The sequence below is a fragment of the Perissodus microlepis genome, chromosome 14 (assembly GCF_051167445.1).
Source record: "Perissodus microlepis isolate ML-2025 ecotype Zambia chromosome 14, ASM5116744v1, whole genome shotgun sequence".
NCBI lineage: Eukaryota > Metazoa > Chordata > Actinopteri > Cichliformes > Cichlidae > Perissodus > Perissodus microlepis.
The window spans coordinates 2,797,621-2,869,709 of NC_140474.1; positions in this window are offsets into that span (position 1 = coordinate 2,797,621).

The following is a 72,089-nucleotide window of genomic DNA, read 5'->3' on the forward strand; positions in this document are numbered from 1 at the left end:
ATAGATGATGTGGCTTCATAGATAAAATTATAGAAAGCTCACAGAAGTATCCTGACCTAAACACTCAGCTCTCTGTGAAACACTGCTACAATCTTCATGTCCATCTGAAGGCTTCTCTGGCTGAAAAATCACAAAATGTGGACGATACAGAGTTTGACAGGTATGTCTTTAAATGACATGTCAACCATTCGTCTTTCTCAAGTAAAAGCTCAGTAAAAGTACGCTTCACTATCCCATAATCACAGAGACCATAACGCTTGGAAGATGTTTGTTGTACAGTTTGTCATTTTCAAAACTTTGTTAAAAACCACTGAATAATTAACTATATTACGTAATCCACTTAACCTAAGGCTCAGCCGGGTGGATAAATGAGTGATTCTAAAGTGGCTGCAGGTGTGAATGTGAGTGGTTGCTGTTAGCCCTCTGACACACTGGGGACCTGCTCAGGTTTAACCCTGCCTCTCGCCCTATGATAGGCAGAGCCTTCAAGCTAACCACGAATCTGAACTGGTTAAATGGAAGAACTTTGGATTGATGGATGTAAGATTGTAATTGTTACTTTGTTGAAACTTTTTGATATTAACATCCAAGTTACACAGAAGCACGGCTGCATCACAGCAAGAAGGAATTCAATGCCACCAGGATCTCTCTCCTCGGGTTTGTGTGGGGTCTGTCCACAGTCCAAAGACATGCAGTTAGTGGGGTTAGGTGTGAATGGTTGTCTGTCTCTGTGTTAGCCCTGTGACAGACTGGCGACCTGTCCAGGGTGTACCCTCGCCTCTCGCCCTAAGACAGCCAGCAAAGGCTCCGGCGCCCCGTGACCCTGAATTGGATAAGTGGAAGAAAATGGATGGATGGAAGTTACACAGGCAACAAATACAGCTGAATGTTGTCTTTAGAGAGCTGCAGAGTCAGGAAAGAAATGTCTGTTTCTTTCTCCGTGACTTTGAGTTACTGACTTTTAAACCTTGTTAGACTGAAGGCATACCAGTATAAATACATATAAATACTGTATAAAAGTCCACACGGGAACATTTTTGTGAGACCTTAAGTGCATTAGCAGTAAATGTCATGATAAGCTGTGTGGCAGGCCAGTTTAGGACCCAAGCACTGGACTCGGAGACAGAAAGTTTAACTAAAGGCAGCAGCCTTATTGCTGGAAAATACAGACTAAAAACTAAATAAATGAATACTAAAGAAACAAAGCAAACATAAAGCAGGACTAAGAAACTCCTGAGTGGAAGAGAATTGATTTGACAAGACTGAGGAACATGGAACTACAGATGACACACAGCTAACGTGGGGAAGACTGAGGACTAAAGTACACAGGCAGGATAACGTGAGGATGGGGAACAGCTGGAAGCAATCTGACATAACGAGACAAAGGCAAGCAAAACTGAACATGCTAACAAAGAAAACACAACACACACACAGAGACATGGACTTGACACTGAGACATGACTGACGGGGGAGACACAGGGAGCATAGTCGGGACACAGGAGACACACAAACCGAGACAAGACTGACTGGACATGAAACGTGGAACACGGGGAAGACACGGTGACCGAATCTATAAGCTAGAACTACAAATGTAACAGGAGCAGAACACAATCTAGAGAACCAAAACCATGACTGACGCCAAACCAAGGAATATAAACAAAACAAAATAAAAAAACTCGAACACTGGATCACCAGACGGTGACAAAATCAGAGTACATCCATGTGCTGCACAGCAAAAAAAAAAACAAAACAGTTTGGAAATAAGATTCCAACATTTTCAAAGCCAGACCATTGTCACATATGTCAGACAGATTTCCCAGTTTACCAGATGAATGTGTGATGTATTTATCATCTCTTTATAATTCCCTCTCTCTTTTATAAACTGACGCATATTGATCCAAATCAATTTCATGCACTTTGGGTTTTGCGGTTTTTTTAATTCAAAGGAGACGGCGTACTCGTCTTTAATTTCAGCTAACATGCTGTGCAGAAGAATCATATTTGGCTTCATTAGAAAAAAAAGCAGAATGATGCAAGAGTAATTAATGCTTGTCTCCTAACCATGGGAACAAACAACAATGGGAGAACAGGGTCATCCCACGCTGGTCCCACGATTCAGTGTCAGGAAGCTTTAAACGCAGACTCACGTTAACAGGAAGTGACTACACTGAATTATATCTAGGATTTCAGACTAAAGGTGGGAGGGTAGTGGGATGTAAAGTTAAACACCTCCAGAGGGCTCAACAAAAAGTTGTTGCATCAGCACCACCCACCTCCACATCACAGCAGAATGGGAGAAAACAGAGTGGGCACCTCTGGATGTGTTGAGGTAATCAGGACTCTTCTCATCAATGACAGTCTGATTCTTTGTCTTCCTGTCTGTGGCCAGGAGGTCTGCTGCCTATAATGTGATGCCAGTGCTTTTCTCTGCCTTTTTTTCAAATAACATTAAGGATACATTTAGTCCTGTCTTCTGAAAGGATGCTGCGTATTATTATTATTATTATTATTATAATGGTTATTTTAACAGGTAATAAGCCGAATCAGTTTTCTACCAATGATATGAGAATGCATCATTTCTTTCAACAAAATCCCATCCAATAAAATGACCTCTTATTTATTATAATGTATGAATTTGTCCTTTTTGATCTGATGCTGATGTTTTTAGTGGAGATTGGAAAGTTGCTGAATAAGTAAATTAAAGTAGATTATTGCATAAACAGCTCTACTCATGTAATGCATCACAAGACTCACACCTACAGCCAATGTAGAATCACCAGTTATGCTAGCCCCTTTAGCACTAGTGCTAACCTCTGTGCCACCATGCTGCTCCTGTTGATCAAATGTTTTTATACCAGCATTTCTTGCTCTGTCAGAAACCACCGACAGTTTTTGCTGTCACACCACGACCAGTTTGACCAGTGAGATAATCTTGATGTTTCAACCATGTTTGATGGTTTGGTGGCTGTTACAAAATAAAGGTGCATGAATGAGGGGACAACTTTGCCTATATGTTGGTACCAGGGCAGGAAATGAGAGGAACCCAGGACAAATCCAATCTGATCAGACTAAATGTTTCTGCTGTGAAAAGAGGCTACAGCTTGGCTAAGCTAAAGTTTATTTGGTGTTACTTACACACTCACATTGAAGGCTTTTACTCGGTTTAATCAGCTTTTCTTAATAAAAAAAGAAGAAAAATGTCACATATTTCTACCTATTAAGTCATTTGTAACAGAAAATGTTAGAAGACTGTTTGTAGTGTGACCATGAAAGCCCACAGAGACAGAGCAAGGTCTTCTAATCATCAGGAGGTCAATAGTAAGTGGTTTGTGTTTTGTGTGTTTTGTCCATGAGCAAGATGCTGACCTCCAAACTGTTATGTAGATTAACAAATGCTTAAAGGCACAGAATAGCGTGGTCTGTGAATGTGTGCGAGAATGAATAGTCTTCATAAGAGTAGAAAAGTACCATGAAATTCAAAAATAAGAAAGACCAAGTGGCTGGCTTTGAGCTTCGAGGAAGACCTTTGTACCTGCAAGTCAAATAACTGGGCAGCAGCTGGTAGTTTCATTAATGAGTTAACAGTCCAACTAACAACGCAGGAACTCCAGCAACACTTAATGGTAAAGAGGAACAACTTTATTACCTGACCAACGTGTGCAGCATGTGACCCTCATCAGGGTCATAATAACATATAAACCAATTTGTGTTGAATTAAAGTACAGAAAAAAAAAATCTAATGAACCAATCACACCTTCATAGGTAAACCAGCTGACATATAACAGGTTGGTATTGGTTAATAGGTTAATTGGTTAAGACACAGCCCAAGTGAATACTGGACTAGACCATTAAGGATAAAAACAGGGGGGGGGGGGGGACCACAATCCCCACCTATCTTAACATAATGCATGCGAGAAAAACACAAACAGAAAGAATGTTAGAATAATACAGAAAAGAAGAAAAATTAAAGTCAGTACATCAGTGTGAATCGAAAACAAGAAGACACCATATACAGAACCACATTTGTGAAAAGGTCCTCATTTATGTCTCTAGGATGTGGACTCATAAAAGGAGTTGTCTCGAATGCTTCTCTTTTTTGCTGATAACATAAATAAATAAATAAACATTACCCATGCAAAAATAAGGGACGAGGCAAAATAACAGGTTAGAAGTGATAAAATCATTGATAGAAAAATCCTCATTCATACTTCTAGCATGTAAACTCTTAAAACGGAATATCCAAATTTATTCTCTTTTTTTCCAGATAGAATTACTATCACCGCCTCTTTGGCTGACTTTAATGGCTTTAAAGGTGAATTATGGTGTTTATCATTGCAACAGGACTGGTTAGATCATTTCTCTTGATCGCACTTCTGTGTTCATTAATTCAATCTTTCAGAGGGCGGGATTTTCTCCTATATATATTTTATATATTGCATGGTCACTGCATCATGTAGGTTACAGTAGATTTTTAGTTTGCATGTAATAAAGCTCTTAATGGCAATGGTTTGTCACTGATAGGATCTTTGAGTAATTTTACGGTATATTGACAATTCCCATTCAACACACATATATGAGGCCCAAATAGGGAGTAGCAGGGTTAATATTTGGGGCCTACTTGGGAAACCCAGCTGGGGTAATTTTGCTAATTTTGTCCTCAGTTTTCAAGGTGGCCCTAAATGTGTTTGCCCAGATGGATTAATGATTGGACCCAGATGGGCCCCAAATCAGGCCCAGCTAACAAATGAGTGTGGGGCCCAGATGGGTAGAAGCGGGTCCGATGTTTGGGGCCCACTTGGGTTACCCACCTGGGACCCAGCTACTTTTGTCCTCAGTTTCCATGATGGCCCCAAATGTGTTTTCCCAGATAGGTTAGTGATGAGCCGATGGCCCACATTTAAAATGACCTTGTAGGTTATGGCTTATCAGGGTTTTATCTGGAGTATCAGGGTCCTGGGAAGCTCTAACAAGCCTATCTCTAATATTTTTCCTCCCCTGTAGGTTATCATAGGTGGTTCTTTGAAGGTCGCTAATAAGTTTGGGTCATTTTGAAGGATGTACCAATGTTTTCAAATTATGTCTTTCATGTTGCTGGTTTTTGGTGTGAAGGTTGTACAAAAGACAAGGTTAGGTTTAAGTTTGGGAGATTTCTTAGTTTCCTGCTTACAGAATTCACCTTCTGTTCTGCAGATCTTAACCAGTCCTCTCTGTTTTTCTTTAAATTTGTTCAACATCTCTTCTTTGCCCTCATTGTATTTCTCTGGAATTTCACAAAAACGTTTGAGTCTAATCAGTTGGCTTACAGGTTGGCTTTTTTTGAGGTGGTTCAGATGGAAACTTGCAGCATGAAGTAATGTATTTCGGATTACAGTTTTTTACAGACGCTAGGACACATTTCTCAATACTTAGGTCACTTTTGCAAAACTCCTCACACAGTGAGCACAACAGAAGTCTATGTGGGCTAAACTGAGGATCAGTTATCATTGTTTTGGCACAAAATGCATTCAATGACTACATCTCTCAAATTTCATGAATTATTTTCTCACTCAGACACAACAACTGCCAAAAATCTTTGTACGTACAGGACATTTTGCATGTACTTACATACTGTTTTCAAAACTGTTAAACTTATGGTCAAAACAATAACATAATGCAAAACTGAATAAGACAGCAAAATTCAACAGCAATATTTTAGTGAAACATATTTTAAATCTAAAAACGCAGTTTAACCAGCCACAGCTGATTCTCATTGTAGATGAACATCTACACAGATGTTACTCCTTCAATTTCATTACAAAAGGAGACGACTGCTGAATAGGTTTGTTTTGTGATGTAAACATGGACCCAGCCAGAAATGGAGAAGTGGCTGAAAGAGGAAGAAGAGTGGCTGGGAGGGGGCGAGGAATACGTATGCGTGGTGGAAGAAGAATAAGAGGAAGATCAAGAGCTGTAGTCTCAGATGAGATCAGAGCTACTGTAATTGATCATGTAGTAAATCATGGTCACTCAATGAGAGAGGCTGGTCAGAGAGTGCAGCCAAATCTGCAACGCTCCACAGTGGCATCTATTGTTAGAGTTTTCCGGCAAACCAACAGGTAACTTGTATTCTGCAAGGGCATTTGCACATTTTAGAAGTAAATAAGCTTTTTTAAATTGTTGTTGCATTTCTGCTTAGGACTCAACAGTTACCTCACACAGGAGGGAGAGGACGGATGCTCACTGATGTGCAGGAAACTGCCATTGTTGATATGGTCATCAGAAACAATGGGATTAAACTCACTGAAATTAGACACAGAGTCTTGGCAGACAACGTTACTTTCGCAAATATTCACAGTGTAAGCATAACAACAATTCCTAGAGTCCTGAAAAAACATCAGGTCAGGATGAAACAGTTGCACACTGTGCCTTTGAGAGGAACTCTGAACATGTCAAGCAACTCAGGAACCAGTATGTCCAGGTAAGATCACAATAAAATACAGATCTGTTTTTGAACAAAACCAAACACACACAAAGACAGTTTTTACAAATTTACTACTGTAACAGCTTATGTTGCCTTGTGGATTTATGTTAGAGAGTCATGGAGATTGAAGGCAGGCAAACACACCACATTTTCATCTTTGTGGATGAGGCAGGTTTCAACTTGGCCAAAGCACGGCGACGAGGGAGGAATGTGATTGGGAAGAGAGCCACAGTGAATGTCCCGGGCCAGAGGGGTGCCAACATCACAATGTGCGCAGCAATATCCACTGATGGACTGCTGTTACACAGACCACTAATTGGGCCATACAACACTGAACGGCTCCTTGCGTTCCTGCATGATCTCTATGGAAGGGTTGTGCTAGGTGAGGAAAGGGATGCGGAGAGAAGGAATCAGCCAACATTTATAACTGTATGGGACAATGTGGCATTTCATCACTCCCGTGCAGTCACCGAGTGGTTTGCAGCCCATCCCAGAATGGAGTCTCTTTTCCTCCCACCTTACTCTCCGTTCCTCAACCCCATAGAGGAATTCTTTTCCTCATGGCGGTGGAAGGTTTACGACCATCATCCACATGATCAAATGTCCCTCCTGGATGCAATGAATGCTGGATGCCTGGAGATATCAGCAGAAGATTGCCAGGGATGGATCAGGCATGCCAGAAGATTCTTTCCTAGGTGTATTGCCCTAGATGACATAAGATGTGATGTGGATGAGAACCTGTGGCCAAATGGAGAAGACCGAGTAGATTAGCATTACTATTGTATGTGTATCAGTGGATGGTGTGTATACAAATTCTTGTATTTTGGGATTATTTAGTGCAAAAAAATAAAAATACATAAACAAATATTAACGAATTCTGCATGATGTCTGATTCATTCCAGTAACATATATTGAAACTATAAACAGAGATGTGTCCTTGTTTTACACAAGAAAACACTGTGTAATGCTACATGTTGTTGGTGTTTTTTAGGTCATTGTTTTGTGGGTGACAAAGTGTGTTTGTCGGCTGTCGACCTTTGCTAGTGTTCTGGAAGAATGAGTTTATTTGAGACCTGAATAAAGTGTTTTGGTAGTTGTGGTGCATTTTGAATGTGAAATGAACTGCTTTGCCAAGCTGAAGGTCAGTTAGGGGAATTGTGTGAAGAGTTTTGCAAAAGTGACCTAAGTATTGAGAAATGTGTCCTAGCGGCTGTAAAAAACTGTAACAGTCTGTCAACAAAAGGCTTGAAGGGATCATGTCTGGGCTCCAGCGAGCAGTGTGCCCCATCGGTGTATCAGTGGTTCAGTGTTAGCTTTAGGCAGGCTGATTTTCAATAAAGTTTCACGCTGACTGTGTGTGTGTGTGTGTGTGTGTGTGTGTGGCTGCAGTGTCTCACACACACACACACAGTGTCTCTGGTGTTTCTCAGATGCTGCTGACTGATCAAACTGTTTAAGGAGAAACTATGTCCATCAGTATATTTCATACATCATTTTTAGTAGGTAGTCATCTCTGTCTGTGCGGAGAGACTGATCTGAAGATTGTATTATACAAGAAATCAATAGGTATATGCATTCATTCAGACACACACACACACACACACACACACACACACACACACTGCTCCTATCGGGTCTGTCTGCCCCTCAGTAAATACTGTTTCTCATAAATAAGAAAATTATGAGCTTCAATAAATCTGCACATAAAATGTTTTTCATATAAGGGTGGAACTCTGCAGAGGAGCCGCAGTCACACGCTCTCACAGACACACTCTTACACACTTTCAGTGGGATGCACATGTGCAAAGAAATGAAAAACACTTCACAAACAGCGCACACACACGAGCACACGTGCACACCATTAGCTCTCTGTGACTTTCCATTTGTTTGGATTCATTTGTGTTAGTGCCCTGCAGCATCTGTTTACTTTGCACTGAAAGTGCATCAAATAAAAAAATGTATAATTCATGGCATTTGTAGAAAGCATTTGACAGAAATTCTTCAGAGTCCTGAGGTCAGTGAGTCAGAGCTGCTGCTACAGATCAGTGCTTCTTAAAGAGCATATTTTCCCTTTGTGCAATATGCTGGCTTCTGATTGCATCTCTGCCCTTTCCTTGTCTTACAGCTCAGTCATCCCCCGACTGACACCAGTGAAATTTGGACTGAAATAAACATATTTTAAGGGTAAAACATTAGTCGATTTCTACTATTCACTATCAGTGAGACCACTGGACAAACTGAACAACAGAATATACTCGTTTGTTACACACAGTTTAAGTTCTGGTTTCTTTGGTGATATCAGGCGTCAAACTAAAACAGCTTTGTTTTATAGCAAGACAAACGTGCACGGCCACACGCCTGACATGATTTATTGTGCTGCTTTAATAAGAAAATCAATAATTCACACAAGGATTGGGAGAAAAAATGTGTTTTGTAAACTGTTTTTGTGATTTTGCTGCATTAATATATAAATGCAATATCAATACATATGTTAAAAAGACCTTTAAAGCTCAGACGATTTGGGGTTTTTTTTCTCTGATATCTCAATAAGTTAGTTAAATGTAAATGAGAGTGCTTCTGTTTCTGTTTCCTGGGCGCACTGTGGACAGCAGAGCACATACAGTAAGAGATATCAGAACTGCTTAATAAAAAGCTTCTGCTTACTACTTTCTTTGTCCCCCTTCCTAAGCTAAATTTATCTGTCGAGGTGTTTTTGCTGAGCACGCAGCACCGCTGTGCCTCAACTTTACACAGTTTCACACATCCACACCTGCTGCACAGATAACTGGGAAGGTACCAGGAGGAGGATGATGAAGTGCTTTGGTAAGGGTAACCCTGGAGGTGGAGGAGATGAAGCTGTGATTTAGCCAACCTCCCTAAACAAACAACAGCCTTCTATTTATTATATAATGTGTGTGTGTGTGTGTGTGTGTGTGTGTGTGTGTGTGTGTGTGTACTTTATACTTTACATTATGTAGACAGCATGCAGCAAGCTACCCAGAGCAGTTGCTCCACTGCTTTAATAGTAATCTTTAGTAATCTGACACCAGGGGTTCATTGCACCGACTCTGTAACATGAATTCATTTCATATACTTTTATTGTTATATGTCACATTCACCCAAACATGAATCTGTGAGCATAGAACTCACAGAGTGGCAGGTCTTATTCTTTGCTATTTCTGGAAAACGACCGTGATTTTTCAAACAAGACCTCCTTAAAAAATGAGCCCGAAAATTGTTTAATAATACAACATTTTGTTGTTGTGGTCCAGATTCATTAAAAATCTTTCATCATCCACCTGTTTGCCTCCTTCAGTTAAGCTTTAATAATAAAACACATAATTAATAGTAACTTCTACTTGTATAGTGAAAAAGCACACAGCTACAAATTGCTTCCCAGTTTGGATAAAACCACAGATTAGGGACAAGTGAACGTGTCCAAACATAAAAACAGAGAAACACGTTATCTTACGTTAATTTATGCTTGAACACTTCCATACAAGAGCCAATGATCTACAAACAAATCTGGAACTCTGACTGTTATTATTGTTTTTCACACACATTTTTGTCTGATAATCAACTTGCTTTTTAAATGGTTTGTTTAATCTTCGAATCAGAGGAATATTCTCGTCTCATTGGGAATCACACATCAATTTACAGTTGTTGGGTTTTTTTAGCAAAATATTTGTACTTTTAGCACTATATGCTAAACACTTTCAGAATAGCTCTGTTTCATAATTAAATATGATGTTGCAAATCAGACTGACAAAAGGGCATCTCATTTTTTGTGTTCTTGAATTTTCTCTGCTGCGCATCTGATCTGTTTCACACTCGGTGGGGGTTTCATGAGGACCTGAGGAGGTGCGATGTCAAGTGTGAAGTTCTTTGGGTGAGTTGTTCTCATAATTTAGCAGATTTCTTTCTATTAACCCTAATTCCTTCCCTACCTGCACTTGAGGATTGAGTTAATGTGGTTTTTGAGATATTTTGAAATGGAAAAATTGACATTCTCCTCAAAAATTTGAAAAGACAAATTCTACAAAATATGGAATAAATGGATTTGCTTTGTATCCCCCCTCTGCCCTGTCTTTAGGTAACACCAGCCCTGAATTGGTGTTCCTCCCATGTACTGTACAACGTCAGTTTGACCCTCTACTTCACAATATGTATTGAATGTACTTTAATGTAAATAAGTTAAACATGCTGCATTATGTATACACTGTCAAGCCACCAAGTTCACATTTTGTTATCTGAATGAAAAACAAAAGGACTAAGAAAAAGTTTTTTGACTAAATAATAATAATTTTCAATAAAAATATAATAAAAAAATAACCCCATGGTTGCTTACTGTACAGATAATGACATAAAACAATAGTAGTCTCTCTCTCTCTCATATATATATATATATATATATATATATATTCTGATTCTAATCAGATTAAATTAAACTCCTGAGCAATTCAATAACTGCTATCCTGAACAGGAAGGACATCTGCTTACTAGGTGCTGAAAACCCATGTAGCAGAGATAACAGCCCTCTGGGAAGACAAATGCAGGCTTGGCTGCAGCTGCAGCTGCTCGGCCATGGAAACCCATTCCTCGAGCTCTCTACATACTGTTCTGCAGAAAATTGGTGACCTCTGCGCACCACAGCGTCTGCTGACCTTCGGTCTCTGTGGTTTCATGTGGCCTAGCACTTTGTGGCTTAGTTGCTGTCATTACTAATCACTTCCACTTTGTTATAACAGTCACTGTGGAACATTTAGTGAGACATTCCCATTCTGTTACAAGCTTTTGTAGAAGCAGTCTGCAGCCTAGGTGCTTGATTGTGCACAGTAAGGGATGGAACACCTGAATTTAGTGGTTTGGGCACTTTTGGCAATAGTGTAGCTGACCAAAACCCCCCAAAACTTCAATCACAGTGGGGGGGAAAGTGTGCATTTGGATGATCGATTCTCGAGAAACCTGCAATTTGCCTGGTCTGCACATCTGCGTTTAGAAGGGGAGCTGCACCGGCCATGCTGATTCTGATCAGATGTGCATGAGCTGTACTTGCTTTAATTCATTTTACACTATTTAGGACAAATGAGTTCGGGTTACAAAGCACAGCATTGTTTTTTAACTGTATCAAATCATCATATATAATTCACTATTTTCTCTAATAGTATTCTCTTGGGTCATTAAATCTCCCCTAGTTAGCTAAGTAGCTGTGCTGCTGCTGCAGATCGTTGGGCTTAAGAGCCTCATTTCCTCTGTGTGAAACATGCTTTTAGTATTTAGGTCAATGCTACCTCCATCTCACTATCAAAACAAACCTGTTCATCTCTCTCCGTGGATTCTCTTCTTCACATTCGGCCATGCAAATGCATTCAGGAGCTCATACACGCACCTAACAACATGCACAGAGTGCGCAAGCTGCAGCACATATACTGTATACCAAAATACACACATGAATGCACACAAACACACAGAGTACATTCTGTTCTGTTCTCCATCCTCTCTGTCACCCAAGCAGCTGCAGACACAAAACACTCTTTCCCTCCTACTCTCTCTCTTTCCTCCTTCTCTCATACGCCATCTCATCGCCTCTCCTTCTGTCTCCCTCTGTCCTCCTCCTCCTCTCCTTGCTTTCTTCCTCTCCTGCCTGTCAGCTGAGCAGCAACATGAAGCAGCAATCGACACCCACGCTCCCATCTCTTTTATTGCTTTGTAGAGTGGAGGGAGAGGCATCACAGATAATTCAGAGTGAGGGAGAGAGGATGAGAGGGAAGAAGAGCACAAATATCGCCAGCAGGCACTAATTACACAGACGAGATTTGACAGCCAACACAATCCATACAGCATCCACATACAAAAGACAGATCCATAGATAGATAGAAAAACTGGATCTCTGCTGGCATAGGTTTGTGTTCTTGGGTTCAAGTTAAAGAATACATACATTAATATCCTGTGGATGGTATTTCTTTTGTTTTAGTCTTTTGTTACCTGCCGTTTTCCCCACAGAATATGTACAACATTTACATTCTTCCTTTTACATCTTCTTGTTTCTTACCAGCTAGCGTCTGATTTTGTCTAATAAATCTTCCAAAACATTTACATAAAAGTGAAAGTAATACATGAACACGGGGATGTTACCATCAAGTAATCAGGTACTTTTCCTTATAAAGGTGGCAGCTATGAAAATAGCCTAATTTTGAACTGGCCAGTTTACTTAGCTCTGAAATGTTCCATAGCTGATGGTAACACAAATTTGTTTTACTAAACTCAACAGGAGATTTTTACTGGTCTCAAACCAATTCAGCACTTTTGTAATGAACTGGAATGCTGGTCTTAAGAGTTGGAGTGACTCAGTGACACCTTTGAGACTGAATGGGAGCAAATCCCAGCAGATATGTTCCAAACTCTAATGAAAAGGGTGAAACCAGAAGAGCTGGATGGATGGAAGGAAGGATGGATAAATGGATGGATGGATGGATGGCTGGATGGATGGATGGATGGCTGGATGGATAAATGGATGGCTGGATGGATGGCTGGATGGATAAATGGATGGCTGGATGGATGGATGGCTGGATGGATAAATGGATAAATTGATGGATGGATAAATGGGTGGATGGATGGATGGATAAATTGATGGATGGATAAATGGGTGGAAGGAAAGATAGATAAATGGATGGATGGATGGATGAAGGAAGGATGGATGAAGGAAGGATGGATGGATGGCTGGATGGATAAATGGATGGATGGCTGGAAGGGAGGAAGGATGATGGATGGATGGATAAATTGGTGGATGGATGGATGGATGTACGGGTGGATAAATTGGTGGATGGATGGATGGATGGATGGATGGATGGGTGGATAAATTGGTGGATGGATGGATGGACGGATGGACGGACAGACAGACAGACGGATGGAAGAATGGATGGATGGACGGGTGGATGGATGGATGGATGGATGGATGGAAGGAAAGATGGATGGATGGATGGATGGATGGAGCCTAGTGTTTCTTTTTATGTTGACTGGATTTAGCAGTGGATGGTTGTCTGTCTCTCAGTCCAGGGTAAACTCTAACTTTCACTCATTTTCAGCATTCTTACCCAAACATGAAATGCCACTTTGGGTTAAACTGAAACTAAGAAAACACAAGGAGTCTGCTGAATGTCATTAGTCTTTCCAGTCCTTCTTGTGCACTCATTTCTTGTGCATATACATTCAGTTAAAAACACCATTCCTACTCCTTAAAGATTCCTCTGCGCTTCTGGTACAGAAAACAAATATCACCATTTTCTTCTGCTTATCCACTCCAGGGTCACGGGGGAACTGGAGACCATCCCAGCTGTCGAAGGGCGAGAGATGGAGTACTTGCTAGATGAGTCACCAGTCTATCACAAGGCTAACATAGAGCGGTAGACAGCCATTCACACTCACATTCACACCTAATGGCAATGTAGAATCACCACTTAACCTAGCATGCATGTCTTTGGATCGTGGGAGGAAGTCAGAGTAGGCAGAGAGAGACATGCAAGCTGAACAGAGAAACCTTGTTTTTTTAAGACAAAAGGGTTTTAATCCAGTAGCCAGGTTTCATCTTATTTGTGTTGTTTTAAGTTGTTGAATTAATATATACATTTAGAACAAAATGTGCATTTGGTTTGATCGAATGCAATTTAGGTGTATGTAGAGAAACAGAAACACATGTAAAATGTCAGGTGTTGCTGTGTGGATGTGGAGAAGAGGGGACCCAAACGCTGGACTCGTGGTGAGGATTAAGGATGTTTATTGGAGTGGAGGATGAAAGGATGAACAGAACAGGGAAGAGGGCAGGCTGACTGAACTGAAAGGCAAACGCGGAATAGACAGCAGTGACAACATCAATGACGCAACAATGAACCGGTGAAACCGAGGAACTTAAATACACAGGCTGAATGATGACGACAATTGGAAACAGGTGAGTACACGGCTGAACTTAGTCTAACTAATGATGCATGGAATGAACTGGAACATAATACACTGGTAGACAGGCTAGCACGGAAAACTGGAAGTGAAAAACATGGATGTGGAAAATAAACTGAAACTAAACTAAAACGAAACCTGACATTAAAAAAAAACAACAACATTCAGATGCTATACTGACCCTAACCCAACCCTGTACCTCATGACCTTAGAGTTCTAATATTATGTTTTACTCTATTATAAAACTATATTACATAATATGTTATTATAATATAATTATATATGGTAGCATCCCCCATTCTTTCAGACTTCAGCCTTCAGGTTGAGACATTCTTAAGCCGTTATGTATCCACTGCTGTATCAAAGTACACATTATGCTGGTTTGTTCATGGGGTCGTGAAGGCCATCACAAACCTTTCAGTTTGACCACTTGAGACATTTGATTGTGAGTTTCGGGGTGAGCCTAACATCATTACTTTGTTTTAAAAGCCATCCTCTCTAGTCTTTAGCTTCATAAAGATGGTGTGAGGTTTGCTTGCAGATTGCTGGTAACTGATTGAATTAATTCTTCCCTCTATCAGTGAAATGTTCCCTGTGCAACCTCATCTCAAAGCATGATCGATCCAGCCACAGTGCTTAACAGCTGAAGGTTTTCTTTTAAAGAAACGCCGCACTGTTTCTTAAATCCAAATGTACGTGTGTTCATCGTCTCAAAATCGTGCTGTCAGTCTGCAATATTTGTTTCATAAAGGCATCAGCTGCAAACTCATGATGCTTCATTGTGATACTTATAATTTGCGATGCTCATGTTTGTTTCTCAAATGGCCAATTTTAGTTAGATGTACGATGGAAAGGAGGCTCTTTTATTCAGTTACCGATTTACTGTTACAAAAGTTTAGTTCATAAACTTCTCGAGGTCATTTTAGGTCACATGTAGGATTTCAGTTCTGAATATGAGACTCACTGTTGGAAAATCTGTCGCCATATCATGTTTCATTAGATATACGTGATGTACTCACTAAGATGTGCTCACCCTTCAACAAAGCACTCTTCCAAAGAGGTTAAGTGTGTTGCGTACTTGTATTTCTATGTTAAAAAACAACATAGTCGTGGGACCGAATTCTCCACTGTTGGATTTAATGTAACATAAGTAAGAGGCAGACTGTATGTAGGTCTATCATCTACCATGTGGACAACAACGTGGATGAAAGATAGGGAAACAGAAGTAGTAGCCCAACCCTGACCTGCCCGCTGGGACGTCAAACCAAGGACAGCATCACCCATCTGAATCCAGAACTAAGCACTAAAAGGTTCACAGGCTTTCAGAGTGTGAAGATAAAACACATTGTTACCATATATAGAGCATACAATGCACTGGCAACATATTCAGTATCCAGTGACTGGAAAATTAAACAAGTAAACAACCATTTAAAAAAAAAAAAAACATGTTGGGCAGAAAAACATTAATGAATTATGTATACGAGGGGGGGGAAAGTGCTCTTCTTTTTGCAGATGATGCTCTCCTGTCTTGATCACACAATGCTTTGTGATGCGCACAGGGACAATTCTGGACTGCATGTAAAACAAATGTGAATGAGAGTCAGTGCCTCCATGTATGAGGGCATGTTCCACGCCAATACATGAAGTAATCCCTTTGGGCTGAGAGTAAATCACTGCTTCAAGTGAAGCAATTAAAGTCGGTTATTGTGTTCCTTGTGGAAGGATATCTGATATAACCGCTGCTCCTTTGTATCATTAGGCTAACTGCTGGTGACGTTATATTGTAAGGAATCAGGAGCAATAACGACTGTGAAATTATTCTGGACATTTTCAAATGAGAGTGAACTTTCTGAGGGAACTGAAAATCATGTCCAATAAGGCCTGGGGTAAACTGTAGAGCATAAGAAGGCCCCTCCTCATGTTGCAGTCTGCTTGCACAGCACAACTATCCTGTAGCTGTGAGCACAGATGCCTCTCCCATGCTGTGTAAGCCAGTATAGTTCAGATTGGCTGCTCCTCTTAAACAGAAGGTTTCTGTAGGATGGCCTAAAGAAAGAGGAGCTAAAACAGTTTGTTTTACTCAGACGTTTAACAGCTGCTGAACCAGGGAGTTGAGTAAGGCTACTCCAGCAGAGACCGGAAATAAAAATACGGAGCTGGAAATGATCATAGTAGGTCCCCTTTAAGTGAATCCATTCTTCCCTTCACCAGTGAAAAATTCCTTCTGCTTCTGGTTTGCAGCACACAGAGTGTAAACCACATTGTAGTTTGCAGCTCTGTGTGAAATAGAGTCAGCACTTCCATGTATGAGGATATGTTACTCTGCATGGAGATGAAGTAATTCCTTTGGGTTACTGTGGGTCTCATCTTCTCTCATGTAGAAGAGAAGCTTTCTTAGAGGGGATGCACAGCCTGAAGACTCGTACTGGTGGCCTCAGCTGGGACAGTAACGATACTTAAAGAATCAAAGGCTTTGATTAAAGCTGAATGTGCTGTTAAATGAAAGTATTTATCTATTCGGAGTTTTGGTCCAGTACGATTAACCATAACAGTGAGCTCAGCTCCTCGTTGCTGCACAAGAACACAAACATCTTGCTCCCTTCCATAAAAAGCTTCCATTACTGTCATATGTAGGGTTGCATCATTTTACAACCCAGCAGCTCACGGTTTTGTATTTTATAGGCTGTATTTATTAAGATGATCAGCTGCAGGGTAAAAATATATATTTACAATTTGTGGGTAAAAACACCAGTATGACATCTGTATATTTAATTTCTTCTCACATTGTGCTGGTAATTTACAGTGGTGTTAAATTCAGCAGCTGGCTTCAACAAAACAATGAACAGATGCTGAATCTGTACCAAATGTCATGTTTAATTGACAATGCTTTAAAAATCATTGACAGTTCTGAAACAAAGACGTCACATTTCGTTAAATGCCTGATGTCCCAACTCATCTCCCCTAGTGGCTCCTCCTCCTCCTCAGGTGGGAGGTGTGTGTATGGATAATAGCAAACACTGAAATACATTTTTTGCATGCAGCAATGAATTTTGTTCACTCAAATTTAGCTTTTCTTCGCTCAAAATTAATTTCACCTCAAAATGCAACACTTGCACCTGCAGTTTTTTTTTTTTTAACGTGCGCTCAAAATAGTGGCACAAAAATAACGCCATAAGTTACCTCATCCTAAAATTCATCTTTGTCCTCTATTTGAAGTGTATCTCAACCTTCTGGAGCAGGGGTCCACACACCTGAATCACATGATTAGTTCGTTACCAGGCCTCTGGAGAACTTCAAGACATGTTGAGGAGCTAATTTAGCCATTTAAATCAGCTGTGTTGGTTCAAGGACACATCTAAAACCTGCAGGGACACCGGCCCTCGGGGCCTGGAATTACCCACCCCTGTTCTGGAGCAACGGCACATATTTCACATTAGAAAAATCACACGGCCACACCACCAAACAAAAATGTCATTCCCTGCGCACCAGGCATAGCGGACTTGGCTCGGTTTGTCCCCAGTATACCTTATTTGCTTTCTTCCGACCGCTACTCATGCTGGGCCTTCATCTGGGTCGGAGTTTTCAAATATTCATCTATTGCTATTACACGCTGTGTCGTCTCACTCACAGCATGACTATTATGTCATTTCTTCTTCTTCTTCTTCTGTTGTACTGGCAGTTGGCAACCCATTTAATTAGAGCAGATATCTTTACTGCCCTCTTGTGGCAGGGCTTGTAATTGTTCTGCCCATTACTCACGCCGATCGCTTAGATCAGCGGTCCCCAACCCCCGGGCCAGGTACAGGTCCATGGGTTGTTTGGTACCAGGCCACGAGAGTTGAGGCTTGGGTGTGAAATTTATGGTTTTCAGGTTTTTTTTATTGTTAGCTCTGTTTCCCTGGGTCTTTTCCTACGGAGCCCCGCAGGGGACATGGGAGAAAAAAAATTAAGACAGACTTTTGCGAGAACTAACTTTGGATCTCGCAAAACTTTTGCAAGATCTCGCAAAACAAACTTGGGATCTCGCAAAACTTTTGCGAGATCCCAAGTTTGTTTTGCGAGAGTTGAATTCCAACAATGGCGGCAGCTACTTAGTTGTAATATTACTCTTTCTGGGTCACAAAATACACTTTTACGATATTTTGAGGCGTGAATGTAGTTGTGTAAACATCAGATATCTGCTCGGTTTACAAGACATCACATATTTGCAAAAGTGCTCCGAAGTTTTTGGAGATGTGTGAAGTTTTGCGAGATCTTGCAAAAGTCTGTCTTAATTTTTTTTTCTCCCATGTCCCCTGCGGGGCTCCGTATTTTCCCGTGTTGTAGTTGTGTGTCTTATTTTGAAAGATATATTTACCCGTTACCATAGTGACCAGAGAGCATTAGGAGGATGTTACTCTCAAAGTGGTTGGCACATTTCAGGAGGACGCTGCTAATAAAGTTACACAATTACACAGTGATTTTGCGTTTATTAACAAATTTACAAAATTCCACAGTTTTTGTCTTGGTCGTGTCATTTTATTTTGTTGTATTTATCCACGACACCGTTAAGGCCGGTCCGTGAAAATATTGTCTTGCATTGAACCAGCCCGTGGCGCAAAAAAGGTTGTGGACCGCAGGCTTAGAGTACCAATCAGGTGGAACCAGACAATCTTCCACGGCACACCTATGTGCCACAGCACAGTGTTTGGGAAACACTGCTCTGTTTTGTTTCTCTGTGTCATTATTTATGTCAAGACCCGAATGAGGGCTTGACTTTGATCTTTTACCAAAAGAAATACCCTAAAATAAGGATCATCAACTGCATTTGCTTAAGGGCCAGAAATGTTCTCAGCAGACACTGTGAGGGTCAGATACTCAGAATAAATCGTATCTCTTAGCCTTTGTCAGTGTTAACAGACTCACATTACCTTTGCTGCAGCAAGCCACTAGAGGGCGCTTGCGATATCTTAGGCTTCATATTTGTGAGGCTGTCAAGTTATCCACCACTGACACACGCAATATCGTAGTTTGTTGGGTGCACTGGCAGGAGAATAGCCTTCGGAATATATTTCAAGTATGAAAAAGTTATGAAAAAAACTAGATGAAATTAGCAAAAATAAATGTTGAATGAGAGATGTTTTTCCTCAATTCAGTAAATTCAGTAGATATTTACTGAAAGTGAAAACTCTGACTCAAAAACTCGTCGATGGCAGATGGCTTGTCGAGTTGGTGTAAAAAATGTTAAGACTGGCAAAGAATTCCCTGACGACAGTAACAAAAAAAGGAAATGTTCATTTACATATTTTAATTGTGTAACCAGAAAAATGTGGACGGATATTTCAGCTAAAACAACAACATACACCAAAAGAATTTGAAAACTTACTTCCACTGGGACAAAAGAAAGAGTTTTTTTCTAAATGTCTAACATTTAACTACCACAACATGTGATTCTGTCATCATTTGTATGAAGATTTACAAGAAGTACCACTGAAGCACTTTGGTACACCTGTAACGCTAAAGCTGTGCTATAAGAATGCTTTTGACAGCATTTTTTTAATACTTATCCCAGTTAGGACTCAGACTGGGAGGGTTGGGGCTACTTTTCACCACTGATGATGGGTCACCAGATTTTAGACATTGACTGTAAGACCTGATGTGCTGGGTTCAGACTGTCCAACACCAACTCTGACGTGACGGTGGGAAGTCCTTCCTGGCCCTCTGCTGCTTATGAATATTGTTACATTTATGAATGACATAATTGCTTGAATGGTTCTGAATTTCTCTCCAATACGAATCACTCACATGAGCCCATGGAGCCAAAGTTTTGATCACACTGCTCTTCCTGTAGTTGTCCTTTGCTCTCACCTCGCTGCTATTCAAATGCATGAACTCACCTGCTACTCATCTAGACATTAGCACTAATTGGTGTTAATCATCCCAATAATTAAAATAATAATGCACTAATGGACTTTTGTTTCTTTGTAAAACAGGCAGATCTCATTATTTACATGAAATGGAGGTCAGCTCATTTGTACTGCAGGAGATTTTTATCCACGAGTCTTAACTCTGCGTCTCTAATGTTGGATAATTGTTGCCATACCAGGCTCTAATGTGTGAGTTTGTTAATGTGTTCATGTCAGGCATGTGAAGACTGATCATAATTTATGTGCATTGTGTGCTCGTCTATGCATTTTTACGTAGTGTGTGTTTGTGGGCCACATTTCAGAAGAAAAATGATCACACACAGCCACACAGACTTTCTCTTTTAGCAGTGACATGTCAGTGCAGCCACAACTGCCTGCAGGATTTCATTAGCACTCATTAATTGGATAACTGAGGCTAATTAAGCTGTTAATCATTGGCTCGTGTAGTCATGTTGGCCACCTCCTCCAATTACCTTCCCTTTTGACTGTCTCACTTTCTCCATCCCTTCTCTTGAATGTCAACAACCACGCCATCTTGTACTTTGTGAACTGATTATGGTTTTTGTACAAGGTTCTACTCAAAACATTTTGCCCTGTTTTTTGACACAAAAGCACGGACATGAATCCAAATGCATGCCACATACAGTTGGGTCCATAAGTATTTGGGATTATTCTTTCTAAAGCTCTCTATGCCAACGAAGTGGATTTTAAGTCAGAGATGTTTCAGACGTTCAAACAAAATTGAACAAAATTGGCTGACAAGCAGCTTCTTGGACTGTTATTCCATGACAAATGAAGCAGAGCTGATCCCAGGTTCTGAACTTGTATTTTGTAGCTGTTCACTGAAGTTCCTAATATGAGGTCCAAAGAAATGCTGATGAGATGCAAATGACAGATGTCATATTATTAGCCTGCAAAAACAAAAGAATCCTAAAGGCATTAAACAAATGTTAGGAGTTCCGAAATCAAATCTAATTAATGGCACATTTAGAAGACCAGCTGGCCTGCAAGACCATACAAGACAACTACTGTGAATGATCCCAGAATTGTTTCTTTGGGTGAGAAAAAGACACTAACACTATGTAATTCCCATGTCCTCAGTGAACCCCAGTTTGATGATGGCCTTAAAGCAGCTCTTCAGGTGAGGATGGACACACGGGGTGTGTTTGGTGCGTGAAAAGCTGCCCTGTGGTGCTGGACAGGAAGAAAAATCTTAGGAAATAGATTCTAAAGTCTTTTTTTAGTCACCCAATTCACACCGGATTCCAGCTTGTTGGGCTCTCCACCGTCACACACGTATCAGATGTGTTTCTGCAGTAACATGCTCACATCTGGTTTGACATCAAAGCCCACAATGCTGCTGATCTTCTCCAAGTGGTCTTTGATGGGCTTACAGGTGGTTGATCAGTTGGACTGGTGCTCGCTGAGCAGGTCTGCTGCTTTTGAAGCTTTTGGTCTAACATCGAGGCCCAAAAATGATTTGTGAAGGATATGATCAGTGTAAGCTTGATGCTTCAAATAATAAACTCAAAACAAAGCCGAACAGGCTGCAGAGTTTGTGACTTCCCTTCTGACTAACTGCCCTTCTGCCTGCTGTTCGCACAGTGGGTTTGTGTATATGTTTCCTGGCAGGTTTCTTCTGTCATGTGACCACAGGACTCCACCATAACTCCATCTGGTTATGGTTTTTGTAAGCCTGTCATACACTACATGAAGATATTTTTTATCTTAAAATTCTGATAAATGCAACTTTCAGTGATGTTTGATACCCTCCAACCGAATCCAGCTGATCCACATGTCTTCACCAGTTGCTAAGTGTGTTCATAACATTTTGATCTCTATATTTTAGGAGCTTCACGGATCAAAATTCCTCTCATGTCTGAAGCAAGATGTTGGCTCCATTAAACCCACTGTTTTCTTATTGGCTGAACCTCGCAAAGGGTTTAAATGGTAGGTCGGTATGGCATCTTGTCCTCTATAACAGCAGTCCCCAACCCCTGGGCCTCGGACCGGTACCGGTCCGTGAGTCGTTTTAGTACCGGGCCGCGAGAGTTGAGGCTCAGGTGTGAAATGTATAGTTTTCAGGGTTTTTATCGGTTTTCAGCGTTATTTTGTTATCGTTTTTATCATTTACTCTGTTTTCCTGGGTCTTTTCACGTGTGTTATGAATAAATCTTCTTTTTTTTGGTACCGGTACTAGTTTTATTTTGTTGTATTTAGCCACGACACCTTAAAGGCCGGTCCGTGAAAATATTGTCGGGCATAAACCGGTCCGTGGCGCAAAAAAGGTTGCGGACCGCTGCTCTATAACATCAAACAGTTTGGTATATTATGTGCTGTGTACCATATGAGCAACCATCACTGAAACAGTATATCAATGCAGAACATTCAACAAATCATAATAGCTCCATTGTAAATTGTGGGTCGGTAACTGGATCTATTTGCATCACAATGTGCAATTTTGAATGGCTTCTGTTAAACATGAAAAGGCAACACTGAAGATTTTGCCACAATGTTTCAGTTTTCTTCTACAATTCCAAGAAAGCTGTTTGAAATGAACAGAACGTTATGCATTTTGAATTAAATTAAAACTCTATGCTTTGTATGTCTTTATCTGTGTTTCAGCTGGAAGGGAATAAGTCCTTCATACTGGTTAGATAACACCAAAGACAAGCTCATTTATAGCATATATTAAATATATGCTATTAATGAAATAATCTGCAGAAATTTGGACAAACAAATTGTTAAATAGCTTGAACATATTTGTTGTGTCCATAACGCCGCCCCAGCTCCATTCTGCTCGGCAGGTCAGAGGACTTTAACCACAGCTGCGTATGGGGTTTCCTTTGCTCTGAACTCATCTCAGGTGTGCTGTGCTTCTTTATTCTTCATTACCTCTTCAATCAAGCACAAAAAGATTTCTTCCCTTCTGAGAGCAAAGGTGGGAGGGATTGGTCTTGGATGGTGAAACTTTGCAACACTTTCTCTGTTAACACCTCTCTCCACAGTAAACAATGATAAAAGGAAGGCAGCAGTTTAAGAGGACGTTCCCAGTGGACACACAGCCTGACTTATCACAGCCAGCTCTCCTTGGAAAGCGCTCCTTAATCTCAGCTGGGCCCACTGGCTGAATAAGCAAATAAATGTCATTTCTCTTATCTGTCCCTTTCCCCCTCTTCACTCCTCTGATTCACAAAATATTTGCGATTTACATCTTCACATTTCTTGAGATCCATTGTTACCTCTCACTTCTTATCCTACGTCTTATCCTCTTAATGTGCTTTTGTGTGCTGTCGAATGAATCCAACACAAATATTCTCCACAGCTGAGCAACACCGGAGTGTTTGCTTAAGTTGACATGGAACTAAAGACAGTGACATTTTAGAAGAGTGAGAATATGGTTAAAGACAGCAGGTTTATTTTGCAGACAGGATGTCCAGTGATAGTTTGTGTCACAGGTGGTAACTCTGTCTACCATGGAGCTACAGCTGTCACACTCTCAAATTTTGATGATAAAATAATAAATAGTAGATAAAATAGTGGCATTTTCCCATGGGGGCATTGGGAAAATTTGTTTTATTGTTAATAGAATAAAATGGTTACAGACAGAGTGAATATTCATATCCATCCATCCATTCAATTCAATTCAGTTTTATTTATATAGCACCAAATCACAACAACAATCACCTTAAGGTGCTTTATTATAAGGTATATACCCTACAATGACACAGAGAAAACCCCTCTGATCAAACAAGCCCCTTTGAGAAAGACTTGGCAGTGAGAGGGTAAAACGCTCTTTAAACAGGAAGACACTGCCAACAGAAGCAGGCTCAGAAAGGAGCAGGCAGCTACAGTGGCCAATTTGGGTCACTGCAGCAAAAAATTAAAAAAAAAAAAAGTGCTAATATTTTGCTGTCCTTACGTCTGTAACCATCAGTCTTTGTATTGGCCTCTCTTTACTATTTCTAGAATACAGAATAAACCTTTATTGTCATTATACATGTACAACTAAATTGTGGGTGCTCCACACCAACTGTGCCAGAGTAAAATATAAATAGTAAACAGCACGGATAAATAACAGAGGAAATATGTAGAAATAAGAGAAATACATACAAAAACATGAGAGAAGCACATTTTAGAGAACAAGCTGCAAAGTGCTTGGAAGTAGAAGAAAGAAAAAGTGTTAGTGGTCTGTGTGATGAGGGTTACTCAGACCATGGCTCAGATTGGTGGGTTGGTGGGCAGGTGTGGGGTGATAGTGTCTGTTAACAGTCTGAATGGTCCAGGGGAAGATGCTCTCAGCCTCGAGCTGTGGGACCTGATTGACCTGAGGTGCCGACCATAGGACAGCGGGTCAAACCTGTGATGGCCCCTAGTCCGTCTGCAGCTGATCATTTTTAATGCACTTTAGTTTCTCTTCTTCCCAACAGCAGATCATCTGCTTCGATCTCACCCTGCTCCTAACATCTTCATCCGTCACACCAACTACATACATAAACCTCCTCTGAGGTCTTGATCTTTTCCTCCTGCCTGGCAGCTCAGTGTTGAATTTCTTGTAATATATCGTCCTTTATAAGCCTGCCATGTAATATTGTTGTTTATTATTTAATTGCTCCTATTGTCCTTTCATTAGTTTCACACTATGAGATTGGTTTTCAAGCTTGAAACGGGCTGTCTGTTTTAAAACTGCATCTGCCTCTGGTAGAGAGTGATATTGCACAAAATTTGTTTCATAAATTGTATTATAGTGTCTTTGGAATTGATTAGGCTTCAGTTCCTTACAATTTCACAATTTTAACAAACCTAAAAAAACAGTCCATGATTTCTTTGAAGGTTGTTAATTCAGCTTCGAAAACACTGATGCTTCTATTGGAGAAAACAACCTGATAGTTAGTGACGTGATTTTGACTCGTTGGCAGATATATTTGGAGGTGCCCAGAGCTTCCACAGCATGTCCACTGTGGAGGGCGCTCTGGGGGACAAATGGAATATGCCTGAAATCCGAGCACATGTTCTTTGTTTATGACACTTTTAGCTGTAGGAACATCTTGTCACATCAGTCGCTGTCATCTGTAACAGGACCGTGACAAGCTTCATTTGTGTCTAAATGACTGACAGTGAAAGCTTCACTCAAAACAACTTGTCTTATGGCAGTAATGTGTTCTAATCTACTCAGGATATGGATGTATGTCCACAACAATTTTCTAGTTTTGACAAAACCGATGAAGTCAAAATAGTTTCAAAAGCTTTTTGGGCCAGAAAAAACACAAAGACAAAGCACTGAATCATGACCAACTCATCATGTTAACAGTCACTTAGAAACCCGGCTATCCATCCATTCTCTTCTGCTTGTCCTTGTCAGGGTCTGGTCCTACTCCAGCTGCCATAGGGCGAGAGGCAGGGTACACCCTGGACAGGTCGCCAGTCTGTCGACAGAATCCAGTATCCTGTTATATCTCCTGGTCTTTGCACAGATGTTCTGTAGTGAGGTCTGGCCTTTGGCTGAGTGTCTCTGACTCTCCAGAGTCTTGTCCTGGAGCTGCTCCAACATCGCCTTGGTTGTAGTTTGGTTCATTGTGATCCTGACAGGTCAACCATGGCCTATATCACCATAATTCATAATTCCAGATAATGAGCAGTGCATTGCTGTGGTGTTCATCAGACATGAAACTTAGTTCCACCCCAATAGCAAAACTTTTGCCTCGTCACGCTGTGAGTCATGTGCCATTTACTCAAGAATAGTGTCAGTGCAGCTTCTGTCATAATGACCTGTCTGAAGTGCTGAGACCACTGTAAAGACAGCTTCTCCATCTTGGAAACAGAAGTCTGTAGGTCTATTACAGATACCTTCTCAACAAGGCCCCACTTCCACAGTCCCCCAGTTTAGCCAAACTTCCAGTTTTGGATCAAAACTTTCTCTGTTTTATCACCGAGATCATTGATGCTGGGACTGTTCAACATGTTTAGCAGAGTCTTTATCAGGCCTTTATGATAAAACTGTGGCATGGCATCGATCAGGACATGAGACTCTGTGACTTTTTTGTTTTGTCCTGACAAGTGGTTTAAGTTACTGGAATTTCAATATACAGCTGTGTGCCTTTCGAAGCTATAAGTCCTTTGTCACAGCTGGACTGCTGTCAAGTTTCAAATACATCTCAAGGATTATTAAAGCAAATTCAACTAAACAGATTAAACTTTTTCAGAACTGCCATCTTTAAGCTTTATTTCTGTTTTCCAGAAATTCAAAGGAGGCAAATCAGACGAGTGGTGGTGAGTAACATTGGAAGGATGTGTAACATCTGTGCTGTTTAGCAAAAAAACTTTTTAATATTATTATTTTATCCTATTGATGATTGTTGTCTACATAACTTTAAAGTGGAAGTAGTTAGGCCCAGGATCCTTTTGCACAATACTGGGCAGTATTACCCTACTATGTTTTACAATAGCAGGAGAAACTACATGCAATAGAGAACGTCTCACGTATGTCATGACAGCCGAGTCAGTCCTTCTTCGAAATCTGCTGCCTGGGCTCATGCATAGTTGGTGCATTTCAGTGATGAAAATGACATCGCTGGGATCCAAACTGACCCAAGCAGACTCGTGCACACACATGATCTCCTCTTTAGTGTTGTTTCTTTATCTATGTATCTATTTATTTCTAAGGGACTTGTACTCAGTCACTGCAGTAATGAAATAATGAGGCCTTTTGTTTCCAGTAGATGATGTTACAATCAGATCAGATTAATGTCAGAGTTCTTTCAAACCTTTTTTTTTATCCTTTTCTTGGTTATTTTTACAGACTAAAAATCTTTAAAAGAGAATTATGCTGCTGCCTTAAACACGCCATCGCCATCGCAAAAACAAAGTTCTTGTGCATTCATTGATTTCAGCATCGATGTCAGTATAAAAAGAGATTAAATAATTGCTGAAAGGTATGTATGGATACAATTTTTTACAATTCCAAACATTCAGATTTCCTTGTTGCTCAAAGCGAGAAAGGGTTCAGTGTTTGCGGGCTTCAGGCAGGCTGATTGTGCTCTCTTCATTATCCCTCCAATAACTCAGTGGGATAGGCCAAGGGGAGCGTTTGTACACGAATCAGCCAAGAGTCAAGTCCTATTCGCTTGAGACATTGAAAGTAAACTCCTCGACTGTATGTTGTGTGGATGTGTTTGTGTATTTCTATCTATGTGAAGACCTTGAGCTTTGGACCGTATGGAGTGAGGTATTGTAATGCGAAGACATGGATCCATGCGTAATTTAGCAATATGTTAGCTCTCACCTGCTGAAATTATGTGAGCCTGTTCTTAGAGTAAGGAAAATTTGTTCAGTTCACATTTGTGTTTTGCTCAGTCCATTTGTCTTGTACACATTTCAGCATAATTCAACAACGTTTATTGGTTTTTATTATCAAATGGAAAAGTAACAGCACTTGGCCAAACCACACTGCTTCAGTGACTGAATTTTACTGAAAATATTCTTTGGAGTTCTGAACAAAACATAACAGAGAGTGGAAGCGTTTTGACCCCTTCCCACCGCTTCATAGTTCCTGCTGAAAATGGCTGACACCCTCACTTTCCAAAGGATATATATGTTTTTTAGAATACGGATATGCTTTGTCAAGGTTTTCACATTTCGCTGAGGCTACATGGTCAGACACGACTTTTTATCAACTACATTAAAAAGTCACATGTCATTTCTATTTTCATTTTGGACTGTACACCCTACCTTTTTTAAAAGACCTGTTTTTCCGATCTCATTTGGATTTGGAATTTGGAATCAAGTTACTTTTGCACAAGTGTCATTGTTGCAATTTTCTATTGCATTTTTATTTTGTCTAGTGTCTGTATGGACATGGCTGGAATGACAATAAAGCCACTTGACTTGATTTAGTGTGAATAAATATTGGCTTGTCATGATTTTTTCCTCAGTGAAAAGAAGAAAGATTTCTTGGCCTAACTTGGTATGCCAGATGGCTTCATACAGATCTACCATCAGACTAATGGTCCATAGAGCACAGAAGAGGAAAAGTCTTTTGAAAACTACTTTTGTGATAACAGGCAATGTGTTTTTCATGTCATGAGAGGATTAAAGCCAACTGTTTTTTTTTTTGCAGAAATGTTTTAATTCATCTATACTGAGGGGCTTTCCAGTATGATGCCAAAGCATCTCATTTGGATTCCATCACACTACCACCACCGTGTTTGACCGGCGGTATCATGCTCTTTTTATGAGATGCTGTGTTAGTTTTACACCACATTTAACAGGATGCAAACCTTCCAAAACATCAACATTTTCTTCCTCTGTCATTTTGAATGTTGTCTACATATTCTACTGAAGCAGTCGCATCAGTGGTCCTAACTTGCATATCAGTGTATTTGGAGAAAACACAGGAGAACATGCAAATTCTACATACGTACAACTTCACATCGCCAGGTTTTAAACCAGGAACATTCTAGCTGTGAAGAAAGTTCACAGAAATCACAACTTTCTTGGTCTTTTTTGAACAGCGAGAAAATCATAGACTGTCTCTTTGTCACAGTCAGAACATCTGCCTGCTCACAGAGAACGTTTGCCACTCTTGTTTTTCAAAAGATAAAGCAGAAATGCCAAACGTATTTGGCACACCGTAATGTTTCAGCATGAGTTTTGGTAAAGACTGTTTTGGGTTTGGGCAGCTGAGGATACGTTGGCCAATATCTCTGTGGCGGGGCGTGGCCTGCGGTGCCGTGCAGAGGAGGCGGACGCACCTGCACGGCAGCCACAATCACGCCCCGCCGAATTAAATATTGTACTGGGTGCTGTGGTCGTTATGTTGAGCTGGCAGCGGGAGAGCTGCAGCTCTGGGTGCGGATGTACAGCAACCGTGAAAGTGTTAATAAAGTATTCTGCAAGGCATGAACGTGCACCAGGGTCTGCCGTGGTTGTTTACAGTGGTGCCGAAACCCAGGACGGGAGGCACGGCAGATCCAGGAGTGGGCCAGCAGAGGGAGGAGCTGGCGAGAATGGTGGCCGAGCTGGCGGCCACGAGCTGCGTGGGGCGTGATTGCGGGCACCGCAGGCCACGCCCTGCCACAATCTCATTTCTGAAAGTGCGTATTTTGTAAGCTTTTCTTCTTTCTGTCTCTGGCAATTGTCAGAACTGTGACAACAGTTGGTGGCGCTGTCACTTGGTGTTCGCTCGCTCTGCGGTAGAGTATCACTTCCTGTTCCTGCTCAAACACAGTGGTGTTTCTGAGTAGCTTATTTGCTTAGCAATTTAATTAACAACTTTTAAATACATTCTTCTTTCATAGTATAATCTTCACGTGCTTCATCCGAAGCACACTTTCTGTGTACTCACTACCTAATTTATAGCCAAAGTATTCACTCACTGTCTCTGTACTGTTTCGCTAGCTTAGCTTAGCTCGTAGCCGACTCGTTAGCACCATGGCTACTTCACCTGTCCCTCCTGCACTTTCTTGCTCATTGTGTCAGATGTTTAGTTACTCCTCGGCCTCCTTTAGCAGTAATGATATCTGTAACAAATGTAGCATATTTGCAGCTCTGGAGGCCAGGATTACTGAATTGGAGACTCGGCTTCGCACCCTTCATTCACCCGTAGCTAGCCAGGCCCCTGTAGCTGGTGCAGCCGAAGATAGCGTAGGCCCCGCTAGCTGTTCCCCGGCAGACCCCAAGCAGCTGGGGAAAGAGGGCGGCTGGGTCACGGTGAGGAGGAAGCATAGTCCTAAACAGAAGCCCCAGGTACACCACCAACCCGTTCATGTGTCTAACCGTTTTTCCCCACTCGGTGACACACCCGCCGGGGGTCAAACTCTGGTAATTGGTGATTCTGTTCTCAGACATGTGAAGCTAGAGACACCGGCAACCATAGTCAATTGTCTTCCAGGGGCCAGAGCAGGCGACATTGAAGGAAATTTAAAACTGCTGGCTAAGGGTAAACGTAAATTCAGTAAAATCATAATTCACGTCGGCAGTAATGACACCCAGTTACACCAATCGGAGGTCACTAAAATCAATATTGAATCGATGTGCAACTTTGCTAAAACAATGTCGGACTCTGTAGTTTTCTCTGGTCCCCTCCCCAATCAGACCAGGAGTGACATGTTTAGCCGCATGTTCTCCTTAAATTGCTGGCTGTCTGAGTGGTGTCCCAGAAACGATGTGGGCTTCATAGATAATTGGCAAACCTTCTGGAGGAAACCTGGTCTTGTTAGGAGAGACGGCATCCATCCCACTTTGGATGGAGCAGCTCTCATTTCTAGAAATATGGACAAATTTATTAACCCCCCCAAAATATGACTATCCAGAGTTGGGACCAGGAAGCAGAGTTGCAGTCTTACACGCCTCTCTGCAGCTTCTCTCCTCCTGCTACCCCCCCAAAAACCCATCTCCATAGAGACTGTGTCAGCTTCCAAAAAGACAAAAAACAAACTAAAAACCAGCAACAAACAACTTAAACATAAACAATCAAAAAGAAAGAACAGTACAGTATCCACATCTGAACCAAAGAGTAAAACAGTGAAATGTGGATTATTAAATATTAGGTCTCTCTCCTCCAAGTCTCTGTTAGTACATGACTTAATAATTGATCAACAAATTGATTTACTCTGCCTTACAGAAACCTGGTTGCAGCAGGATGATTATGTTAGTTTAAATGAATCAACACCCCCGAGTCATTCTAACTACCAGAAACCTCGAAGCACAGGCCGAGGGGGCGGTGTGGCAGCAATTTTTCACACCAGCCTATTAATTAATGAAAGACCAAAACAGACTTTTAATTCATTTGAAAGCCTGATGCTTAACATTGTCCACCCCAGCTGTGAAACTCAGAAACCAGTCTTACTTGTTATCATCTATCGTCCACCTGGGCCTTACACAGAGTTTCTGTCTGATTTCTCAGACTTTATATCTAATTTAGTTCTGAGCTCAAATAAAATAATTATTGTGGGTGATTTTAACATCCATGTAGATGCTAAAAATGACAGCCTCAACATGGCATTTAGTCTGTTATTAGACTCAATTGGCTTCTCTCAAAATGTAAAAGAACCCACCCACCACTTTAATCACACTCTAGATCTTGTTTTAACATATGGCATAGAAACTGAACATTTAACAGTGTTTCCTGAAAACCCTCTCCTGTCTGATCATTTCCTGATAACATTTACATTTACAATAATTGATTACACAGCGGTGGAGAGTAGATTTTATCAAAGTAGATGTCTTTCTGAAAGCGCTGTAACTAAGTTTAAGAATATAATCCACCCACTGTTATCATCTTCAATGCCCTGTACCAACACAGAGCAGAGCAGCTATCTGAACGCTACCCCAACAGAGGTTGATTATCTTGTTAATAATTTCACCTCCTCACTACGTACGACTCTGGATACTGTAGCTCCAGTGAAAACTAAGGTCTCTAATCAGAAGTACCTGACTCCGTGGTATAATTCTCAAACACGTACCCTAAAGCAGATGACTCGTAATCTGGAGAGGAAATGGCGTGTCACAAATTTAGAGGATCATCATTTAGCCTGGAGAAATAGTTTGTTGCTTTATAAGAAAGCCCTCCGCAAAGCCAGAACATCTTACTATTCATCACTGATTGAAGAAAATAAGAACAACCCCAGGTTTCTCTTCAGCACTGTAGCCAGGCTGACAAACAGTCAGAGCTCTGTTGAGCCAACCATCCCTTTAACGTTAACTAGTAATGACTTCATGAACTTCAAGACCTGGATGGCCGCTAACTTTCTGCTTCTTAATTCAGATAAAACTGAGGTTATTGTACTCGGCCCTGAAAATCTTAGAAATATGGTATCTAAGCAGATTCTTACTCTGGATGGCATTACCTTGGCCTCCAGTAACGCTGTGAGGAACCTTGGAGTCATTTTTGACCAGGACATGTCCTTCAACGCACATATTAAACAAATATGTAAGACTGCTTTCTTCCATTTGCGCAACATCTCTAAAGTTAGAAATATCCTGTCTCAGAGTGACGCTGAAAAACTAGTTCATGCATTTATTACTTCCAGGCTGGACGACTGTAATTCATTATTATCAGGATGTCCAAAAAACTCACTGAAAAGCCTTCAGCTAATCCAAAATGCTGCAGCAAGAGTCCTGACAGGGACTAGAAGGAGAGAGCATATTTCTCCTGTTTTGGCTTCCCTTCATTGGCTTCCTGTTAAATCCAGAATTCAAAATCCTGCTCCTCACATACAAGGTCTTAAATAATCAGGCCCCATCTTATCTTAATGACCTTGTAGTACCATATCACCCTATCAGAGCACTTCGCTCTCGCTCTGCAGGCCTACTTGTTGTTCCTAGAGTATTTAAAAGTAGAATGGGAGGCAGAGCCTTCAGTTTTCAGGCCCCTCTTCTGTGGAACCAGCTTCCAGTTTGGATTCGGGAGACAGAAACTATCTCTACTTTTAAGATTAGGCTTAAAACTTTCCTTTTTGCTAAAGCATATAGTTAGGGCTGGACCAGGTGACCCTGAATCCTCCCTTAGTTATGCTGCAATAGACGTAGGCTGCCGGGGGATTCCCAAGATGCATTGAGTTTTTCCTTTCCAGTCACCTTTCTCACTCACTATGTATTAATAGACCTCTCTGCATTGAATCATATCTGTTATTAACCTCTGTCTCTCTTCCACAGCATGTCTTTTATCCTGTCTTCCTTCTCTCACCCCAACCGGTCGCAGCAGATGGCCCCGCCCCTCCCTGAGCCTGGTTCTGCCGGAGGTTGCTTCCTGTTAAAAGGGAGTTTTTCCTTCCCACTGTCGCCAAAGTGCTTGCTCATAGGGGGTCATATGATTGTTGGGTTTTTCTCTGTATCTATGAAGCGCCTTGAGGCGACTTTTGTTGTGATTTGGCGCTATATAAATAAAATTGAATTGAATTGAACAACTGTGTGGTCGGTGACAGTAATTAGGTTATGCAATGACAGTTTGGGCAGCGTATTGGTAAATGTGCAGTAATTTACTTTGGGTCAACACACCTGAATCACATGATTAGTTCGTTACCAGGCCTCTGGAGAACTTCAGGACATGTTAGGGAGCTAATTTAGCCATTTAAATCAGCTGTGTTGGTTCAAGGACACATCTAAAACCTGCAGGGACACCGTCCCTCGAGGCCTGGAGTTGCCCACCCCTGCTCTAAAACATCTATCTTTTTTTAAAACCACATATACAGGGAATTGTTGCACTGTATGGCACTTTAGATAAAAGCATCTAGAAATGGCAGGTGGTATTTCAGAGAGAGATGGGCTTATGTGTGGGGGTGGTGCTGTGGTGATTCAGTGTATTTTGAGGAAATGCTGAGAGGGCTCACTATGCTCTGCAAATCATAATCATTATATAAGAGAAATGCACACACGATGACCTTCAAGCATTCTTTGATATTTTATACATTTCTATTGCCAATATTAATACGTTTATGCTCCTTCTATAACTTTGGAGAATATTTAGTCCTTTTAAAGGTCAGATATAGGTTATGATACATTCCAAGTAGTGTTACTGTTATGTTGTGTTTGGCATTTTGTGGATGGAGTTTTTAAAAAATCCTTATTTGTGCCCTCCGAAAGGACAAGCAGGGCACAAAGCGAAAAGGACCAGAAAGGAAACTGCAGTGCTTAAGAGAAATATCATCTTAGATTCATTCCTTCTCTGGGTAAATCCCTCCCAAACATAGAAAACCAGGGAGACGTAGCTCTAATCTGTTATGTTGCCACGATGTATTGCCTGAAGCTGCTGCAATGATGATAAATAACTCGAGACTCTCGTTGTAAAACGTGCAGTCTGCTTTATTTACACAATCAACCAGACTGGGTTGCTCTGGGGTCTAAAGTAGAGCTTATTGTTAGGGAATCATCCACCGGGCTTTGGGACTTCTATACGTTATGCTTTGAGTTATTAATAAGAAAAACTGTACTCTATTAAGAGTTTCCATTTTAACTGGTGAGTAATGGCATGCACTCACAAGGCGAGTGTGTTAAAGATGTTTTTATAGCTAATGTATGAATGGATTGGGACTTTAAAAATGAGACCTCCTCTCCCATCCAATTGCCTCCTGCAGAAAGGATTTAGTGTAAAAATCCATGGATTTCATGTTTGATGTTAAGCATCATTATTTTCACCTAGCTTGGAGAGTAATGCAAAGAAATTTTAAGATTGTACATCCTCTTGAGAAGGTTTTCAAATTCATTAATGTGTACCGTTTGCAATGACAGTTACATTCAAAGTAATGGAATAAACTCAATTTACAGATGAAATTAGAAACAAACCCTGCTTGGAGCACTTTGTAGAAAAGCCCCATCTTTTTAAAGAGCTGAGGTTTTGCACTGCAGCATGGAATTATTAATCTATTTCTTTGTTTGACTGTCGATTGGTTACCTCACTTATGTTATTCAGGTAAGAATGGCAACATTTTGAGACCAGAAACCGACCCAAAGCCAGATAATGGGAATGACTCTGTCAGGAAGGGTATTTGTGCCAAATCAAATAAGCAGATCCATTGCTGTGGTTACTCGTTGAGAAATAAGCAGCCAAAAGTATCTGAAATAAGAATGTCAGCGTTTCTTGAATAACCGTTGAGTGTGCCTCAATGGATTTGTTTTTCTTCCTTTTGATTTTGTGGCTTAATAATGAACTAGCAATCTTAAAGTTCAAGGACACGAGTCACGAGTCTTGTTTTTTGGTCTGCTTTTAATGAAGATATTCTTTTCTCTCAATGACTTTTTAGTGGGGCGTTTAGTCGACCATAATGAAATCATTAAAAAATATTTCATGAAAACCTTCCACAAAAGGGGCAGCAATCAGAAGAAATGTTTCAGACTGAGGATGAACTGAAGTGCTGCACAGTCCTCGTACAACATAAATCGCATCATATTTGTTATTTTAAACTGTGAATTATGCAAAACTACATTAGCAGAGTGCATGAATAAAATAAGCAGCATTAAATGACCGGTAGGTCTCGTTTAACAGTAATGTGCCTCTGAGGAACCCTCACTCCAGTTCCTGTCTGGTACTTGAGGTGAGCATCACGCTGGTTAATGGTGTTGACCTAGAAAGGCTGGAGACTCGAAGGCAAATAAGAATAACTAATATCACAGTCCAATTGTTGATTAAATGCACCATCAGGTTTACAAAATAGTAACCTGCAGCAGCAGTAGCCTTTGAGGTTGCTACAGATTTGTACTATCTTTCCTACAACCTGCTGCATGGTAAACAACTCAGTTTGGAGATGATATCAGCCCCTAATAGCTGTGCATCATTACGATGTCGCTTAACCAAGGCCAAGAAATGCAATCTCTCATCTCCCCGGGAGCAGCAGAATCAATAAAAGCACAGAGTTTATCAAAAGAAAACATGACAAAGTTTTTATATCTGCCTCCTCTGGAAGGTGGTGAATCACTAAAAAACACACCTCAGTTTTAATCTTCTCACAGACGCAACAGCGCCGCTCGACTTCATCTCAAAAGCCACACTCTTTTTTTTCTGTTTAAGAAGTGGGGACAAACACAATAAAGAAGCATCACTGCATACCCTATGGAAAAGCAAACCGTCTCCTATTCACTCAAAGGCAGCACAGGCTTGTTCTGAGGGCACTTGCGCATGCATGATTAAACATACGGACATGTAGTAAAAAACCAAGCAAATAAAAGTCATTTCTGCTGTTGCATGCTGCATTTGGGGTCTACCCGTGATTACAGATTCAGACTTTGTGATTGGCCACATTAGTAGGTGAATACTCATACTCAGCCACCTGCGTAGTCGATCTTTGTGTTCTTCGTACTGTCATGTCAGACATGATGATTTGAATGCTGTTCCTCTTGTTGACTGATGCTTGTAGTTGTTGCTGACAGTTGCAAGGCTACCAGTTAGAAACAGTCTGACACACGTGCACGTGTATAAAGACCCTACAAAGGAACCAGGCCTTAGTTCAGTCCCTACAAACAGTGAACCCGAACCCACAATACATAAAATCCCAGAAAGCAACACACTGCAATTAAATAAAGAGCTGTTGTGGAAGTTTTCCATTTAAATAAAGCCTGCAGACGAGCGGTAGCTAACATTCTTTAATCAAAACACACAAAGAACGGAGAGCCTGCATGACCGCGGGGCAGACGGTCAGCAGAGTCTCCCTGAGCCTAGCATGGCTCTCGTTAAATACCTTCTCCGGGAACAAAAGGCTGTACACAGCTGTTTCACACCTTAAGGTTCACACTCCCTTGCTCCCTCCCAGAGTCCTCGAAGAGACAAAAGACTCTTCCTGTGGAGTTGTCTGCTTCCCCCAACTTCCTTACTAGACCCCCACCATTTGTCTTATAGTATGAGTGTGAGACATGTTAAAATCCAGTGGCACCAAGGCATTATACAATAAAATAATGTGATTAATACATAAATAAAAGAAATTCCTATACAAGAGCTCAGGCTTTTTACAGCAGTTCTCAGTTTATGGATATATTTGATCCTTGAATTCACTCGAGGTCAACTAAGACTCAACCTTTGGTAACAAAACTACACTTGAACTCTGGCGTTACCTCTCATTCCAAAACAAAAATTATTCTGGGGCTGAAAAGCTGGGATGATGAGGGGTAAGGGTCCAGGTTTTGGCGCTGTGAGAAGAATGTAACCACATCCTAACAAATGACTGACAAACGCACACACTGTCACAGGCTAACAGCCTGGCAAAAGGCACTGGATGGATTAGACACTTATAGATGCAAGTGGCCCCAGTGGGAGTGTGCCCTTTCTTTGATGACTTGTGATTTGGGGCTGTTTGTGATGTGGCATGGGTATATGTGTGATGTAAGAGTATGGGTCACCACAGGCCGCTGAGAACCAGGGAGGTATGTAAATCAGGGTCTAATCAGTTTCTAAATACCCCATGTGTTCACATGCCACTGCTACACATCATTAATTTTTATCTCCTCTCATCCATGGTTTGTATCTTTTCTTTGTCTCGCTCTGCTCTCCTTTATTCTCTTCTCTTTCCCCTCAGACCAGCCATAGCAGATGGCTAGTGCTACTAGCATAGCATAGAATAGAATAGTCTGTCATTGTCATTGTACATGTACAACGAAATTGTAAAGTTATCTTTCAAACAGGGAATTTTTGTGTGTTTTATGTTTTTCTTGGTTTAAAGGAATCTTTGGTTGACTGCAAAGACAACGTGTTAGCAGCACACTTTCTTGTACTGTTTCATATTTGATTTTTATTAGTGGCTGCTGATTATTTCTGATTATTTCAAGTGAATATTTGCCAGATTAGAGGTTAAAAGAAATGGTTTTTGTTCATTCAGACACATTTAACTGTTTAATAAGTACAGGCAGCATTTAGTCAATCAATTCCTCAGCAGCTCATTTTCATTTTTTCACTTGTTCATCTCACAAATTATTGTAAAGTCTTTTTACAGAATTCTGACACATTTTAGAAAAAGACTTATTTTTTTGTAAATAAAATGCCAAACTCTGGCTGTTTCCTTATCTTTCTGCTCTCTGTCTCTCATTTTAAAGTCTCTTTGGCAGGGTCTCTGACCTTGAGCAGTGCCAATAACAATCCTTTGAAACTAAAACTGGAAAGATCACACATTCCTGGCATCGCTCTCTCATCCTGTGCCTGCCTCTCTTTTTATGCCCCCTACTGCTGCACCAACACTCCCCTTTCATTCCCTCAGCTGTCAGTCAGCAGCCACAGAGGCAGCTGCCTTTAGCTTCACCATGTTTATAGATCCGCGGCTCACGCATGCACAAATTTCTTCCAGTCAGAGAATGTTGCATATAATTAAATTTTTGCTTGATGCATAAAGTTAAAGGATTAAAACTAATAAAACAAGTTTTAAAAAGGGACTTTTCCATTTGATTACATTTTGTATGATGGATTATGCAGAAAAAGTAGAATTGGGCTGAAAGATCTATCGCTTTATCACCTATTCAGGTTGTAAATAGTGTTTTTAAAAAGTAACTAAGTAACTAAGTAATTAATTACTTTTGAAAATAAGTAATCAGTAAAGTAACGGGATTACTTTTTGGGGGAAGTAATCAGTAATTAGTTACTGATTACTTTTTTTCAAGTAACTTGACCAACACTGGTTCTTATATAGCACTCTACTACTAAGTGTTTGCTACAGCATGTTTCATCAGCCCATTCACAAACATTCATACTATTACGTTTTCTATGTCTGTTTCTAACATTCACACTCCTGTGAACATATCAGGAGCAACATGAGTTCAATATTTTGCCCAATGATACTTTTGTATTGACACCACAATTTTCCAAATTAATATGTTGTTTTCTGTCAAACTTGAAACTACCGAATGAGACCATCAGTCATAAACGAGCAAAATGTTTACTGAGGTCATCGATGTGCCGAGAATTACAGTTGTTTTCCCATTAACCTGGACTTTTCTTTGCTACCAGAATGGCTCTCTGTTGGCCAAGTACTGTCTCATTAGCTTTACCCATCATACTGTCCGTCTGGAGCTGTTGTTCTTTTTGGGGTTTTGTAGCGACACAAATGGGTTCGACTAAAACAACAATGCTCAAAAAATTATGACTTGGTATAAAATTTGGAGATTTACTGGTAATATGAGGAATTCATGATGAGCTCTCACATGTAGCACACAGAAGGAAATTGTCCACTACTGGGAATGTTCTGTTTGGCAAAGGTGAAGGAGCTTTCAGGATTAAAGATGGAGAATTCAATTGGAATTCAGTTTTATTTCATCAGCGCCAAATCACAACAACAGTCACCTCATGGCGCTTTATATTGTAAGGTCGACCCTACAATAATACATACAGAGAAAAACCCAACAATCATATGACCCCCTATGAGCAAGCACTTTGGGGACAGTGGGAGGGAAAAACTCCCTTTTAACAGGAAGAAACCTCAGACAGAACCAGGCTTAGGGAGGGGCGGGGCCATCTGCTGCGACCGGTTGGGGTGAGAGAAGGAAGACAGGATAAAGACATGCTGTGGAAGAGAGACAGAGATTAATAACAAGAGAAGTCCATTAACACATAATGAGTGAAGACAGCACAGGTGAGGCCCTATCGCTTGCAGAAAAAGCACCAAACTAATGCTCCACTGGCACAATCTGAAACCCACACAAGCTTCGTTCTGGCAGATTAATGACCAGTTAATGTCCAAGCCAACAGTGTCCAGCATTTCCTTTCGTAAATGCACCTGGTCAGGTCTGTAGTGCACATGTGAACTTCAGCTCCTGCTTTGGTGAATACACAGACATGTTAAATTACCATAATTCCTCCGACTTTGGCAGACAATATTGACTCTTTTGTAGACTGGCTTCGTTTATAGAAGAAGGCTGAGTGAGAAACGTTGTCTTCAGATCCTTGGATAAACTGTAAATGCTGTTTTTGATTGCTTTGATCACTAATCCCTCATTCATGGCTCTGCCATATTATCTATTTGTTCTGTAGTCTTTTGATGCTGTTTTATTATTCGTGGTTAACACTCTTTAGTCTTTTGAACCGTAACTTCACTAATACTGCTGCCTTTGTTCATAGTTTTCCAACAAAGTAGATAGACATTATATTAATTAGATACAGGTTGCAAGTCTTCATCGGCAGCACAGCAGGTAAAGGTGAAAAGAAACCAAACAGAATTTTTAACGTGACCATACAGAAGCTCTACTCCCATCGTCTTTTATCCTTTTTGTCAGTCATAGTTGGTGAGCCATGTTCTTCCCTCTGTCAGTTCACAGAGCTGCAGTGGCAGTAAACTTTAAATCATCCTGTCCTCACAGAGCTGTTACAACTCAATGAATATCTTCTGGACATAGTAGAAACTACAGCGCAGGAAACTTCTGCTACTTTAATAGTTATTTAAGAATTCAAATGTCTTTCACACGTCTTCTACTCAGACGATTTTCAATTTGTCAGCGTATGCATTCATGTAACCATAGTAACCAAGAGTAATCATAATGCCATGTCTCATCCATCAGCCATTGCCCCTCTCATATAGATTCATGGACTTTGCTCGAGCACACTGGTGGGTGGTCCGCTAGCTCCAAGCCACTTAGCCTTAGACCTGCCACGTCAACTTAAGCGAATCTGATTTGATCTGCGAGGAACATTTCACAGAATTTTTAAAAAGGTTGGTTTGTGAATGCTGAGAGAAAGCAAAGGAACATGTGTAAAAGTCAGGCACAATACTCTTCGTGGTCTAAAGAAGCTCGCTGCAGTCAGTTTCAGTCTGCTGTGCTGCGATGTTGATATCGTTGAGCTTTCGTAACACTTCCTCGAGGTTCGACCGACTTTGACTCCCTCCAGCTAATGGGGCCAAACTTTGTGAAGATGACTCAGCAGCACACTCATTAATTTATAGCAGCAGCCATCTGAATCGGTCAAGTTCTTTTGCATTTTTGCTCCCTCGTGCTGTAAAGCGCTTCAGGAAACACCACCTGTGTAACTGTGAGACCCGCTGCTCTGCGCCGCTCTGTTGATACTTTCACTTTTAATTGGTTTTACCTCATCATACGCTCGTCACACCAGTGCCCCGAACTCTCCCTGCAGCCGGTCTGTTAGCATCACTCCTTTTGTTCGATTTGCAAGAATCTTTATTATTATTATATTATAATTAGGTTTACATCCCCTCATCACAGATGTTATGTCCTGGTAACTTTTGGCTTTTAATGATTTCTACACATCTGTAAAACAGAAATTTGTGCATAACAACATAGGAAACAGTTAAAATATTTCAGCAACTCAAAGATGTTACAGTAAACTCTCATATGTTCGCTGTTTGGGATTTTTCAAATGGGGAATGTGACACGAAACAGTACATTTTCACAACTACATGTGAAATGGCTTCTGTGAGGTTCTTTAATTGTGACGAAGGGAGGAACACTGTCTGTCACTTGGCTGTAAATGCAGGCATTCATTTAATGACTCCATATTATTTAGCATTCATGATTATAAAGCTGGATTGCACAGTCGTGTCCTTCCATTCAACCTGCAGTCATGTGACTTCTCCCTACACTTTAAACTACAGCCACGAGCTGAGAACACATTACACGGCAGTCACAGAGTATTTGGTTTCATAAGACATTTTGCATCATTTCTCCAACACCTGCACATTTCTGACAGACTGCTGGTCTGTCAGGTAATTTGTTGTGCTCAATAATGAAAATCAAATAAGTACCATAGTCTTTTTTTTCAAACAGAGGCCTTTAATGCTTTAATATGAATCCTCACGGAGAGAGTTTCATGACTGAAGCATGCATGCTAATTTGCAGTATTTTTATAAGATAACTCCTGGAGGTTTACAGCATTTTTACAGGATGCACAGCTGCTGAAATATTACTTTTCAAAATGTAATTTTTTGTTTCTTTTTTACAGTGTAGAAGGTTAATATGATGATTTGTCAGAACATGCTCACTGTAAAGTGTATGTCACAGAGCGACCGTCGCATGCTGTGTGTTGGTCTCTGTATAAGCATGTGTGTGCTGTGAGAGCTGTCACAGACATTTCCAAGTGCACTGCAGATATGCAGGAATTTAGCTGATAATAAGGACAGCTCTTGAGGAGCTTGTTTTAGACTAACAAGAGTTGGAGTCACTACGACTTCAAATGAGCCTTTTATCCTGGCAGGACGGAGCCTCTTCAAGCTGCTTTAAAGCAAGTAATTCAAAACCGCTGTCGGCCACCATATCATGAAAAGACGCTCCGAGACATCCTGATGAAGGCTTCGCACAAGTCCCACTTTTATGTTCCTGGATTGTGTGCTTCAATAAATAAAGGCTGCAAAAACATAATCTGTTTATGGACACCTTCCAGGCTCACTGCAGTGTACACTTTTAGCATGTGCAGCTCGTGTAAGACCTTAATCTGCAAGATTTCCTTTTCTGTTCTGTTTCGTCTTTAAATGCTCCCTGCTTTACAGCTGCTGCACGATAGCATGAGTTAAGCAGCGTGGGTGGCAGCTGACTGATGTTATCTTCTGAATGAAGTTTGAGATTCTGTAGGTGTCAGTCTTTGTGGTGTTGTCTCGCTTATCACATTAACTACCCAGTTCTGCTTCAGAGACGTGAGCTTGCCCTTAATAAGTGTGCATCACAGAGCTCGAATGGGGAGTTCGCAAATGTCTTTTGAACACAAACAAACAAAAACAATGCAGAATGTAGAAAACTGAAGGAGAGTACAGGCAAAGCATTAGCATTAGCTGTTTCACTCAGGCTCCAAAAGCTGGATAGCTATTCAGCCACATCATGACAAATAGTTCTGGGCCAGGTTTCAGCCTGGTTTTTATAACCTAATGCTTTAATCTCCAGAAGGATCCACACTTTGTAATCAGAATCAGAATACTTTATTAATCTCTAAGGAAATTCTGTAAAGGAACCTATTAAAAGAAACTGATGGTGTAAGAAAAGAAGAACTGACATAAAGTGTTTGTTCCTAATTCATGACTCTGACTGAATACCACAGATCACTGGAGCTATACATGAAATAACTAACAGGATTTGTTGTTATTTGTCAGTTTTTGCTTTGTGTTAAGATTGTCATGATGTCGCCCGCTGGTTTTCGATTGTCTGTTTGAAGACTCCGCTTTACGGCCATTGCCATCGTGGCTAAACGATCATATTTGTGCAACAGGTGACGAGCTCCATCCGGGGCTCTGCAGGTGCATCTCACAGAAAGTCATTGTTTTAATTTAAAGCTGCAGAAGGCAACAACACCACAAACACAGCTGAGAGGTGGCCCTCATATTAGCAGAGGTGTTACAGAGCAAACAAGCTAGAATGCCTGCCAACCTGTCATATAATGGCACAAATGGTCACATCTCAGTGGAAAAGTCGCTCCTACTGTATCGTTTATAAGTAATGATATAAAGGCACAAATTATACAAAGTATTGATTTTTCAATGAGAAATGCACAACCCAGGTGCAGATAAACCGCTTCAGACTTTGAGATTAATGTTGGAGAAAAGGAACGTGTTACCATGGTTACCAAGTATTGTGCAAGATGGATTGCATACACAGATTGCCTCCTTGACAGTTTACATGATTGTCAGATGTGTGTATTATTAGCTTGTCATTTGAATTCATGTTAGCATCATTTATCTACCATCTCCAAACCCTGCAGCTGATCTGCTGCTGTAGCTTTCACAACATAAATGCACAAGATCTGATCAGAACTGGAGTTAAGACCCATCTTTTAAAGGGATTACTCAGCTTGTAGAACAATCTGCTGTAAGAACATGTGACCAATTGTTTGGAACCAGCACAGCAATTGGACCTCTATGATTCCCTATTAGCATGGGAAACCCAGCTCATAAAGAATGGACACAATGTCCTTCTGCCATCAAGCAAGCAATTTATATAGCACCTTCAGTGAGCTCCAAGCTGAAAACAAATGCTTTACACTTGACATGACAAAAAAACCCAAAACATTAAATAAAAAATAAATAAAACCAAATAAAAAATAAATAATAATAATTATTAAAATTAAATTAAAGCAGTAAAATCAGGGTCAAACTGTGTCATACGCCAAGGAATGGAAATGGGTTTTAAGATTTTTTTTTTTTAATGGACAATGAAGGCAAAACACATGTAGAGAGAAATTAAGGCATAGTTTAATCCCACAAAAATAACAGCAGAAAAATTAGAGTCATCGTGTCAGCATTTATTTATATGTGAGAAAAAATCCCCACAGCTGGATGAGAGGGACTATCTGAACAACAACAAAGCCACTTTTAAAAACTTTAAACAAGCTCCTTAAACCTTCTTTTCTGTCTACCTTGTTGTGGTTGTGTATAATTTTCATGTCCCTTGCAGTTTATTAGTCACTTGTCTTCTAAATGAGCAGATGAATAAAGCAAACTGGCCTGAACACACTGCAGCCTATTCATCCAGAGCAGCAGAAGTTGTGACCTTTTCTGTTGAGTCTCTCCTCACAGTGCTGGGGCCCTGGCTCTTTAAGCTGGGTAATGATCCATAGAAAAGCCCTGTGGCTCAACCTCTGTAATTATACTCTCTTCCCCCCTCTCTCTGTTTTTCAAGCCCACCCTATCACTCTCTGTCAGCCGTTGTCTTTTATGCCTCTCTTCTCATTTTCCTATTACCCTCTCTGATCCAATACTTTCTTTTATTCCTCTGTTTGTCTTTGTTTTCCCCATTTCCACTCTCTTCTCCTCGCTCGCACTGTCTGCTTCTGTCTCTCTCTCCATTCCCCTTCAAACCTCATCCCTCTGTCTCCAGCAGATTAATTACGCTCTAATATATGCACAGCTCTCCTCCCAGGGATGCCTCCTCCACAGCTAACACCCCTACTCTTGGGCTGAATAATGGAGCTGCTCCAATCTCAGCGTGGGGCAGCCCACATGGGTGGAGCAGCAACCTCAAAGGATGCATGCTAGAATAGATAACACTGTCTGTCAAGTTGGGGATTTTGATGGAGAAATGGTTTTTTTCCCTTCCCTCTTTTGGCAGAAATAAAACTGCCCTCTTTTGTTGCTTGTGCAACACATAAGACAACAGAGGACCAGAAGTGATTTCCTCCATTTTATTTAAAGTAAATATCCATCCATCCATCTTCTTCCGCTTTATCCGGGGCCGGGTCGTGGGGGCAGCAGCCTAAGCAGAGAAGCCCAGATCACCCTCTCCCCAGCCACCTCCTCCAGCTTATCCGGGGGAATGCCAAGGTGTTCCCAGGCCAGCCGAGAGATATAACCTCTTCAGCGTGTCCTGGGTCTGCCCCGGGGCCTCCTCCCGGTGGGACATGCCCGGAACACCTCACCCAGGAGGCGCCCATGAGGCATCCTTGTCAGATGCCCGAACTACCTCAGCTGGCTCCTTTCGATGTGGAGGAGCAGCGGCTCTACTCTGAGCCCCTCCCAGATGGCTGAACGTCTCACCCTATCTCTAAGGGAGAGGCCAGCCCCCCTTCAGAGGAAGCTCATTTCCGCCGCTTGTATCTGTGATCTCGTTCTTTCGGTCACTACCCACAGCTCGTGGCCATAGGTGAGGGTAGGGACGTAGATCAATAGATAAATTGAGAGCTTCGCTTTTACACTCAGCTCCCTCTTCACCACGACGGACCGGTGCAGCGTCCGCATTACTGCAGCCGCCGCACCAATCCGTCTGTTGATCTCCGGCTCCCTTCTCCCATCACTCGCAAACAAGACCCTGTGGTACTTGAACTCCTCCACTTGGGGCAGGAACTCATCCCCGACCCGGAGTGGGCACTCCACCCTTTTCCGGCTGAGAAGGTGGTGGGCCTTCGGGAGGATGGGCCCCATGGACTAAGGCCCAGCCACCAGACGCTCGGGCACCCTCCCTGGGCCTGGCTCCAGGGCGGGGCCCCGGTAACCCTATCCCAGGCAGGGTAAACTGTTCCCTCGATGTTTTTCTCATAAGGGTCTTCTGAATCGCTCTTTGTCTGGTAACAAGCAAAAAGGACCAATTTGCCATGGGAGACCCTACCAGGGGGCAAAAGCCCCCAGACAACATAGCCCCTGGGATTCCTGGGACACACAAACCCCTCCACCATGATAAGGTAGCGATTCACGGACAAAGTAAAGTAAATAAAAAAGTAATAATAATGTGTGAGGAAAAATTAAGCTCTCACAGTTTTAGGGTTTTTGAAGTTCTAGTTCTTGCTTCATGTTTTACCTTTTCCCTACATCTCCTGCTTCACCTGATTCTTCATTATAATGTGTGCCTCCATTTGTTTGTCCTTGTCTGGTTTTATTTCTTCTTTGTTGTCATCGCGGTCATTATTCTGTCCAAATATACACTCACTGGCATCTTCTTTGGGTATAACTTCGGAGTCCTTTTTCTCTTCAGAACTATCATCAAAGCAGCCATCAGCCAAAGTAGGCACACTGTAGTTATAAAAAGAGGACATGGTCAGTTACAATGGTTAAAACAATGGTCTATGATGGCTGAGCACACGGACAAAGCGCCTAGCAGCTCAACATTTCAGAGACTTGACCCTTGTGTTCATGTTGTTTATGTCAAATTATATTCAGTCAAGATTGATCAGTCAAGGCAACGTCTTTCCAATCTTCTGTTGTCGAGTTTGTTTAGTCCATAAGAACTGTTGCCTTAGTTTCCTGCTCATAGCCTATAGGTGTGGCAGCGGGTTGCAACAAGTGGTGATTTGTTATCAGCTTGAAGCAATGTGACCATTGTCCTCTTACCTCTGGAATCAACAAGGCATTTTGGATAAAAGACCTGCTTAAAGTGGCTGTTTTTTGTCTCTGTTATCAACGATTGGCACATCTACAAACCCCACCAAGAACTATCCATTTTTTATTTTGCTTTTTAGGAAATAAACTAAACACAGATGTGATACAAAACTATTTTCTGGACTTCAGGAAACACAACTCCTACACAAACAGCAACGCAACACTGCAAACAATGACATTTCCATATCAGAGTGTTGACTTCTAGTGGAAGTGTTGCTGTTTGAAAGAGATATGACACTTGCTGCTCACTGTCCTGCTGTGGTCTAATGGAACCAATTTCATGTAGCATACCTGTTACATCAACTGGATTATGATTATTCTGTAATCAACAAGATGGCGACGTGTATGAACGAATGCAGCGCCACAGCTACTGTGCACCTTTTTGTGCTTTTTATGCCTTTCCATTTTGTCTTCCTGCAACAAGAGAGCACCCGGAGGGCGTCCATATTGTTGCTGGGGATGTCAATAAGGGATGTTTGAAATCTGTATTCCCAAAATTCCAGCAACATGTTCAGTGTCCTACCAGGACACTGGAACATGTGTACAATAACATCAAACAGGCATATATAACAACACCTCTCCCCCACGCAGGACAATCTGACCACCTCTCTCTGCTCTTCATCCCTGTCTACATCTTCCTCAGGAATCAAACTCCTCCAAGCACCCGGGTCATTAAAACATGGCCAGATGATGCGTTTCTCCAGCTACAGGACCGTTTCGATCTCACAGCCTGATCGATCTCCAAACAGTAGGACCTGGAGACCTGTCCATTTCTACATTAAGTGCTGTGTAGAGAAGGTGACAGTGACCAAAACCATCTGGGTTTTTCCTAACTGAAAACTTTGGATGATAAGTAAATTTCAGGCTCTGATGAGAACTCGTAACTCAGCCTTAAGGCTGAGGGACAGTTGTCTGTGCAACACTGCTAGATCCAACCTGAGGAGGGGGAATCAAACCGGCTGAGGAGGCCTACAGGAAGAGGACAGAGGGCTTCCTCACTGACAACGACCCCCATCAGGAGATATCCAGACCTCAAAAACCAGATCCCCCCCAACCTCTGACAGCAACTTCAAACTCACAGAGGAACTCAACACCTTCTTCACGGGGTACGCCACCCGTACCCGGCATGCCCAGACCCTGGCCCCAACTGTCACCCAGCTTACCCCTGCTCTCCCTCCATGGACATGTGGTCAGGAGGAGACTAAGTACTGAACCTCAGGGGCTGTTGTTAAAGCCTGCGCAGACCAACTGGCAGGGATCCTCACCAGGCTTTTCAACCTCTCGTTGACTCATGCCACAGTTCCCACCTGCCTGAAGGCCTCCACTATCATTCCTATGCCCCAAAAGACTGGAATAGACAACATCAGTGACTACAGACCTGTAGCTGTCACTTCTGTAGTCATGAAGTGTTTCAAGTAGACAGTGTCTACTCCTCTCCTTCGACCTCCAGCAGTTTGCTTACATAGCAAATCAGTCCACGGAGGATGCCATCACCATCACAGAGCATTGAGCCATTTGGAGAACAGGAGAAGCTACACGAGGATGCTCTTTGTGGACTACAGCTCAGCCTTCAACACCATAATCCCAGACATCCTGGCCAAGGGGGACCACCTGACCACCTCCTGCTCCTGTATCTTCCTAACCGACTCAGCTCCTGCCCCTTCTTTTCTATTCTGTGCCTTTGTTTGGAGAAATTGTATATATTTCTTTGGTGTCTGCAGATGGAGTGAGGATAGATCCAAAGGATCTAGAGGCAGTACAGGCGCCAAAGCAGAAAACCCCCCAAACAGTCGGTGATGTCAGGCGGCTACTGGGTTTTCTGAGCTACTACCGGGCTTATGTGCAGGACTTCTCCCGCATAGCCAGACCGCTTTATGAATTGCTCAAGACAAACCCCAGCCCACCTCTAACTAATCTTGTAAGAGCAAAAGTGAAGGGGCCGCAGTTATCTTCACGGACTCCAGTAGGAGTGGGGCAGTCAACACCAACAGATTCTTGAGCGTCTCATAGACATTCTAACAAGCCCACCAGTGCTAGCCTACCCAGACTTTGATCACCCTTTTATACTGCACACAGACGCGTCCCAACAGGGCCTGGGGGCGGTCCTGTACCAAAAGCAAGATGATAAGATGAGGGTGATAGGTTATGGGTCGCGCACACTGACTCCAGCAGAACAGAATTACCACCTCCATAGTGGGAAACTGGAGTTTTTGGCCTTGAAATGGGCAGTATGTGAAAAATTTGTCGACTACTTGTACTATGCGCCCCATTTCACGGTCTTTACAGACAACAACCCCCTGACCTACATTATGAGCACAGCCAAGCTCAATGCTGTGGGTCATCGCTGGGTGGGGCAGCTTGCCGATTTCCATTTTGAAATCAGGTATCGGCCAGGCAAACAGAACATTGATGCAGACACCCTTTCATGCTGTCCACTTGATATCAGTGCTTTTATGGATCCGTGCTCAGAAAGACTACCAGAAGAGGCAGTGTGTGCCACTTGGGAGGGAATTAGGACGGCCAAAAAAGGGGATGTAGCATGGGTGGCAGCCCTCAACATAACATCACAACACGAGACACATGCAGACACTGAAACATTTCCCGTCATCAGCTGCAACGAGCTTTCAGATGAGCAGCGGAAAGATCCTGTTATCAGCAAAATGTTAGAGTTAAAGGAGAATAACAGAGATCTAACTGATGAGGTTCGTAGAACATTGGACAAGTCCACAAGGAAATTGTCACGAGAATGGAGTAGGCTGCAGGTGGAAAATGGCCTACTCTATAGGAAGACTCCCAGCCGAAAGCAGTTAGTCCTGCCTGCCATTTACAAACAAACTGTCCTCTCACACCTACATGACAACATGGGGCATGTTGGCGTGGAAAGAGTCCTTAGCCTAGTAAGAGATCGCTTTTATTGGCCCTTTATGAAGAGAGAGGTTGAGGAATATATCACCAGACGATGTCGTTGCATTAAGCAAAAAAAGCCAGCCTTACCTGACAGAGCACCTATGGGGAGCCTTACATCGAGCTCACCCCTAGAGCTCTTATGCATTGACTTTCTGCACCTTGAGACCAGCCGGGGTGGGTATGAATATATACTGGTTGTAGTCGACCACTTCACCAGATTCGCACAAGCATATCCCACTAAAAACAAGGCTGGAAAGACGGCTGCAGATCGAGTCTTTGGTGACTTCATCCTGCGGTTTGGTTATCCAGCTAAGCTTCACCATGATCAAGGCCGGGAGTTTGAGAATGAGTTGTTTAGGGCTCTCAGACAACTGTCCGGTGTAAACCATTTTAGAACTTCCCCATACCATCCACAGGGCAACCCTGCAGAGAGGTTCAATCGAACTTTGCTACAAATGCTCAGGACGTTGGGCGAGAAAGACAGAGAGAACTGGAAAGATCACCTGTCTCACGTTGTTCACGCATACAACTGCACCAAACATGAGTCTACTGGGTTTTCTCCATATTACCTCCTTTATGGTCGCCATCCACGTCTCCCCGTTGATCTCCTCTTTGGATTGGTAGCTGAGGACGAGGCCGACACTCCAAGTGGATATGTAAAACGATGGAAGGAGAAAATGATCGAAGCATACAAGATAGCCAGCACGAACAGCCAACATTCGAGTGCCAAAGGCAAGCACTATTATGACAAACGAAACAGGGGTGTAACCCTACAACCAGGTGACAGGGTCCTTGTTCGCAACGTTGCAGAAAGGGGAGGTCTATGCAAACTGAAACCCTATTGGGAGAAAACTATCGACATTGTCAGAGAGCAGGTTGGTGACAACCCAGTTTATAAAGTCAGCCCTGAAAACAGAGGTCACCATACTCGCACCCTCCACAGAAATTTGTTGCTTCAAGTTAATGATCTACCAGTAGACATTACAGATGTTTGCATGCCTGATAGACCGCCAAGGGCAAAAGGAAAGTCAAATCAGCCACGTGAAACGGTCGACCAAATAGAGGCTGGTGATGCAAGTGGATCTGAAACAGATGAGGAGGCACCTTGTTACTGGCTGCGGGTACCCAGAGAACCATTAAGGACCAATCGGGACATTTCTAATCAGGTCCCAGTTAGTGGGCCATTGGTTAGTCCTGAGACACCTGGTGACATGTGGGGTGGAGATGTTCCTATGGGATCAGAGTCTGACCGAGTGAGTGTAGGAGAGATGGAGCAAGAGAGAGAGAATGACATTTCACCCTCTGTTGAGGAACCAGAGTTTTGCGAAGAGCAGCTGGCGCCCCAGACCAATGACTCCAGTGAAAACACTCAAGGGTTTCAACCTGAACCTCAGCCTGCACTAAGGAGATCTACAAGGGAGAGAAGACCTGGCCAGATACTGACCTATTCTTCCCTTGGTCAGCCAACGTATCAGCCACGTCTTGCTGTTAGTTCTATAGGTGTACAGCCAGTGTTTTATATGCACCAGTATCCACAATCGTACTGGCATTCAGTCCAACCCATCCATATGATGCCTGGTGTACACTCCGCTGTCACTTACCCCATCTGCTGCTGAGTTTAAGACGGACATAGGACCTTACCTTGTGCACATATAGTGTTGGGTATTCAGAAAATGTAGAAAATCATTGCACACCCATATGTATTTGTAATATGTGTGTATATTGAGTGAAGAGTTAAAGCCTGATTCAGAGTTAATGGAAGTTTGCACTGTTAATTGCAAGTGTCGGGAGCCACTTTTGTTTGTAGGGGAGTGTGTGGCACACCCAAAATGCATGGCCACTTTTGTGTTAATCATTTAATTTAATTTATTTAATTTGTTTATCAGTTATTTTCTGTGGCTATTAATATTCAAAATGACTTTGGTAACATGACCAATTTAACCAGTATATTATTTTGTCACATGAACTGTACAGAAGGTACAAAAAAAATGGAGCAACACCTCAGGTGGAACTATTATTTCAAGGCAGGTGCAACCCAGTTGCTTTAGGGGGATGGACTTCCGCCCACTATTCAGATGCAATGGTCGTGTCCAAATTCATGGGCTGCATCCTCCTGAGGCCGCATTTGTAGACCGATTACGTCACAGCGACGCGCCGAAGGCTGTCCAAATTCGTAGACTCCTCCGAATGCAGCCGACAAATGCGTCCTCCTTTTCCCCGAATTTGAAGGATGGGTCAGGTGTGTCCTTCGTGGCCTACCATATCCCAGAATTCATAGCGCGGCCCAGCCAAACTCCAGTTTCCAACAATGGCGGCCGCTACTAAGTTTTAAAATTACTCATACTAATCTTTCTGGGTCACAAAATAAACTTTTAACATATTTTCAGGCGAGAAAGTAGCTGTGTAAACATCAAATATCTGCTCGGTTTATCAAGATATCGCATATTTGCAAAAGTGCTTCGACGTTTTCGGAGACGTCTGCTACCCACCAGCTCGATAGCTAGCCGGGAGCTCGAGGGTTACTGATGCGGCCGAGAACGGCACAACTCCCGGCACATCATTTTCAGATCACCGCGGACTTTCGCTGCTCGGGTTAAACGTTCAGTTCAGTTCTTTTTTATTTCAAACATATACATTCACCAACGTTTCATAAAATCATTCCATACAGTTGTTTGAAAAGGAGTAGGCAGAAGTATATACTTATTTAGCCCTACCCCCTCAGGTTTACATCCTCATCATCTAAATTTGAACAACAAAAACGTATACAATGCCTTCAACTTAGAACATAACATCTCAAAAAAATATTTTCACATGTTCAACTAAAACTATATTTAGATTTGCTAATTTGCAGAAGAAAATAAACATGAGTTTGACTGCTGTCTTGTGTTAATTGCATTTTCTTCATTCTTATACTTATTTAATATTTCTTTTTTGAGTTTTATTTTAAACTGGTTTATATCACTACTGACCTTTATTTCTTCTTTTATCTCATTCCAGAATTTAACTCCCGCTATTGAAATAGACATCCTTTTCAATGTTGTTCTTACTCTTTGTAATTTTAAATTCCACTTCCCTCTAAAATTATACCTCCCTTCTCTTTCTAAGAACCATTTACTTATTTCGATTGGGAGCATCCCTTTCCTTACCTTATATATTATTTGCACTGTTTTAAACTTCACCAGATCCTGGAATTTTATAGCTTGCGTCCTAATAAAGAGTGCGTTTGTGTGAGCCCTATATACCCCTCCTGATTTATTAGTCTAATGGCCCTTTTCTGCATTATGATTATAGTCTGAATATTACTTTTATATGTATTTCCCCAAACCTCTACACAATAACTCATGTATGGTAATAGCAAAGCACAATATAACATATACAATGTTTTCCTATCCAGAAATTGTTTAACTTTCCCCAAGACAGCAATGCCCCGTGCTAACTTTCCCCTCACATAAGTGATGTGTGATTTCCAACAGGCCTTTTGATCAATGATCACACCAAGAAATTTTATGGCATTAACCCTTTCTAGATATATATTATCGACACAAATTTCAATGTTAATGTTTTTCTTATAGTTTCCGAATAACATAAATTTTGTTTTATTTAAATTTAAGGACAATTTGTTTCTATCAAACCACTTCTTTAATATCTTCAACTCCTGTGTGATCACCTCCAAAACCTGTTGAAATTCCACACCTGAACAAAGTATATTGGTATCATCTGCAAAAATTACAAACTTTAGTATCTTCGATACTTTACAAATATAATTTATATACATAATAAGCATTTTCGGACCTAATACTGATCCTTGAGGTACTCCACATTCAATATCCATCAATTTAGATTTAAACTCATTTATTTGTACATATTGCTGTCAATTCATCACATAGCTGTTTATCCAATCCAGTACCACATCCCTGAACCCATATTTTTCCAGTTTGATTTTTAGAATTTCGTGGTCAACAGTATCAAATGCTTTTTTTAGATCTAGAAAGACTCCAAGTGCATACTTCTTGTTATCCATACATTCTGTTATTTCTTCCATTAAATCCATCAATGCCAAAACTGTTGATCTATTATTTCTAAACCCATACTGGCAATTTGCCAACAAATCATGTTTATCCACAAAGCTATCAAATCTTTTTAGAAATAATTTTTCCAGTATCTTAGAAAACTGGGAGAGTACCGACACTGGTCTATAATTTGTAAAACAATGCTTTTCACCTAAATAGGAATAATTTTTGCAACTTTCATTTTTTGTGGAAAAACCCCTTCCTGGAAAGACAAATTAAAAATATATTGTAGTGGTTTTACAATACCATCAATTACTCTCTTTACCGTTACCATATCAATATCATGACAGTCAGTACTCGTTTTGTTCTTAAGTCTACTGACAATATCATATCTCCTTCTCTTCCACTGCTCTTAAAAACATTGAACTTGCATTCCTTTCAATGTTTCCTCCAGTCCCCCTTTCTATCATATCAACCTTTATTTCCGCAGCCAGTTTTGGCCCTATATTTACAAAAAATTCATTGAATCCATTTACTACTTCGTTCTTTTTACTAATAGTATTTGTCCCTTCCATAAAATACCCAGGGTAGTAATATATAAGTCACTTAGACAACCTAAAAATGTTATTGTTGGGCTTTTTTCAGTGTTTTGTTTGTTCGTGAGTAAATCGGTTTGGCTGAGATTAAAGTTATTAGATTAGATTAGATAAAATAAAACTTTATTAATCCCCCGGGTGGGTTCCTCCTTGGTTTTTACACAGCTGACTAAACGTCAAACAGAAAACTGATTAAACAGAAGTATGAGACAGTCGAGAATTTACGCCAGTGTCCTGTTATATTTTAGATAGCAAGGAGCAGACGGCTGAGTTTATTAAACTCCACCGAGACAGCGGTGACGCTAATCTGAAGGCTAGACCGTCCAATTTCACGGCTGTTTACTTCCGGCCTACCCGACCTTCTGAGACCTTCCAGACCGCGAAGGCCGGGTCCTCAGGAGGATGCAGCTCATGAATTTGGACACGACCAATCTGAGAGGCAAACCGAGTGCACTGTCTTCATTGCTCCTGAACTTTACCTGTATTTGCAGGTTAGTACCTGGTAAAAAATACTACCACTGTTTGTTACATAGCAATGTTTCATCTCCATGCTAAGTTGTAAAGAAGTAAGACAGTACCTGTAACACTTATGGGCACAGCCGCACGTTTGACCCGCATCAGCCTGAGACAGCGGGGTCAGGCTGCGCAGGCCGCTAGCAGAAACTTCGCGGTAATGTTTTGTATTGTGGGTCGTAGCGCCCAGAGCATTGTCTTGTAGGAAGGTCATTCATATAGATTTATTTTCTTTTCATTATGAAGGTTGGTACTCCCGCACACTTTACTATTTTATATAAAGTTTATGATACAAAGATGTTTTATTGTTAAAGTGTCATTGAGGTTTGAAAAGTATAAAGCTGTTTAATATGTGAGTGTTAATGACATGTGAAATAGAAAGAAGTTGCCCATGTTATGCAAAAGTGAGTTTCATCTTCAGTGTGCTGTAAATGATGTGTGTTTATTTTTGCTCAATTTCAGTATTCAGAACCGGTACAGTTGTCCACTTTAATTTCAACCAGATAAGAGTGTGGTTTGCTTTAAATACAGTTGTATATTGCTGTAAATTCATTGTAGATTACAGTGGCTTTCAATTGCTTAAGCAAGAGTATGTGTGTACTTTTGTTTTGCTTTGACTGAGCGATCACATGAAGCACATGTAAAATAGTGGAAAGTGTAGAGTGTGAATCCATTTATTTTTCTACTTGTGACTTTGGAAAAATGGACAGATATGGACACTGGGACTGAAAGAGTCATGCACACATGGATATTGTTAATGCTGTTCATGTTTATTGAAACTTGAATAAGAGATGCAATCTGAGAGGCAAACCGAGTGCACTGTCTTCATTGCTCCTGAACTTTACCTGTATTTGCAGGGATTTCTTCTTTGTTATTGTGGCACCATTCCTGGGGCCCGTAACATATATTCTACTCTATTCTTATTATGTGATGAAGAAAAAAATCCCTTACATAATAAAAACAACAACACAGAAATTCAGTAGTTTTCATGAACTTGTTTAAAGTTCTTTTTGTGTTACCTCTAAACACCAGAGACCAAGGATTAGACAGACAACGGCTTCAAAGCTGAGAATGCAAATCAGACATTATTATTCACCTGTCTGGAATTCTTTATTTGCCTCTGTTCTCAACAAGGTTTGTGCCCTCAACCGAACTGCATATCAACACCTGCCCCCACTCCCTTCAGCACCTATAGCATCTGCACCTGCACCCAAACGTGTAACACAGTGCTTCTTTGTGCCAAACACCGTCAGTGGTGGCAGCCTGTGTGTGGGCCTGTTTTTAATGACAGCCAGACGCCCGGCTGCTCACGGCTTTCACAGTTTTTCTTCTCCACATGTTATTTAAAGAAGTATGCTAGAGATTTAATTTCTACACAGCGGCTCCTTTCTGTCTTACTGGATTAAGTTTTTTTCTGATTGCTACAACTAGTATTGATCACTGTGACATCACATGCAAGGACTGTAAACGGCAGCCACTCATTATCTCCACCTTTTCTCTCTATTTCTGAAATTGAGCTCGCTTTGCTACAAAAAAGACTGAAGTACTGGAACAAACAATTATCTGTTACCATCTGACGATGAATGCATTGCTGCAGAGCTATTGAAATGTAATGGGGTAAGTCTCTGAACTCCTCCTCTGTGTAAATATCTAGGGTGGCAATCTATCTCTTTTCAGTGATTGTAAGCTTACCGAGCTACGATTTGCTAGACGTGTCATTTTTTGCAGTGTACTAACAGCCTGCACCGCTGCCGCTGCCATGGAAATGAGCTGAGGGCAAAGACAAACAACCGGCAGAGCCAAGTTAGTGTTGTGTTCGCCTGTTTTGCTGATGAAGTTGGACAAGTGCTGATTTATGCTCAGCTGAGAATTCATTGTGTCTACTTGTGCCTGGAGCACTTAAGGGAGGGGCTGTGTGATATATCCAACATGCAGTTTATCTGAGAGGGAGAGGTTACACAGAGAGGCACACCTAATGATGACCCTGTTATAATTTATTTTACTATTATAATCTAATTATATTATCTGTCATGAAACACTATCTTGTTCAGTTTTGCTTGTTACTGTTCAGCTACATGAAATCTAAGCCTTTCATAATCTAAGGTGTAGTCCTGGCAGTGGTTGTAGTTCATTCGCTATTGTGTTAATGTCTAGAATTATTTAAAGCACTTGAAAGCACACATGAATTACATATACTGAAAAGAAGCTCTCTGTTGCTGAGAGAAACCTTTCCTATATCACACGAGGCACTCTTCTCACTATAACTAGTGATCTGTGATTTGTTTGGAGGGGAAAAAGGACATTTGTGAGATTTATTTCATAGATGTTTTTCTGACCATTTCTGGTCTGAACTGGGAGTTCTGCTTTGGATTGCTTACAGTTTTTATAAGTTAAACAGTTACTGATTTGGTGTGATTATATTTGAAGGAGCTGTTGGACTGCTTGTGACAGCTACATATCGATAAAATCAAAGCTACTCAGGTTCATTCAGTCTAAAGATTAGCTTACAGATGTAAACAGAGTTGCCCAACCACTAATGTGGCATTCCTCTGTGGACTGGTTTGTTAAATGGACTGGTTCTTATATACTCTACCTGAGCACCCAAAGTGCTTTATCTAACATGCCTCATTAACCCATAGATGATCTGCTCTACCTCCTGAGTGTCTGTGAAGGTTCTCAGTCATCCAGGTCATCGTAGTCTAAGAAGCTTGTAAAGAAAAACATCTGGACTTCTTTCAGTTTCCTTGAAGATGTTTCATCCGAGAAGCTTCTTCAGTTCTAAGAGTGATTGGTGGAGAGTCCCAGATTTTAAACCCTATGGGAGTGTCCCCAAGAGGGTCATGGACCCCTGTTGGCTCTAATAATAAAAAAGGAGCGTCAGTCATGCATGTCAGCCAACAGAAGCTGAAGTTACTGCTCTGCAGAATTTGAAGACTATTTTTGCTGTGCAAAAACAAGGTCCTTTATCCATGTGTGGGTAAACCATTAATAAAACATTAAAAAACAAACATTTATAGTTATGTACATAAAGTTAAATCATTTATACCAGCGGTCCCCAACCTTTTTTTGCGCTACAGACCGGTTTAATGTCAGACAATATTTTCACGGTGTCATGGATAAATACAGCAAAATTAAATAAAATGAGCGAGACAAAAACTGTGGTATTTTTTAAATATAATAATAAACACTAATTCACTGTGTTATTGTGTAACTTTATTAGCAGCGTCCTCCAACATTGAGAGTAACATCCTCCTCTCTGCCCCTTAATGCTCTCTGGTTGCTATGGTAACGCGTAAATATTTCTTTCAAAATAAGACACATATCTACAACACAGGAAGCCAAGTTAACGATAAAAAGCCTGAAAACCATAGATTTCACACCCGAGCCTCAACTCTTGCAGCCCGGTACTAAACAACTCACAGACTGGTACTGGTCCATGGCCCGGGGGTTTGGGACCACTGATTTATGCTGTTCAATACCTAAGAGATTTAAACTCTTGTAGATTCTGCCAAATTGTGCCAAATTGCAGAAGGCCTGGCTATAGCTTCACTAAAACTTCTGCAACGTTGGTCTGTTTCGCTTCAGCAGTATCAGTATTTGCACAGATGTTGCTAATTCATGGTTATTGGAGTTTATTGTCTACTGCAGCATATTTTCAAAAAAATAGTATTCTTCTGTCTTCCATCCTCAGTTACTTTGACACAGTAGCATCTGCTGTAATATTTAAACCTCTGATGAAGTCTCACAAGTGTTAGCTTTATTTTGAATCCAAGATTGTTTACACAGAGTTTGTAATTGCACAGAAATTTCATTTTCGAGCAGGAACTTCAGAAATCACCCTCAGGGTATAAGAGGATCATTTCAACTTCCCTCTACACTTGCTTTCTGCGCTTTGTCACCTTCATTCCACTGAAACGTGCTTTTTTGGGTATGTCTTGCTTATTATTACTCTAAAATAAAACCTTTTCGCATACAAAACTAGAATGTGCAGGTTGAGTAAAGCATTGTAAGACTTATTGCGTGATCCTAGTGTAACTGAATAAGGAAGATGGATCTCTGCGCATGCTGTACTCCTCATATCGAGAGATTCCATATAACGGGGGAAAAACCCCGCTGAGATTATATTATCATGTGTGGGTTTTATTACAGATCACACACACTAACAGTGCACACGCAAATAATCATGTTATGTAAATGTGTATGTAGAATGGAGCGAGTGCAACTGTAAGTCATGTGGCACTCGCACTATAATTATGTTACAGTATACAGCTCTGTGTTTGCTGTAAAGGTGAGGAGGCAGACAGCACACACCCTGACACACACTGGAGCAGACTATATCTTATAATTAGGTTAGGTAGGTGTGAGTGAGAGAGAGAGAGAGATTATTGAGCTGAAACACTTCATACTAAACTGTAACTGAGCCACAACAAACAGGCAGCACACACACACACACACACACACACACACACACACAGACACACACACACACACACACACAGATGCAGTGTAACCTGCTTATGGAAGTGAGCGTGACTGTTGAGGTGGGAGAGTGAGTAGAGGAGGAAGAGGAGGGTAGAGTAAATGAATAGAAAACCAGTGGTGGTGATTATAGAGAAAAGGCACAAAAGGGAGAAGATAGATACAAATGTGTTTTTCGTCTTTCACTACGTTACCTGAGCTGAAGTGACAGAGAATCTCTAACTTAAACATCTGTTTGTTGTTTTATTGTTCGTCTTCAGTTAGGAATAAAGACTCATATTTCTCTCTCTACTTATTTCAGCAGCAGGGACTGCTATGCAATCATCAGCTCCAACATTAAAACCAGCCTTGGGACAGCCTGCTTACTTTACCCAAATATGCTTTTTGTGGAATATCCTGGTTTTCATATCAGTTGCTGTGAAATCCAATCAGCCACACAGGCTCAGGTGTCTCTAGAGTCACCTGTTTTTCTCCGTGAAAAGAGCTGTTAAATATCATATTCAGCCATATTTACAGGAAGCATTATATTTAATTACTGGTTTATCTGTTTTAGAGATGATAGTAACAATGGTGGCGGTGTGGGCATGCACCAGTGCAAGCCCCGAGAGTTCAACCTTGCAAAGGTCATCAGCCTTTCAGTTTTGCGTATATTGGCCCTGCTCCGTGGAGTCAAAGGCTTGGGATCTTTGTACTGTTACTTAAATCCAGACACATTGTCCTTACTGGCAGAGATTCAAAGTCTTGGCAGTTAATCTCATTGCAATGTCATTTAAACACTGTTAGTTTTAGTTTCCTTCTCACTGACATTGTCACGGTCCCGGGTTGACTGACCCAGCGATTGTGAGTATTTTGGATGTAAGTTTTCTTTATTTAAATGTTGTATATATTATATATTTGTCTGAATTCTTCTTTAGTGTATTCAGTTTTGTTCTTAGTTGCTTTAAAGTTTAGTTCATTCGTGCATCTGCATTTCCCTCATTTTTAAATATCTCATTTCCTGGTTTATTTTTAGTTGCTTGTGTTTTGCTTTTCGATTTGCTGCCCTCGTCTTGTTTTCATTCTGCCCAGCTGCTTCATCTTCCACCATTGCCCCTCTTTGTTTATATTTAGCATCTGTCTCCCCGCGTCCTTTGTCTGTTCACCTTGCCTGTGGTCCTGGGTGAGGTGAACAGACAGTGTTTCCCGGCTCCAGTGTTTTCCCAGGCTTTGTGTTTTCACTTGTTAAGTTCTCAGTTCCCTTTCTGGTCTTTGTGTTTTGCCTTTTCAGAGTGCCGACCAACAGCCTGCATAAGCAGCTCACTCTTTGTTGAGTCTGCATTTGGTCCCCATCCACTAAACTTATGACAGACATACAATTATCTCAGATAAAATTGCCATTCAGATTCTTATGACATGATCCATTCCTAACAACAAAGAGCGTCTTGGTTTCAAACACGGTGAGAAGCCTAAACTTTATGCCTTCCTTTTTTGCAGTATTTGCTTTCTGCAGAGTTGTCCCGCGGGCCAGTTTGAACCCTTTGGCCGGCTGCTTCAGGCCCCCAGGCATCGAGATCTATTTTGGAAATGACAAATAGCAGAGTTCATTTTACATGTTGTCATGTCATCCATCCATTTTCTCTGTATTCGTAGGCACAGATCTACTATCCAGCACACAGGTTAATTCAGCTCAGATGGTAATTTGATAGAACAAGTTGAAACTGTAGCTATGACCTTTACATCCAAACCTATTGTGGGATCTTAATTTGATTTATTTAATTAATCTCAGCGCACTCTAAAAGATGGGCATGTGATTAGTCGTAGACAATGACTAATGATTGTCTCTCTCTCTCTCTGCTTGTCTTTGTGTTTCATCATCTGCTGTCTTTCGCTTCCATCCTACTTTATCTCTGTTCGTCTGTCTTGTCTTCTGCCTTTTATCTTTCTGTCCGTCAAATTTATCATAACACCATCTCACCTCATTTCTTGTGTCAATATTTTATCTCAGCACCCACTTTGCACACACACAGCAGCATCACTGTAATACAGCAGCTGCCAGTGTGTGCATGTTTGCACACGACTCTATGCACAGCTGTAAAGCCGGCGGTAGGCTTTCTCACCGACCTCTCTGGTGTCTGTGTGCGTTATTAGCTGGTGATCGCTGTTTCAAGGGCAGATAAGACCATCGACCCGCTCGGCCTGTTTGTGGGTGGCTGTAGCTTCCTGTTTCCCTTTAACTTCTCCCGTGGTATCTACAGGAAGTCACATTTTGCTTTGTAAAGAATTTTGTATAAGTTAGGTTGTATAGGTTGTTTCATATACATCAGCTAAATGAAAAACAAATGAATAGGAACAGGACAGCACTGTTAGGGTTATATGGACATATTTTGGGGGTAATTTGCTGGGACCACCATCGTCTTGGAAGTATATTTGACTTTACAACTTGACCTTTGTATTAAAAAGTATAACACAGCACAACAGTGATCTAATGACAGTGAGTGATCAGCTGTTCACAGTGAACTGCATGTTAGTGTCGAGGTGTGTGCTGCGGCAGGCAGGACGTAGGACCCAAACGCAGACAGAATGATTAACGAAAGTTTTATTGCTGGAGAAAACTGCATGAGAAATAAACTCACAAAACAAAACAAAACCTCGAACATGAAAACGAGAAACTAAACTGGAAACAAGAAAATAAGAAACACAAACTAGGAAAACAAACCAGGAACTGAGAACTAGAATTAAGTCAGGAACACGAAAGGAGAAACACAGCACAGTGACGGTATGACACGACAGCAGACAGAGGAAAACACAGGGCTTAAATACACCAGGGAGTGACAAGGGAATGGAAAGCAGGAGGGAAGCACAGCTGGGACTAATCAGACTTAATGAGACCGGGGGGGGGAGAGCAAAACTCAAAACACTGAACACAGGACACTAGACTATCAAAGTAAAACAGGAAACAGGCACAGAGACACAGACTTGTCAAAGGGAGACACGGGCTGTATCCCAATTCAGGGTCTGCAGACTTAAAGTACGCAGCCTTAACGGTCCACAAGGGCCGCGTACTCAAAGACCGCTAAGGCCGGAAGTGCGAGGCTTGTGAAATGGGACGGTCTAGCCTCCGTCGCGCTGCCCAGGTTGCCTAGCAACCATGATACTAACAGCTGGAAACGTTTCATACAGCTTTGTTTGACAGAAATGAAGGAGAAAATCTTTTGTTCATTTGTTTGTTTGTTTCTACATGAGCTTTGATCATTCTCTGATTAAGGTCAGCTATTGAACAGCGTATATTCTAAAGTAAAGGCTTTAAAACCAAATTAGTACAAACGTCACTAATGTCACATAACTTTGCCGACATGTGGCCAACAGGAATGTTTTAATGTTCTTCGTTATTAAACATTTGCACATAAATAAGTGACATCATATTCAGTACTTACTTACTTGACTTACTTTTTCGGCAAAATTATCCACACCCACCGCCGCGCTATGCATTCTGGGATATGTTGGGCCACGAAGTCTACACCGCCACGTCCTTAAAATTCAGGGAAATGAAGGACGCATTTGAGGGCCGCATTTCGAGCAGCCTTCGAATTGGCCATAACAAAACAAATTCCCCACGTGTGGGACTAATAGAGGTTATCCCATCTTATCTTATCTTGGATGTTTTGCAATGAAAGTGAACTGAAGCCTCACATATTGTTATTATGCATAAACTTAGGTGTGAAATTCAGTGGAAGTCATTTACTTCAACAGACTCTCATCACAATATCACAGTCTGCTTTGTAGTAGAATACAGATTCACGAGTGTTATCTATCAGCTTCAAGTTTTTACATACATCATCCCTCTAAGCATTTCTGTTATGTACCGTCTACACAAACTACAAGACAAAATCCCAAGCATACACAATACAATGTCAAACTCATTATGCATCTGCTGCTCTGAGCAGGAAGATCTATGAAGCTAAGAAAATGAAGACAGTAGTTAGTGTAAGTCATTCTGTAAGAGGTGTCAGTCCTGCTGTAGTTGTAACAAAGTAGCTGAATTTACTAAATAAAGAGTCTATTTTAGAACATAAACCATTCTTTGTGTCTGTACTTCTTCATCTAATGGCTCAGATTCAAACTACAAGTTGACCCAAAGGAGATTAAAAGGACCTGTTAGGGCATCAGAGCCATTTAAAATGGTTTTTATCTGTTTCTGCAAGAATTTTACCCACACTGCCTGAGAAAATGGCTAAAATGGATATGACCTCTCTCTTTAATATTGTGTGCAGAGATCCTTCCACCCAGTTTATTAGCCATTTAAAATCAGAGGAGCACAGATGGTAAACCAATACAAGATATAATTGAATTGCATGACCAACGAGAAACCTAATGAATTTTTAAGTGCATCTCATATTTTGTGCCCATCTCTGTATTTTTCTACAAAAAAAGACATTCTTACACAGTATTTACATTTTTCACAATGAAGTTTTTTTAAACTTGGAACAAAAAATGACTTTGATTCTGATGGATATATCTAAATATACCTGCACATGCATATTCATAATGTCTACATGAATGAAAAACAACATTATATAAAACATAGAGCTATAATGCCCTTGTTTCTCCCTTTATATTCTCTTTTTCTGCTCTGTTGTACTGCTGTCTGTCAGCCCACTCATTTTCATTCTAAGTTTGTCTCTCTCTCTCTCTCAGGGTTCCCTCCCATTTTCATTTATTTAACCATCTCTCTCTCTTTCCAGCTTCATCCTTTCCTGTCACTCTCATCTCCCCTGATGACTCCTTCTTTCCCTTTATCTCTCTATCTGTCCATCCAGCACCTGTTCGCTGAGCCTGTTTCTCCATCTCCTTCCCCCAGGTCTCATATTTCCATCCCTTTTCCATTTTTCCATCCTGAAATTTCCTCCTTTTTCTGTTGTTTACTCTTATTCTTTTTGCTCCTCAATTCCTGCTATTTTCCCCCAATTCCTTTTAGTCTTCTTCTTTGCACCTTTCGGTCCATTCTGTTTCCCGTCACTAGATCTCAGACTGTTGCCTTTTTAATACAAATCTGCCACAGCCTCCACAATATTTACCAGCTTCCATCCATTTACATTAGGCATTAACATGCAATCTGCTACTCGGTATCTTCTGTATAAGAGCTCACAATGTCCACAGAGATGAAAATAGGATTAAATATGTCAGGAAAAACCTGGAGGACAATCAGATTTCAGCCAGTGCCAACCAGGTGGAAACGCAATTCACACAGTGTGCATAAATGGGGAAATATCCACTCAAGTGGAAGAAACATCAGCACCGAGCCACAGCCAGAGACTGCTTTTTGGAGCTACTCTGGTAACCTGCCAACGGTGATGACAGACCCAGTAAAAATTATCTCTCAGCACTATGCCATCATATAAGAATTTGGCTGATATATTCACATTACTAAAATCAGAAATGGATGTGTGTATATATACACACACACACACACGTCTTTTGTAATATTACAGTAAAAGCTATTAAGCTCAACACTTCTTATCTTTGGACTGATATGGCGCCTGTGTGCGGCTTGCCATCAGCTGTTCTCCGTGTTGCTTGTACTAGCCCTGGTGACAAACTCCGATCTCCTACGATCAATTTATATACAGCAGTTCGATTCACCTGCTCCTATAAAAATCTAAATCATGCATTACCTGCTAATTGGTCCTCCGACTTGACCACTTTCCCGATTTAACTCAGCTTGTCTAGAAATACTTGACTCCATTACTCCGTTCACCACCGGGTATCTAAAACCAAAAACCCAACCGTGGTTGAATAATGATACCAGAAAATACAGACAGGCATGTAGAAAAGCAGAACGAAAGTGGAAAAAGGACTGACTCCAAGTTTTGTTTGAGATACTTAGAGAACCCTTGTCAAGCTACCAGAAAGCAGTAAGAGCAGCAAAAACAAAATATTTTTCTAAGGTTTCCAAAAGTTGATTCTGTTCATCTGGACATAGCATTTTGTGGGAGAAACGTTTCGTCACTCATCCCCAGTCTTTATAAGATCAGGGAAACCTGCAGTCAGCTGAGACTGAAGAAGTCACTTGGATGAGTGACGAAACGTTTCTCCCACAAAACGCTACGTCCAGATGAACAGAATCAACTTTTGGAAATTTACTGATGTGGATGATTGAACATGCATCAAGACATTTTTCTAAGGTTGCATCCAACAACTATTATAAACCTCGTATTTTATTTGGTATTATAAATTCTGTTCTTAATCCTCCCACTATTCTCATATAGCAGCGAACATAACATCTGAGAATCTAATGAAATTCTTCATTAGAGCCGTCTTTGATCACTTTGAGCCAGTGTCCCTTGCATTACTTAATGAAGTAGTCAGTAACTTGAAGCCCTCAAAATGTATTTTGGCTATTATTCCACCTAGCTTACTGAAAGAAGTTTTTGACTCAGTCAGTAGATGTTTGCTTGTTAATAGCAGTCTTCAGTCTGGGTCAGTCCCCTCTGACTTTAAACATGCTGTGGTGGAAACGTTAACTTTTATCGAGTGGAAAAAAGTTAGCGTTCATCCTCCAGCTTCACTCTGTCTATATTATGCTAACATAGCTGTGTAGCTAGCCACCACATAGCAGAACATGGCATATCAACGAGCCAACTTCCTGCGAACTTCTAATGCTGTAAAACTTAATAAATTCTGTTTTCATGGATGCCTGGTATGGGACGTCAGGACTGACATAATGAATTAATTAAATAAGGCAATAATTAATTAAATAAATATTTACGGCACATTTAATTAATTAATTATTGACACATTTAATTAATTATTGACACATTTAATTAATTATTGACACATTTAAATAATTATTGACAGCTTTAATTAATTATTTAATGATGTATTTATTTCATTCATTTTGGCACTATTGTCCCCTTCATATCTCACCTTAAATCATTTTCTGTCAGCCTCACTCGTCAAACTAAGGGGGCGGGGTTTACGCTGCCACTGCAGCTTCTCTAACATTTGATTGGTTGCCGTGCAAAATAAGTCAAGACAGATCAATCCTAGATAATTGATCGCTTGTGTGGACTTGGGGCAGCCAGGTATCCCAGAATGCATTTCAAATCACAGGCAGCAGTGGTGGTGGCGTAAAGTTTTAAAACACCCCGTTTTTCTGACACCAACTACACTTTTAATAGTGTTTTAGCTGCGAATGTCGTGGCGTAATCTTCACGTCTGGTCAGGTTGTCAACATAGAACATGTTTGCAAAAGTGCTCAGATGTTTTCACAGATGTCACTAGCTCTGCTACCAGTCAGCTAACAGAGTGTAACCGGTTTGTTTGCATATTCCACTCTCCGTGTTCCACATGTTGCATTCACAGATTCTTGTTTTTACCGAACGATCGTATCTTTCCACCTGGTCTTGTGTCTCTGTGCTTCTGTAGCATAAAGAACGAGCTGACGCTTTTCTCACGACACCAGCAATCAGCTCAACAGGCCCTTAGTTTACCTGCATCCTCCTGACCTGTCAGCTGTTTAACACCTGCTGCTAATTCAAGAAACACGCCCATGTTACCTGGTGATAGTCACAGTTTAACTGGGCAGTCGGTGCTCGATATACCGCAATGTTGGAGCTTTTTTCTGCACAACATAAGTAAATATAGTATTTTAACTCTGTGTTAACTGGATATGCTGACCGTTTACCCTCATGATTAATATTCACAATAAAAATATTAGATGAACATCATGAAGTCTGTATGTGTTTCATAGTGTCGAACAACCTTTGTACAGTTAAACCAAGCAGTTACTACATGACGGAAACACCAGCGTTATCTCTTTTAATAAAGTTTATGCGTTTATACACAGGTCACACTGATTATTTAACAAAAACCCAAAGATCAGTTGTTAATCGGATTTATTTGCTCTCTCTCCTCCTTAAACATGTTTTTAATGTTAGTTATAATTCAGAATTGGCGACTGAAACACGTAGGACACATAAGAACATCAGGAAATAAAATCCCGATAAATATAACCTCAGTAAATGAAGTCAGTGTACTGACTTCATTTACTTCTCTATTGTGAAACCATTTACCTACATTTGTAATCTGTCATTACAAAGTGGTTTATTTCCTGATAAGATGAAAATTGCAAGGGTAGTTCCAATATATAAAGCTGGAGATAAACATCTTCTCACAAACTATCGGCCCATCTCTCTACTACTGCAGTTCTCTAAGATACTGGAAAAATATTTTACAATAGATTAAATGACTTTATTATAAAAAACAATGTACTATATGAACAGCAGTATGGATTTAGACCCAAAAGGACCACAACGCATGCCTTAATGGAGTTTATAGATACAGTAACAACTGCTGTTGAAAACAAAAAATATGCTGTCTGAGTTTTTTTAGATTTAAAGAAAGCATTCGATACAGTTGATCACAACCTTTTACTTAACAAACTATGTACATATGGGGTCAGAGGGGTGGCCTTATCGTGGGTTAACAGTTACCTTAAAAACCGTAAACAATTTACCCAAATCAATACCATGAAGTCAGAACTGAAACCTGTTGTGTGTGGGGTTCCCCAAGGATCAGTTTTGGGGCCGCTGCTTTTCATATTGTATATTAATGAGATTTCAAAGTCTTCAAAAATAATATTATTTGCGGATGATACTTCCACAGCACAGTAAGTTCGTAACTTGGAACAACTTCTGATTAGCTAGAAAATGAATTAAATAATCTGAAGACCTGGTTTAACCATAATAAATTAACATTGAACCTGAGCAAAACAAAATTCATAATATTTGGGAATCGCACATATTCTACTAACAGTAAACTGACAATAAATATCACTGAATTAGAGTATCTGAATAAAAGTTTCTTGGTGTGATAATACATCACAAACTATCCTGGATTCCCCACATTACTCATATCAAAGGCAAAATATCGAAGTCTCTGGCAATTCTCTATAAGGTTAAGGATCTCATAAATCAAACATCATTATTTACTCTCTATTGTTCTATTATACTGCCGTACATGACATAGTGTGTGGAAGTGTGGGGAAACACGTATAAGACACACACCCATCCAATATACATTCTGCAAAAAAGAGCAATAAGGATAATAAATAAAGCTACTTCAAGAGAACCATCAAATCCAGTTTTATCAAATTAAATATTCTCAGATTTAAAGATTTGGTTGACCTCAGAACTGCACAAACAATGTACAAAGTAGTGATGCAGCCCAGATGAAATCAAGACATCAATACAAAGATTCACACGATTGTTCAAAAATAATAAATTGCATGAATATATGAAATCTTCCTCTCAGTGACTGAGTCGTCTCATTGTGTCCTCATGTTTTATAGATCAAGCCCTGAGTAACCCAACCTTAAGTGTTCATTAAGGTGTTTGTCACATAGATAGAAAATAAGCTCAGAGATTAAGCGGCTGTTACAGACAGCGTGATTAGTTTATGTAAACATGTAGTTTGTTGTTGTTCTGGTTTACGTGCTGAAAATGGTTTCATTTGTGTATGTTCAATGTGTTAGACTTGTACATAGTTAAACATATATGATCAAATAATGTTGAATCCTGGATATGGATTTGTAAGCAATGAGATTTGAAATAAGGGGGGAGGAACAAGAAAAATGTCAACTTCATCCTACTCCTTTTCGAGCACACGCATTCTGTAGACAAAGCTATATACATGAAAACTTGATCATTTTTAAGTTTTGGGGTTTTTTTTGTTTTTTTCTGTTGTTATTTCAATTATATTTGCATGTTCGAAATAAAATTATATCTATCTGTAGCTATCGCTCACCGTTTGTCTGCAGCCTTCATTAAATGGAAACTTCCACAACAAAACTAACTAGCCTAGCCTGCACAAAACTGCTTGAAGCTGTATTGTCATGCAACCTTTGAATAACAGGAAGTTAGTATGTTTACATTTATTTAGCAACATATTTCACCATAAAAAATAGTAACTTGAGCAGAACATCAGGTTCAAATCAAAGAACTCTAAAAACAATCAGGACATTTCATGGAAACATTTAAATGTATAGTTCATTAAATGATTGGTCCTTTGCTTGTTTTCTGTTTCTCTTACATCTTTCTCCATGTCTGAGTGAAATTATTTCACATTCTTCTCCCTCCAGATACAGCAGCTGCTCCTTTAGCTGGCAGATTGTGCAACACACTGCACAATAACTTTGTGTGTTTGCTGATATTTGTTGAGCTGTTAGAAACATTTCATTTGAAATTACCTGCAACTTCAAAATGTTACTCCCTTTATGCTTCCTTAGCTACAAGCTGAAGTACCGTGACCATGACTTCAGGAAATCTGCTGTTCTGGATAAATCTGATTATAAATGTTTCATAAGTTTAGGGTTTTTTTCCTTCTACATCTTGCTGTAGAAGCACTGGTGATGGATACACCAATGTACTGTCCTATATGTGTTACTCTCCCCTTCATTTAGGTTAAATCAGTTTAATGGATTGAATGTGTGCAGTGCTGGGAAATACTCCAATGTTTTAAATATACAGCATATGTAAAGTTAGAAGATGAACAGTGAGATCTGCATACAACAGGCAACACACAGAAATGCAAACATGCCTTTCATATATGGACATGTCTCATTTTATTACAATGGGGGTGAAAAAGTCACCTTTAAAGAAAAGAGTTGTCACAGAAAGCAGAAACAGTAAAAACAGTTTCCCTTAAAAGTTCCCTCACTGGGGCTGCAATTTGTCAAAGTTTGTCAAGCCTGGCTTGCACAGTCATTGACATGGCCACCGAGTAATACTGTGACTAAATTGGATGCATTGTTGTGTTTCAACAAACTGCACTTCAGAATTTTTTAGAACATGTTCAATAACAACATTGTCACCCACTCATTGTTAAAGTCCTACACGTTTGATTGGGTGGATATAAAAAGTGAATTCTAGCTGCAGTTTTATTCTGGCCTGCACATCTGGATAAGGAGACGTGTTGTATTTGAAAACGGAGTGTCTCATATCTGTAGGGCCCGCGCTTATTGATGCTGGCCTTACAGCTTTGGGGATGGGGTTGGTGTTTTGTTTTTACACAAGAGTGAAGGTTTTCATTCTTTTGTTTTGCATTAGTACACAGGAACTGCCCAGTGCTAATATTATTTTATTCAAGATTCAACAAAGATATATGCTACATTATACATCCGTGTATTGTTAATGAGGTCAACGTTGCATACGGAGCATTTTTAAATACATATTTGGCATCATTTAAGTATAAGAAAAAGAATAAGAATATGAAACCTTGGATAACTAAGGGTCTTGCAAATGCGTGTAAAAAGAAAAATAATTTATATAGGGATTATATAACACAGAGAACTAAGAATGCGGAAATGAAATATAAAGTTTATAAAAATAAGTTGGTATTAATATTGAGGAAAGCCAAGAAAGACTACTATGATAAACTTTTTCAGGAAAACAAGAATAATATTAAGGGCATTTGGAATATTTTTAAGGAGGTATTGGGTAACAAGAACACACCCTTAGATCGGCCTAATTATTTTATTAAGAATAATCAAGTTGTCGAAGACAAGACTGAAGTAGTAAACGAATTCAATTCCTTTTTTGTAAATGTTGGACCTACTTTAGCAAATTTAATTAGGAAAAATGACGATCCAGAATATGAGGAAGCCTGGAAAGGAGATAATAGAATGGTTAATTCCATATTCTTGGCCGATATTACCATAAAAGAAATAGTAGCAATTGTAGAAAATTTTAAAAATAAAAAATCTACTGACTGTGATGGTATAGACATGGTTATAATTAAAAAGACTTTAGATTGTATAAGTATTCCTCTTTGCTATATTTTTAATCTTTCGCTACAATCAGGAGTATTTCCTGATCGAATGAAAGTGGCAAAAGTGATACCCTTATATAAATCAGGAGATAAGCATAGTTTTAACAATTATAGGCCAGTGTCTCTTTTGTCACAGTTTTCAAAAGTGCTTGAAAAACTCTTTGCGCAAAGACTTGATAGTTTTATTGAAAAATATCAACTAACAAATGAAAATCAATTTGGATTTCGTAAAAATAGATCAACGGCATTAGCATTGTTGACTTTCATTGACGATATTTCATCTGCAACCCATAATAATAAATATACAGTGGGGGTATTTGTTGATTTAAAAAAAGCTTTTGATACGTTACAACATCTATTTTGATTTCTAAATTATATAACTATGGTGTGAGAGGAGTGGCATTGAATTGGTTAAGGAGTTATTTAGAAAATAGTTTGCAATATGTACATTATCTCGGCAATACCTCTGAAAGATTGAAGATTGTATGTGGCGTTCCTCAAGGTTCTATTTTGGGACCTAAACTTTTTAATTTATATATTAATGATATCTGTGACGTATCAAAAAGGTTCAATTCTATTTTATTTGCAGATGACACAAATTTTTATTGCTCTGGAGAGAATTTGAAAGATTTGGTTGAAATTATGACTTCTGAGATGTTAAGATTAAAAAAATGGTTTGATGTAAATAAATTATCTTTGAATCTGACAAAAACGAAATTCATGATATTTGGCAATCGTCTAAAGGAGGATGAAGTCATTATGTCCATTGATGGAGAATTGATTGAAAGAGTTACTGAATTTCGTTTTTTGGGTGTAATAGTAGATGAAAATTTGACGTGGAAATTTCATATTGAGTATATTAGAAAGAAGATGGTTAAAAGCATTTATATTTTGGGAAATGTAAGAGATTTATTAGATTATAAAACAATGCGCATTTTATATTTTTCATTGTTTTTCTCATATTTTAGTTACTGTGTTGAAGTTTGGGGGAATACATATGAGAATACTATAAAACCTCTAAACTTATTACAGAAGAAAGTGATACGAATGATTCATAATGTTAAATATAGAGAACATACAAATAAATTATTTATAAAATCAAAATTATTAAAATTAGGAGATTTAGTGAAACTACGGACACTATTAATTATGTTTAAGGCTAAAAATAATATTTTGCCCTTTAAGTTACAAAGAGTATTTTTAATGTGTTCAGGGGGAGAAGATAGCAGAAGGAAATTTTATTTTAAGCATCAGTT